The sequence below is a fragment of the Oncorhynchus clarkii genome, chromosome 10, assembly GCF_045791955.1.
Source record: "Oncorhynchus clarkii lewisi isolate Uvic-CL-2024 chromosome 10, UVic_Ocla_1.0, whole genome shotgun sequence".
NCBI lineage: Eukaryota > Metazoa > Chordata > Actinopteri > Salmoniformes > Salmonidae > Oncorhynchus > Oncorhynchus clarkii.
This window is the reverse complement of record NC_092156.1, coordinates 32,993,182-33,047,864: the sequence shown is the minus strand read 5'-3', so window position 1 is coordinate 33,047,864 and position 54,683 is coordinate 32,993,182. Positions and strand designations below refer to the sequence as shown.

The 54,683-nt window shown below is 43.1% G+C and overlaps 2 protein-coding genes across 2 annotated transcripts; both read right to left on the bottom strand.

Annotated features, from left to right (window-relative positions):
- Positions 1-20,597: 20,597 nt before the first annotated feature.
- On the bottom strand, positions 20,598-37,062 carry LOC139418288 (acetyl-CoA acetyltransferase 1). The gene is made up of 12 exons (XM_071167645.1): positions 36,900-37,062; positions 36,473-36,520; positions 36,208-36,325; positions 28,961-29,056; positions 28,775-28,875; positions 28,222-28,365; positions 27,877-28,027; positions 27,602-27,697; positions 27,164-27,277; positions 21,907-21,971; positions 21,156-21,313; positions 20,598-21,025 (listed from the first exon to the last, which is right to left on the bottom strand). Exons 1-12 carry the CDS (start codon positions 36,948-36,950, stop codon positions 20,905-20,907), a joined length of 1,263 nt encoding a protein of 420 aa, XP_071023746.1. The 5' UTR covers positions 36,951-37,062; the 3' UTR covers positions 20,598-20,904.
- A 9,539-nt stretch (positions 37,063-46,601) lies between these two features.
- Positions 46,602-51,285, bottom strand: LOC139419504 (collagenase 3-like). Its single transcript, XM_071169463.1, has 10 exons — positions 51,151-51,285; positions 50,545-50,789; positions 50,136-50,284; positions 48,694-48,822; positions 48,393-48,554; positions 48,084-48,219; positions 47,791-47,924; positions 47,340-47,499; positions 47,133-47,236; positions 46,602-46,996 (listed from the first exon to the last, which is right to left on the bottom strand). Exons 1-10 carry the CDS (start codon positions 51,250-51,252, stop codon positions 46,896-46,898), a joined length of 1,422 nt encoding a protein of 473 aa, XP_071025564.1. The 5' UTR covers positions 51,253-51,285; the 3' UTR covers positions 46,602-46,895.
- Between the last annotated feature and the right edge of the window lie 3,398 nt (positions 51,286-54,683).

Below are 54,683 nucleotides of genomic sequence, written 5' to 3'. Positions count from 1 at the left end.
TTTCGCAAGGCACTGTATATCCCCTCTGTATATTCCCACTGCAATCAGCCTATACTCCAGAGTTTAATGGTTACTGTTCTGATATTGTATATTCTATATGATGTCTATGTATCCTGTTTATATTTTGTCCATTGCTGGCAGCATCTTCCCACTAAGGCAAATTATGGGTGTGTAAATGTACTTGCTAAATGAGGAGATCTATATGAAAACTCAGGAAATAAATACATGTTGACAACAATTTTGCTGAGAATAGGAGTTAAAATACTGAATTGCAAAAAGTGTAATCATTACTTTACATGCAATGTAAAGCCTACATGGCACTTTACCTTCCTAAAACAAAACAGCTTACTTCTGTTAAACATCTTTACAAGGAATTTTGTTGTGACAATACTAAAATGTAATGTTTATGCACATCTGCTCCAATTCACTTACAATACTGTATATCATTGTAAATGGCTAGGGAAGAAGAAAGGTTATACAAAATGTTTAATCACAGGCATACATGTTTAGTATATATAGATTTTTAATCTACAAGTAAGTTTATTACATTACATTGTTCCAATTCATCCCAAAGGTGTTCGATGGGGTTGAGGTCAGGGCTCTGTGCAGTAAAGTTCTTCCACACCGATCTCGACAAACCATTTCTGTATGGACCTTTCTCTGAGCACGGGGGCATTGTCATGCTGAAACAGGAAAGGGCCTTCCCTAAACTGTTGCCACACAGTTGGAAGTACAGAATCGTCTACAATGTCGTTGTAGGTTGTAATGTTAATATTTCCCTTCACTGGAACTAAGGGGCGTAGCCTGGATCATGATAACAGCCCCAGACCATTATTCCTCATCCACCAAATTTTACGGTTGGTGCTATGCATTTGGGCAGGTAGCGTTCTCCTGGCATCCGCCAAACCCAGATTTGTCAATCGGATTGCCAGATGCTGAAGCTTTTGCAGAGAACGCGTTTCCAATGGAGGCAAGCTTTACACCACTCCAGCCGATGCTTGGCATTGCGCATGGTGATCTTAGGCTTGTGTGCGGGTGCTTGGCCATGGAAACCCATTTCATGAAGCTCCCGACGAACAGTTATTGTGCTGACTTTGCTTTCAGAGGCAGTTCGGAACTCTGTAGTGAGGACAGACGATTTTTACACGCTAAAGCACTTGGCGGTTCTGTTCTGTGAGTTGTGTGGCCTATCACTTTGCGGCTGAGCCGTTGTTGCTCCTAGATGTTTCCACTTCACCATAACAGCAGTTACAGTTGGCCGGGGCAGCTCTAGTAGGGCAGAACTTTGACGAACTGACTTGTTGGAAAGGTGGCATCCTATGACAGTGCCACGTTTAAAGTCACTGAGCTTTTCAGTAAGGCCATTCTACTGCTAATGTTTGTCTATGGAGATTGCATGGCTGTGTGCTTGATTTTATACACCTGCCAGCAACAGGTGTGGCTGAAATAGCCAAAGCCACTAATTTGAAGGGGTGTCCACTTACTTTTGTGTATATAATATAATGTACTCCTTAGATGACTTAAATGCAATCAATAGAATGAAGTGAAGATGGCAAATTGTTATTAATGTGTAAACAAGAACGCCTGGTTCTCTGCCCATGTTGTCTTTCTTCTTTGCAGTTAATCAACAGGCAATGCATTATGACCATGTCTTTGAGAGGATATTGACACACAACAGGCCCTTGAAATGTCTCCACATAAACTTTATGGCCTCAGGACTTTGACACACTAAGTGCCCAGTCAATATTTAACATGCCATATGACTGTTCACTGCCTGGATAGAAGATGATTTACTATGGGTCTAATGGGACAGAACCACTTGACTGTTCTTTGCCATTGGTGGGCTGAAATTTAGCTTTCTTCTCTCAGGTAAGTCAACTGGTTGTTTTATGTAATATAACCATAGATGAGAGGGACTGAGGTAATGAAGGATTGTTTTTTAACTGACAAGTCAGTTCCTAAGTTCCTTATGATATGATGGCTATGCATGGAAATCTCAAAAAGAAACACTGGGCTACGTCTCACTTCCATCCTACCAAATCTGGTCTCTAACTCAACTGTTGGAATGCGAGAAGATGGGCTTTCAAGGCAATCTTGATAGCAACAGGCAGATTTTCCTACGATTACTTGGAGGGAAAGGTGGCCATATGTTATAGTAGTTGTCATCATCCATCCATCCATACATACATACATACATACATACTTACTGGTGTTGAGAGTTGTCTACGATAAAATCATCTTTGTCACAACAAACAGTGTAATACTGACAACAGAAATGTTCTTTAAAATTGCACATTTAAAAAGCCATAGGCCTATACCCTCACCAATCACTGCCTGTGTTCAGAAGGCTAAGCCAAAGAGAACTACAATACTTACAGTGCATTCGGAAAGTATTCAGACCCCTTCACTTTTTCAACATTTTGTTACGTTAACCTTATTCTAAAGTGAAATCATATTTTTCCTCAATCTAGACACAATATCCCATAATGACAAAGTGAAAACAGGTTTAGACATTTTTTCAAATTTCAAATAAAAAACAGAAATACCTCAATGACATAAGAATTCAGACCCTTTGCTATGACACTAGAAATTGACCTCAGGTAATTCCTGTTTCCATTATATTTATATTCCTGTTTCCATTATATTTCACCTTTATTTAAACAGGTAGGCCAGTTAAGAACAAGTTCTTATTTACAAATGCGACCTGGCCAAGATAAAGCAAAGCAGTGCGACAAAAACAACACATGGTCAAGTCAAGTCAATAACATAATAGAAAAATCTATATACAGTGTGTGCAAATGCAGTAAGATTTGGGTGGTAAGGCAATAAACAGTCCATAATGCTAAATTGTAATTATTTCAACACTAACCCTGGAGTGATAGATGTGCAGATGATGATGTGCAAGTAGAGATCCTGGGGTGCAAAAGAGCAACAACAAAAAATTATAACAATATGGGGATGAGGTAGTTGGGTGGGCTATTTACAGATGGGCTGTGTACAGGTGCAGTGATCGGTAAGCTGCTCTGACAGCTGATGCTTATAGTGAGTGAGGGAGATATAAGTCTCCATCTTCAGTGACTTTTGCAATTCGTTCCATTCATTGGCAGCAGAGAACTGGAAGGAAAGGCAGCCAAATGTGGTGTTGGCTTTGGGGATGACCAATGAAAAATACCTGCTGGAGCGCGTGCTACGGGTGGGTGTTGCTATGGTGACCAGTGAGCTGAGATAAGGGGGGACTTTACCTAGCAGAGTCTTGTAGATGACATGGAGCCAGTGGGTTTGGCGACGAGTATGAAGCGAGGGCCAGCCAACGAGAGCGTACAGGTCGCAATGGTGGGTAGTATATGGGGCTTTGGTGACAAAACGGATGGCACTGTGATAGACTGCATCCAGTTTGTTGAGTAGGGTATTGGAGGTTATTTGTAAATGACATCGCCGAAGTCGAGGATTGGTAGGATGGTCAGTTTTACAAGGGTATGTTTGGCAGCATGAGTGAAGGATGCTTTGTTGCGAAATAGGAAGCCAATTCTAGATTTAACTTTGGATTGGAGATGTTTGATGTGGTTCTGGAAGGAGAGTTTTCAGTCTAACCAGACACCTAGGTATTTGTAGTTGTCCACGTATTCTAAGTCAGAGCCGTCCAGAGTAGTGATGTTGGACAGGCGGGCAGGTGCGGGCAGGTGCGTGCAGCGATCGGTTGAAGAGCATGCATTTTAGTTTTACTTGTATTTAAGAGCAATTGGAGGCCACGGAAGGAGAGTTGTATGGCATTGAAGCTTGCCTGGAGGGTTGTTACCACAGTGTCCAAAGAAGGGCCAGAAGTATACAGAATGGTGTCGTCTGCGTAGAGGTGGATCAGAGACTCACCAGCAGCAAGAGCAACATCATTGATGTATACAGAGAAGAGAGTCGGTCCAAGAATAGAACCCTGTGGCACCCCCACAGAGTCTGCCAGAGGTCTGGACAACAGACCCTCCGATTTGACACACTGAACTTTATCAGAGAAGTAGTTGGTGAACCAGGCGAGGCAATCATTTGAGAAACCAAGGCTGTCGAGTCTGCCGATGAGGATGTGGTGATTGACAGAGTCGAAAGCCTTGGCCAGATCAATGAATACAGCTGCACAGTAATGTTTTTTATCGATGACGGTTAAGATATCGTTTAGGACCTTGAGGATATAGTAGGTGTTGTTAGAATAGGACGGTCATTTTGTACAAATAGGACAGCCATTAATTCAAAAGACATACCTAAATAAAGTCCTAACCTAAGTAGTCTATCTGTATATGGGAAGTAGTCTGACTATGAAAAGTAGCGGTAGATATACTAAAATAGGTGAGGATATAAACTAGGCTTGGTGAGAAAGAAGGTAATTCTATGCGAGCAGGATAACTTAAACCTATTTAACGCTGAAAGAAATTAATATCCAAACAGGAGGAGAGGGAAACCTAATCTAGAGGTGGGATAAAAGCCAAATCTATAGACAAAAGGTTCCAGAAAGGAGAAACACATATAGAGATCCACACACATAGATGGTAAACATTAAAGAGACACACACATAGTCAGACAGGAGAACATAACTATAGTAACCAGGTAACAATAAACAACACCTGCATAGATCATATAAATACATACACATAAATAGTGATAAATACCATAACTACTAGCAATGGCAAGGATTTATCAAACATGGGTAGTAAATCCTCAAAGGAGGTCCCGGAATTAACGGGAGATCAGCGCTATATGGAACTTAAAGATAAAAGGAACATTGAATTCTGTCCAAAATGGAGAAAGAAGTATGGATTCGATGGGCATCTGGATGTCAAAAAGCTAGAATTACTTATAAAACAAATACATAAGGAGTGTGGTAAGGATGTGAAAAAGCTGAATAAACAGAGGTTGTACACAGCTAGAGTCGGGCTTTCGGAAGCCAGGAAAAGAGTAGAAGGGGATAGGAAAAAGAAAGACCCAGAGAACCAAGAAATGCTGCCCTCCGCTCCCACAGCTGAAAAAGTTAACCAATTTGGCGGGGGAGGGGGTCAAAAACTATATCCTTCTCTAGTAGACCAATCATACCGAGGTAATCCCGACGATGAGGTGGTGGTGGCTCAAAGAAGAGTGCAATTGCCTCTCCGACCTGGGCCTCCCCCAGCTTATGATTTGGGAGCGGATTGTGTGAGGCCAGAGGGACAGGAAGACATGGAGAGGGAGCAGGAATGGGTTAGGGCATCATTGAGAAAGGTGGAGTTGGAAAGGGCATGGATAGAGGCTCAGGCAGTGAAGGAGATAGATAGATCGGGGAGGGGAAAATATCATACACATTCACCAAATCAGAACCGATCAGGGCGAATCAGAAAAACCTCTGATATAGGAGAGAAAAATAGAACGATGCCTAGGAGAGATTTCCAGTATTATAATGGGGAAGAAGTCAGTGCAGAGAGAGAGGATCAGTATCCCCTAATAGAATTACCCAACCCCCAGGCTGGGGAGGGTGATCATGAACCTATTGTTCGGGTCTACAGGCCCAGGACGCAGAGAGACGTAGAAAAAGCAGTAGAAGGAATCCCCCACCCAAAGACAGGGATGGCAGGCTTCGAGAGAGATTTGAATGGATTAGCGTCCAGTTTCAGGCTAAACGCAGGGGAAGTGGAAAGAGCAGTTAGAACCATTGTGGGAAAGATTGGTTTGCTGCGTGCGGGGCCTGAGTACCAACGGGGAATGATGGGAACGTTATACAGTGGAGCGCTGGAGTTGGGAAACCATTCAGAGCAAAAGTTACAGAATTATGCGCTAACTTAATGGAATATTACCACCGACACGTCGACTTCTCTAAGGTAACTGAATGTAGACAGGGAGAAAGTGAGACAGTCAGTACCTAGAACGTTTAAAAGATGTATTTAATGCCAACAGTGGTACGCCAGAACCAGCCCCCAGGGGTGATCAAAATACCCCTTATCATCAGCAATTAAAAATAGCCTTTTTAACCGGAATGCGCATTGAAATCAGTAAGGAGGTAAAAATAAACTTAGTGGGATGGGGGTTGGCAACCCTAGCGGAGGTAAAAAGATATGCTGTCCATCATGAACAGCACGGACAGACAGAAAAAAGAAAAAGGGAGAATAGGAAGGATGAGTTCTTAATGGCAGTACAAGAAGACAGAGCTACTGGAGATAAGGACAGGGAGAACAGGACTTGGACAGACAGAAAGGGGAAGTCAGGGGAAGGGAGAAAAGGAGAGAGAGTATGTTTTAATTGTAACAAAAAAGGACATCTCGCTAGAGAATATAAAGCACCTTGTGCACATTGCGTTAAAAAGGGACATAATCACAGCGATTGTAAACAGAAACCACAGGAAAGGGGGGGGGGAGGCGCCCGAAACCTGACTCAGGCAGCGACGATGATGAATCCTGACTAGAGACTGATACCGCTAAGATAGTCAGGAAGGAGTTAGTGTACTGGACAGCGAAAATGACAGTGACTATTGTGACAATTTAGACCTTGATATGTTGGATAAGATGGACTCTGAAACTGAGGTGTTTGAATTAGCAACAGTAGACCTGGCTCTCGCTCAAGAGAAACCATTTTTGACACTTACATTCATGGGAAAAATAATCACATTTCTGTGTGATACGGGGGCATGTAGGACTGCTATATGCAGTGAGGATGCACCAAAAGGGATTCAATCTTCGGGGGAATTTTTTTTTTTTTCGTTCTGCGTCTGGCCACCATTGTGTAGAAAGACTGAGGGGGAGGCGACGGTCCCAGTACTCATATCAAAATTGTGTCCTGTGAATCTGTTGGATGTAATGAAACTCTTGAATATTGCCATAACACCGACAGGCAAAGGTATGAAAGCCCAGGTTGTTAAAAATAACATGGTAATCTGTGGGGAAGGGGAGCTGTATTACTAGTACACTGTGGTATAACAGACACCCCGGCCCCGACCTGGTATATGAGGAGGCACTTCTAAAAACCACTGAAGAAACCATTGGTCTGAAATGGGTTCACTATGACTACTCATGCAACGGTGGAAGTGTAACTGCCTACTCATATCCAGGCTCTTTACAGAGAAAAATGGAGCCCCCATGTGTCCCTAGCTAAAGAGCCCTCTGGGCAGTGGAAGGATATGGGATATTGGGTGACAAAGGGGAAAAGGCTAACAGACTGGGTAACGGGGGAGAGAGGTTTGCAACATAGCCCATCCACAGACAGATACAGACGCAAACTGAACTGGAGAGCTAACTGTACACCCACAGTGCACATGAGTGAGAGTGGAGGGGATTTCTGAGAAGCAGAGTACCTGTTGACAGAAGAACAGGAAGAAGATTTAAAGGGAATACCCGAGTATCTGTGGTCTCAGGGTCCCGCGGATGTAGGATTGATTAAAGGAGTAACTCCGGTGCAAGTTGTTCCAAAATCAAATTATAGACCTTACCAAAAGCAATACCAATTAAAGCCAGAAGCGATTAAAGGAATAACACACACTTTTGAACAGCTAAGAAAGGGAGGGGTTATCAAATCAAATGTATTTATATAGCCCTTCATACATCAGCTGATATCTCAAAGTGCTGTACAGAAACCCAGCCTAAAACCCCAAACAGCAAGCAATGCAGGTGTAGAAGCACGGTGGCTAGGAAAAACTCCCTAGAAAGGCCGAAACCTATGAAGAAACCTAGAGAGGAACCAGGCAATGTGGGGTGGCCAGTCCTCTTCTGGCTGTGCCGGGTGGAGATTATAACAGAACATGGCCAAGATGTTCAAATGTTCATAAATGACCAGCATGGTCAAATAATAATAATCACAGGCAGAACAGTTGAAACTGGAGCAGCAGCACGGCCAGGTGGACTGGGGACAGCAAGGAGTCATCATGCCAGGTAGTCCTGAGGCATGGTCCTAGGGCTCAGGTCCTCCGAGAGAGAGAAAGAAAGAGAGAAAGAGAGAATTAGAGAGTGTATACTTAAATTCACACAGGACACCGGATAGGAGAAGTACTCCAGATATAACAAACTGACCCTAGCCCCCCGACACAAACTACTGCAGCATAAATACTGGAGGCTGAGACAGGAGGGGTCAGGAGACACTGTGGCCCCATCCGATGACACCCCCGGACAGGGTCAAACAGGAAGGATATAACCCCACCCACTTTGCCAAAGCACAGCCCCCACACCACTAGAGGGATATCTCCAACCACCAACTTACCATCCTGAGACAAGGCCGAGTATAGCCCACAAAGATCTCCGCCACGGCACAACCCAAGGGGGGGCGCCAACCCAGACAGGAAGATCACATCAGTGACTCAACCCACTCAAGAGCCGTTTATTATGTTCAACATAGGAGGGCCCAGCACAGGAAGCAGCTCTTTCAGTAGTTTAGTTGGAACAGGGTTCAGTATGCAGCTTGAAGGTTTAGAGGCCATGATTATTTTCATCATTGTGTCAAGAGATATAGTACTAAAACACCCAAGTGTCTCTCTTGATCCTAGGTCCTGGCAGAGTTGTGCAGACTCAGGACAACTGAGCTTTGAAGGAATACACAGATTTACGGAGTCCGTAATTTGCTTTCTAATAATCATGATCTTTTCCTCAAAGAAGTTCATGAATTTATTACTGCTGAAGTGAAAGTCATCCTCTCTTGGGGAATGCTGCTTTTTAGTTAGCTTTGCGACAGTATCAAAAAGGAATTTCGGATTGTTCTTATTTTCCTCAATTAAGTTGGATAAATAGGATGATCGAGCAGCAGTAAGGGCACTTCGATACTGTACGGTACTGTCTTTCCAAGCTAGTCGGAAGACTTCCAGTTTGGTGTGGTGCCATTTCCGTTCCAATTTTCTGGAAGCTTGCTTCAGAGCTAGTGTATTTTCTGTATACCAGGGAGCTAGTTTCTTATGAGAAATGTTTTACATTTTTAGTGGTGCAACTGCATCTAGGGTATTGCACACGGTTAAATTGAGTTCCTCAGTTAGGTGGTTAACTGATTTTTGTCCTCTGGCGTCCTTGGGTAGACAGAGGGAGTCTGGAAGGACATCAAGGAATCTTTGTGTTGTCTGTGAATTTATAGCATGAAGTTATCATACCAGGGGATGAAGCGTTCTTTAACTCACCTCTTTTTCCAGTAAAGAAGACACTGACTGGAGAATGGTAATGGACCTACAGGGGGTCAATAACAGTGTGATACCCAGAACACCTTGTGTACCAGATCCGCACACTCTGTTAAACCAACTGAAGTCTGAGAATGCTTACTTTACGGTGATAGACCTTGCCAATGCTTTCTTTAGTATTCTGATACACCCAGACAGCCAGGGGTGGTTTGGGTTCACCTTTTTAAGCGAAAAATGGATGTATAGCCGTTTACCTCAAGGTTATTTATAAAGTCCTACTATCTATAGTCAGGCAATTACTAGGAATCTTGGAAAATTAGACACTCCCCAGGAGAGCCAAATATTGATATATGTTGATAATATTCTGTTGTCAAATTCCTCACAGAAGCAGATACTATTGCTCTGTTCCTCTTCCTAGCAGACCAAGGTCACAAAGTTAATAAGACAAAGTTACATCTCTGGCAAGAACAGGTTATCTATTTAGGACACACCATAACTCAGGAAGGGAGAACACTAAATTCAACCAGAAAGACAGCCATTCTAGAAGCACCCAAACCACTTAATAAGAAGCAAATGATGTTTCTTGGGAATGATTAACTATTGTAGGGCGTGGGTCCCACACTTTGCATTGCATACTGGGTTACTTAGTGATTTGATTTATGGTAAGGCAGATAAACAGTTTGTGGCTATTAAACAGCTATTGATATCTGACACTGTTCTGGCATTCTCTAGGTATGACCGTGAATTCACACAGACTGTGGAGTTGCAGGGAGGGGTTCATGACATCAGTGTTGACTCAGAGACACGGAGGGAAGAATAAGCCAGTGGCCAATTATTCCTCCCGTCTTGATGAGGTGGCGCAAGCAATGTCCCTGTGTTTACAGTCAGTGGTGGCTGCAGCACGGGCTGTGGAGGACTCAGCCTCTGTAGTACTTCACCATGATTTGACTTTGTGGGTACCACATGACGTCTCAATCTTATTGGAACATAAAATGGCATACATGTCGCCAGCTAGACACTTGTCTTTTATGATCATTCTGTTAAAATATGCCAATTCTCACAATTGAGCGATGTACTACCTTGAACCCCTCCACTCTAATTCCTATAGCCACCGATGGGTGTCCCCATGACTGTGTAGCAGAGACAGAGAAAGTAGTTCTCCCCAGACCAGATCGAACTGATCTGCCTTTGCCAGATGCTGAAATAACTATGTTTGTTGATGGTTCTTCCAGAAAGAACCCAGATCGCTCAAATGCTACGGGTTATGCAGTAGTGACTCTCACTGAGGTGCTTGAAGCTGAAGCTTTACCAAATAATTACTCTGCTCAACAAGCTGAAATTGTTGCCCTTGCCAGGGCTTGTGGATTGGGAAAGGGTAAATGCATTACGATACATACTGATAGTGCTTATGCTTTTAATACTGTTCATGTATTTGCAGCTCAGTGGAGAAACAGGGGCATGGTTACCACAGCGGGTAAACCATTACCCATGCGCAGCTAATCTTGAATTTACTAGAGGCAGTTTTACTACCAAAAAAAGTAGCCATTTGTAAATGCGAGGCATGGACAGCGTCAGTATTGGTAATAGACGGGCAGAAGAGGAAGCGAAGAGAGCGGGGGAAAACCACACTCACACACAGACTCGCACTTAAAGGAGGAGGTTAATATTGACACAGAGATACTGAGGGAAAGTCAGCTTAGAACCCCCATTAAGGAAATTGCTAGATGGGTCAAAATGGGAGCCGTTGATAAAGGAGGAATCTGACACAAGGGGAACTACCTATTTTACCTAAGTCACTATTTAAATATGTTGCTATATTGTTACATGGGCATAGCCAGATAGGTTTAAGTAGACAACACTTCGTAGCATATGGAATAACTAACTATTTTAAACTTTTGTTCACGTTGTGCTATATGGGCACAGAGTAATCACCAAGGTAAAGTGAGGGTATCACAGGGTGAATACCCTGCGGCTAAGTACCCATTCCAACAGTTGGAAATGGACTTCATTGAATTAACTAAAAGCGAAAGTAAGAAGTGGTGTTTAACAATTATTGATAAATACACTAAATGGATAGAGGCGTTTCTTACATCCTCAGCAGATGCAGAGACAGTGGCTAGAGCATTATGTCAGGAGATTATCCCGCGATTTGGACAGCCAAAAACTATTTATAGCGACAACGGGTCCCATTTTTCTAATCAGGTAATTGATAATATAGGTCAGAAATTGAATATAAATACGAAGAAACACTGTTCTTATCATCCGCAGAGCGTGGGCCTTATCGAGCGCATGAATCAATCGGTAAAGAATAGATTAAGGAAAACACACGTAAGTACCGGAATGAACTGGGTAAAATGCTTGCCCATAGTGTTAATGACTATTAGGATAACCCCTGATAGGGGGTTTTTGGTAGACAGGTGTCTTTTATACTGATAACAAGTTCAAACAGGTGCCATTAATACAGGTAACGGGTGGAGGACAGAGGAGCCTCTTAAAGAAGTTACAGGTCTGTGAGAGCCAGAAATCTTGCTTGTTTGTAGGTAACCAAATACTTATTTTCCACCATAATTTGCAAATAAATTCATTAAAAATCCTACAATGTGATTTTCTGGATTTTTTTTCTCATTTTGTCTGTCATAGTTGAAGTGTACCTATTTTGAAGGATCTCAGATACGAAAGAAAGGTTGAACATGCTAGTAATAGGGGTTGCAACAATTGCGGCAGATAATTTTAGAAAGAGAGGGTCCAGATTGTCTGGCCCAACTGATCTGTAGGGGTCCAGATTTTGCAGCTCTTTCAGAACACCAGCTTTCTGGATTTGGGTGAAGGAGAAGCGGGGAGAGGCGCTTGGGTCAGTTGCTGCGAGGGGTGCAGAGCTGTTGGCCAGGGTAGGGATAGCTAGGTGGAAAGCATGGCCGGCCGCAGAAAAATGCTTATTGAAATTCTCGATTATCGTAGATTTATCGGTGGTGACAATATTTCCTAGCCTCAATGCAGTAGGCAGCTGGAAAGAGGTGCTCTTATTCTCCATGGACTTTACAGTGTGCCAGAACTTTTTGGAATTAGTGCTAAAGGATGAACATTTCTGTTTGAAAAAGCTAGCCTTTGCTTTCCTAACCGTCTGTGAATACTGATTCCTCACTTCCCTGAAAAGTTTCATATCGCAAGGGCTATTCAATGCTAATGCAGTACGCCACAGGATGTTTTTGTGCTGGTCAAGGGCAGTCAAGTCAGGAGTGAACCAGGGGCTACATCTGTTCTTAGTTCAACCTTTTTTGAATGGGGCATGCTTATTTAAGATGGTGAGGAAAGCACTTTTAAAGAACAACCAGGAAGACTCTACTGACGGGATGAGGTCAATATCCTTCTAGGATACCCGGGCCTGGTCCTTTAGAAAGCCATGCTCGCTGAAGTATTTTAGGGAGCATTTGACAGTGATGAGGGGTGGTTGTTTGACCGCAGACCCATTACGGACGCAGGAAATAAGGCAGTGATCGCTGAGATCCTGGTTGAAGACAGCAGAGGTGTATTTGGAGGGCAATTTGGTCAGGATTATATCTATGAGGGAGCCCATGTTTACGGATTTAGGGTTGTACTTGGTAGGTTCCTTGATAATTTGTGTGAGATTGAGGGCATTTAGCTTAGATTGTAGGATGGCCAGGGTGTTAAGCATGTCCTAGTTTAGGTCACCTAACAGTACAAACTCCCCCTAGATGGGGGGCAATCAATTCACATATGGTGTCCAGGGCACAGCTGGGGGCTGAGGGGGGTCTAACAAGCGGCAACAGTATATTATTTCTGGAAAGGTTTTTAAAAGTAGAAGCTCGAACTGTTTGGGCACAGACCTGGATAGTAAGAGACAACTCTGCAGGCTCTCTCTGCAGTGGATTGCAACACCGCCCCCTTTGGCAGTTCTATCTTGACGGAAAATGTTGTAGTTAGGGAAGGAAATTTCAGCATTTTTGGTGGCCTTCCTAAGCCAGGATTCAGACAAGGCTAGGACATCAGGGTTGGTGGAGTGTGCTAAAGCAGTGAATAAAACAAACATAGGGAGGAAGCTTTTGATGTTAACATGTATGAAACCAAGGCTTTTACAGTTACAGAAGTCAACAAATGAGAGCGCCTGGGGAATAGGTGTAGAACTGGGGGCTACAGGGCCTGGGTTAAGAACTGGTTGTCTAGCGCGTTGGGAACAGAATAAAGGGAGCAGATTTCTGGGCGTGGTAGAATAGATTCAGGGCATAATGTACAGACAAGGGTATGGTAGGATGTGAGTACAGTGGAGGTACACCTAGGCATTGAGTGCCTCTCTGGAGGCACCAGTTAAGCCAGGTGAGGTCTCCGTATGCGTGGGGGGTGGGCATGTTGAGCAGGACTGGGGGATCTACAGTGAAATAAAACAACTAACCAAAACCGCAGTAGACAAGGCATTTGAACATTAGAAATAGGCATAAAGCAAATCATGGGTGTTGGTCGGGAGAGCTAAGACAACAGGTAAATGGCGATGAATTGGCAGAGAGGGTCAATTAGGTACATACAGGACCTGAGTTTGAGGCTGGGGCCGACAGATAAACAAAATTAGGTACAGCGTTAATGAACAGACCAGCAGGCATCAGCTGTGTAGCCGAGTGATCATAGGGTCCAATGAGCAGCAATAGGTGAGTCAGGGAGCCGTTCGGTAGTCGCTACTGTAATGGGCGAGCGGGAGTCACGACGTTCAGAAAGCTAGTGGGCCGGGGCTAGCAAATGGGTCTTCGGCGACATCGCAACAGAAAGGCCTGTTGAAACCGCATTGGACAATTACATCTGCAGACCAGTCATGATGGATCGGCGGGGCTCCGTGCCAACAATAAAAGGTGGCAAAAGAGGTATTGTAGCCCAAGAATTTGCTGGTATACTCCGTCGGCCGGCCGGGAGACGGGCCTAGCTCAAGGCTAACTGGTGCTTGCTTCGGGACCGAGGCGTTAGCCAACAGTAGCCACTCGGTTGCAGCTAGCTAGCTGCAATGATCCGGTGTAATGGTCCAGAGCTTGCGGCAGGAATCCGGTGATGTGGTGGAGAAAAGCAGTCTGATATGCTCTGAGTAGATATCATGCTGTGCAGACTGGCAGGTAATTGTCCGAGCTAAAGCTGGCTAGTGTCCAAGCTAAAGGTGAAGACCACTAGTAGTGGCAAACAATGACTAGTAGCTAGTTTGCTGGCTAGCTTCTGATGGAGTTTCCAGTTAAGGTATCGTCCTACCAAGATGGCATAGCAGTTCAGACGTATTTTTGTCCTCGTCCTGTCGTGTCCCGTATATATATATATTTACAACTTTTTTTTTTCACATACATTTTTAATTTTCCAAAAACTCATCTTCAGAACACTCTCCTGCAATCCGTTTCACCAATTTATATTTATATAAAAAAGTATTATTTACCTCAGATCTGTGATCCTCCGAGAGGCTAGCCAGAAATTAGCCAGAAGCTAGCCGGGAGCTAGCCAGAAGCTGGTCCAGAAGCTACTCTGAAGCTGGTTCAGGGGCTAGTTCAGAAGCTAGTTAGCTTATTTACTGGCTAATCGTTGGTACTCAGCTGACCACGGTTTGTGGTCATCGGCTGTCCTTTGGCTCGAGAATCTATCGCCAGTTTTGTACGGCGCAGTGCAGCGCAGCGCGGCTCGGAGCGGAACATATCGGACCAATTTTTCTCTCCATGTCCCTGGATTTCGGCCGCTGGCTCTGGACGTCCATGCCTGGATCTCGCAGCTAGCTAGCTGCTATCCGTGTGACTATCGGCTTTCGTCGATTCCGGAGCTAACATCAATTGTTCCGGAGCTAGCCAGCTGAAGAGTTCCATCAATCACTCCTGGGCTGCAGTCACCAAAACGGACCCGTTTTGCTGCCTACGCGGAGCCCCACCGGGCCTTCACGGCTAGACTGCCGACGTTGTCTACCCGAGGGAACTGTCCGGCTGGCTCCTCCGGCGCAACGTTGCCTGGGCGCCCATCTGCGGCCTGCTAGCCGTTGGCTATCTTATCGGCAGCTATCTGAATAGACAATCAGACAATTTTTATTTTATTTTTATTTATTTATTTATTTTTCTTCTTGGGCCTCTATAACTATATCTATTGTTTTTATTTTTGTTGTTGTTGTGTGATTTGGATTCATCCCCTCTACCACACGGAAACCCACTAATCTACTGACGAAACGCAAGAGTTGGCTAATAACAGACCTCCATCTTATGCTAGCTTGCTCCTATGCTAGCTTGCTACCGATTTAGCTGTCTAAATCGCCGTGACCCCCAACCAACCTCTCCACTCACTGGACCCTTTTGATCACTCGACTGAGCATGCCTCTCCTTCATGTCAATATGCCTTGTCCATTGCTGTTCTGGTTAGTGTTTATTGGCTTATTTCACTGTAGAGCCTCTAGTCCTGCTCATTATACCTTATCCAACCTATTAGTTCCACCACCCACACATGCAATGACATCTCCTGGTTTCAATGATGTTTCTAGAGACAATATCTCTCTCTTCATCACTCAATACCTAGGTTTACATCCACTGTATTCACATCCTACCTTACCTTTGTCTGTACATTATACCTTGATGCTATTTTATCGCCCCCAGAAACCTCCTTTCACTCTCTGTTCCAGACGTTCTAAACGACCAATTCTTATTGCTTTTAGCCGCACCCTTATTCTACTCCTACTCTGTTCATCTGGCGATGTAGAGGTGAATCCAGGCCCTGCAGTGCCTAGTTCCACTCCTATTCCCCAGGCGCTCTCTTTTGACGACTTCTGTAACCGTAATAGCCTTGGTTTCATGCATGTTAACATTAGAAGCCTCCTCCCTAAGTTTGTTCTATTCACTGCTTTAGCACACTCTGCCAACCCGGATGTTCTAGCTGTGTCTGAATCCTGGCTTAGGAAGACCACCAAAAATTCAGACATTTTAATTCCAAACTACAACATTTTCAGACAAGATAGAACTGCCAAAGGGGGCGGTGTTGCAATCTACTGCAAAGATAGCCTGCAGAGTTCTGTCCTACTATCCAGGTCTGTACCCAAACAATTTGAACTTCTACTTTTAAAAATCCACCTCTCTAAAAACAAGTCTCTCACCGTTGCCGCCTGCTATAGACCACCCTCTGCCCCCAGATGTGCTCTGGACACCATATGTGAACTGATTGCCCCCCATCTATCTTCAGAGCTTGTGCTGCTAGGCGACCTAAATTGGAACATGCTTAACACCCCAGCCATCCTACAATCTAAACTTAGATAGATATCATCCTAACCAACTTGCCCTCTAAATACACCTCTGCTGTTTTCAACCAAGATCTCAGCGATCACTGCCTCATTGCCTGCATCCGTAAAGGGTCAGCGGTCAAACGACCTCCACTCATCACTGTAAAACGCTCCCTGAAACACTTCAGCGAGCAGGCCTTTCTAATCGACCTGGCCGGGGTATCCTGGAAGGATATTGATCTCATCCCGTCAGTAGAGGATGCCTGGATATTTTTTAAAAATGCCTTCCTAACCATCTTAAATAAACATGCCCCATTCAAGAAATTTAGAACCAGGAATAGATATAGCCCTTGGTTCTCCCCAGACCTGACTGCCCTTAACCAACAAAAAAACATCCTATGGCGTTCTGCATTAGCATCGAACAGCCCCCGTGATATGCAGCTGTTCAGGGAAGCTAGAAACCATTATACACAGGCAGTTAGAAAAGCCAAGGCTAGCTTTTTCAAGCAGAAATTTGCTTCCTGCAACACTAACTCAAAAAAGTTCTGGGACACTGTAAAGTCCATGGAGAATAAGAACCCCTCCTCCCAGCTGCCCACTGCACTGAAGATAGGAAACACTGTCACCACTGATAAATCCACCATAATTGAGAATTTCAATAAGCATTTTTCTATGGCTGGCCATGCTTTCCACCTGGCTACTCCTACCCCGGTCAACAGCACTGCACCCCCCACAACAACTCGCCCAAGCCTTCCCCATTTCTCCTTCTCCCAAATCTGCTCAGCTGATGTTCTGAATGAGCTGCAAAATCTGGACCCCTACAAATCAGCCGGGCTAGACAATCTGGACCCTTTCTTTCTAAAATTATCTGCCAAAATTGTTGCCACCCCTATTACTAGCCTGTTCAACCTCTCTTTCGTGTCGTCTGAGATTCCCAAAGATTGGAAAGCAGCTGCGGTCATCCCCCTCTTCAAAGGGGGTGACACTCTTGACCCAAACTGCTACAGACCTATATCTATCCTACCATGCCTTTCTAAGGTCTTCGAAAGTCAAGTCAACAAACAGATTACCGACCATTTCGAATCTCACCATACCTTCTCTGCTATGCAATCTGGTTTCAGAGCTGGTCATGGGTGCACCTCAGCCACGCTCAAGGTCCTAAATGATATCTTAACCGCCATCGATAAGAAACATTACTGTGCAGCCGTATTCATTGATCTGGCCAAGGCTTTCGACTCTGTCAATCACCACATCCTCATCGGCAGACTCGACAGCCTTGGTTTCTCAAATGATTGCCTCGCCTGGTTCACCAACTACTTCTCTGATAGAGTTCAGTGTGTCAAATCGGAGGGTCTGCTGTCCGGACCTCTGGCAGTCTCTATGGGGGTGCCACAGGGTTCAATTCTTGGACCGACTCTCTTCTCTGTATACATCAATGAGGTCGCTCTTGCTGCAGGTGAGTCTCTGATCCACCTCTACGCAGACGACACCATTCTGTATACTTCTGGCCCTTCTTTGGACACTGTGTTAACAACCCTCCAGGCAAGCTTCAATGCCATACAACTCTCCTTCCGTGGCCTCCAATTGCTCTTAAATACAAGTAAAACTAAATGCATGCTCTTCAACCGATCGCTACCTGTACCTACCCGCCTGTCCAACATTACTACTCTGGACGGCTCCGACTTAGAATACGTGGACAACTACAAATACTTAGGTGTCTGGTTAGACTGTAAACTCTCCTTCCAGACCCATATCAAACATCTCCAATCCAAAGTTAAATCTAGAATTGGCTTCCTATTTCGCAACAAAGCATCCTTCACTCATGCTGCCAAACATACCCTTGTAAAACTGACCATCCTACCAATCCTCGACTTTGGCGATGTAATTTACAAAATAGCCTCCAATACCCTACTCAACAAATTGGATGCAGTCTATCACAGTGCAATCCGTTTTGTCACCAAAGCCCCATATACTACCCACCATTGCGACCTGTACGCTCTCGTTGGCTGGCCCTCGCTTCATCCTCGTCGCCAAACCCACTGGCTCCATGTCATCTACAAGACCCTGCTAGGTAAAGTCCCACCTTATCTCAGCTCGCTGGTCACCATTGCATCTCCCACCTGTAGCACACGCTCCAGCAGGTATATCTCTCTAGTCACCCCCAAAACCAATTCTTTCTTTGGCCGCCTCTCCTTCCAGTTCTCTGCTGCCAATGACTGGAACGAACTACAAAAATCTCTGAAACTGGAAACACTTATCTCCCTCACTAGCTTTAAGCACCAACTGTCAGAGCAGCTCACAGATTACTGCACCTGTACATAGCCCACCTATAATTTAGCCCAAACAACTACCTCTTTCCCTACTGTATTTAATTTATTTATTGATTTTGCTCCTTTGCACCCCCATTAATTTTATTTCTACTTTGCACATTCTCCCATTGCAAATCTACCATTCCAGTGTTTTACTTGCTATATTGTATCTACTTTGCCACCATGGCCTTTTTGCCTTTACCTCCCTTATCTCACCTCATTTGCTCACATCGTATATAGACTTGTTTATACTGTATTATTGACTGTATGTTTGTTTTACTCCATGTGTAACTCTGTGTCATTGTATGTGTCGAACTGCTTTGCTTTATCTTGGCCAGGTCGCAATTGTAAATGAGAACTTGTTCTCAACTTGCCTACCTGGTTAAATAAAGGTGAAATAAAAAAAAATACAAATAAAAAATATTAAAAAAGCATATCCGTATCACATTGGTTGAGGCGGGTTGCAGGAAGTAATATTTAGTTCATAGATGGAAAGTGAGATTAAAATATATACAAAAAAAACTAAAAACAGACTATTTACAGACTAATTAACACAGGACAAGACAAACACACGTCCGACTGCTACGCCATCTTGGACACCATTGATCATCCTTGAGATGTTTCTACAACTTGGGAGTCCCCCTGTGGTAAATTCGATTGAATTGAACATGATTTGGAAAGGCACACACCTGTCTATATAATGTCCCACAGTTGACAGTGCATGTCAGAGCAAAAACTAAGCCCTGAGGTCAAAGGAATTATCAATAAAGCACAGAGAGAGGATTGTGTAAAAGCACAGATCTGGGGCAGGGTACCAAAAACTTCCTGCAGCATTGAATGTCTCCAAGAACACAGTGGCCCCTATCATTCTTAAATGGAAGACGTTTGGAACCAAGACTCTTCCTGGAGCTGGCCACCCAGTTAAACTGAGCAATCGGGAGAGAAGGGAGGGAGGTGACCAAGAACCCAATGGTGACTGTCAGAGCTCCTCTGTGGAGATGGGAAAACCTTCCAGAAGGACAACCATCTCTGCAGCACTCCACCAATCAGCTGCAGAGCGCTCAGGACCTCAGACTGGGGCAACGGTTCACCTTCCAACAGGACAACCCTAAGCACAAGACAACGCATGCGTGGCTTCTGGACAAGTCTCTGAATGTCCTTGAGAGGCCCAGCCTAGAACATCTCTGGAGAGACCCGAAAATAACTGTGCAGTGATGCTCTACATCCAACCTGGCAGAGCTTGAGAGGATCTGCAAAGAATGGGAGAAACTCCCAAAATACAGGTGTGCTAAGATTGTAGCGTCATCCCCAAGAAGAATCAAGGCTGAAATCGCTGCCAAAGGTGAATCAACAAAGTACTGAGTAAAGGGTCTGAATACTTATGTAAATGCGATCGTTTATATTTAATACATTTGCAAAAATGTGTAAACCTCTTTTTGCTTTGCCATTATAGGGTATTGTGTGTAGATTGAGGGGAACATGTTTTATCCATTTTAGAAGGCTGTAACGTAACAATTTGGGAAAAAGTGAAGGGGTCTGAATACTTCCCGAAAGCACTGTACTTTAATCTGTGGCCAAGGCCTCTGACTATTACAGGCAGACAGACACCCATTTTTTGTCTTATTCAAAAGTTTTAAAACATAAACATGTATCCACTTACGTGACACTTCCTATAAGGAGCATATGCCATTGAAGAATGTTCTCAATCGGTTCAGGGGATGTTTTTCAAGTTGAGGCAGCTCTGTCATTTCTGCCTGGACATCTCTCCAAGTGTTCTTGGGTTGGCCTCGGAAAATGTGTGCATCTAATTGTAAATCATATTACCTTGACATTTGATATAAACCGCTATGTTTTGATACGATTCATCTTATCATGAAAAGCTCTTTCAACCAAAACAGTCATTGTTTAGTGGCTACACATTTACAGTTTACAGGATCGGTTATGTATAACAATGAAGACAAGAAACCAATGATAGAAGGCTCTTTTTTCATAAACTATTTATTAATCTTTACAGTCGAAAAGTTAAATATAAAATTGCCTCTTGCAACAAACATTCAACAGGAGTGACTTAAACATGGGAGTTATAATATTAGTTCAGTACGTGAGGTGACCAGTAAGGCTGCCAGACTGGAGGTTGTTCATTTCAGACATATTATCGAGAGTGATAAGGCATAGTCTAAAACATGACAAGTACATCCAAAAGTGTTTTAACAGCTCAGTTCAGGCAGTTTATATGCTTGTCTGTTAATAACCTTTAAGGGGAAGAGAAAAGATTCCTATAACTTCTGGATGATGATAGAGGAGGCTCCACCACCACCATTGCAGATCCCAGCCAGGCCGTACTGGCCAGACTTCAGAGCATGTACCATGTGTCCCACGATTCTCGCCCCCGACATCCTGAGAGATTGACAGAATGGCAGAAAGTAAGCATCACAAAGATCTGGCTTTTCCCTCCCTTACTATCAGGCTTTTATTTGTTCATCATCAGGATTTTTTTGGCATAGCACTCTCTGGCAATGCTGCTTACCCAATAGGGTGTCCCAGGGAGACAGCTCCTCCATTGACATTGACTTTGCTGGGGTCGATGTCCAACATCTTCACGTTGGCCAGAACCACAACACTGAAGGCTTCGTTGATCTCCCACATGGCAATGTCCTCCTTCTTTAGCCCTGCAGCTGCCAGGACCTGAGGACCATAAAAATGTAAATTAATTTATTTAAATTTCACACTTATTTTACAGAGGTTGACAGAATACGTGATCATTTACAGCAAATATGTGCTGTCATTCAATTAAATTTAACAAAGACAGATGCTTTTTTCACCGTGAGAAGCTATATTCATGAGTCATGTTACTGTCCCGATCTCTGATAACCCATATTATCTAAAAAGGTACAGTGATGAGACCCACAAGTCACTTGAAAACAACCACTACAGCAGTCATTTTGTTAAAGGGACATAAAAAATAAAATACAAATTTAATTTATATAGTTCTCCAGCACTACCCCCAACATTAACATACTGTATGAGAAAACAGCATGTTTCTATGTTTTGTAGTCAAAAAGATAAAGGAAGATACAATTTTCCAATGGCATCATCAGGTATGCATCATGTGACTTCAACCAATGATGAGTAGGCATTGCCTACGACTGGGTAAAAATGTATTTGTACTACAAAACTTAAAAATGCTGTATTTTCACATATGTTGATATTGGGGGTAGTGCTGGAGATGAATAGGGAGTTTAAACATTTAGAGATTTCCCATTAACACTCAGACTCACCTTTGGTACAGCAAAGGCAGGAGCGATGGGGAAATCAATGGGAGCGGTAGCTGCATCTGCAAAAGCTGGAAAATGAAGACATTTTATTTAAAAGGAGCAACATGTAATATTTAAGCCATAACTTTGCAACTTGATCATAATCCAAAAAACACACCTTTCAGATACGTGAAGAAGTTTTGTATTACTCATGATTTTGCTATTGTGGTCAACATCGCTAATGAGACTCAATCGTAATACAGGACGTTGTAGAGACAACAGCTGGACCAGCTAGCTGCAGTAACAACTGATTAGCAGCATCACGCGGCATTCTAAAAATTACTGGTATGTGATTGACATTTGGGGGGGGGCATGGTAGTGGGTATGGCCATTGGCACGGTTTTAGAGGCCCTCTTGGCAGGATAGAAAACATTTAGCTGTTTCAAAGCAAATTTCCTGGAATTATACACATTTTGCCATGGCATGCCTTGTTCTTAGGCTACCGGAGTGACTCAAAACATAAAATAAAAATTGGGAGGCCCCATGCCATGCCATTTTTTGAATTTTACATTCTCCCTGACTGGTTAGTTTTTAATTTGATGTTTATAAGAACTTCCCCCCCAAAAAATATATTGCTATTATCTTTCCTACAAAATTAAAACCAGATATAAATTATGTAAGTTTACACTGAAAACGTTTTAACCATCCCACAGTGGCGGCCACGATTTAGCAGCGGCAGTGCGCAGTGGCTAAATGCATAAAGGGGAAATACTGCTCTTTATAAAACTTATCACTTTAACCTGAATTGTAAAATGAATAGCAGATTTTAAAAGCTGCAATATGTAACTTTTTGGGCGACCGGACCAAATTCACATAGAAATGTGATCCGTCACTCATTGAAAGCAAGTCTAAGAAGCGGTAGATCTGTTCTGTGCGCCATTTCTATGCTGTAATTTATTGATTTAAAAATAAATAAACAGTGCAGTGAAGTCACTCAACATTTACATTACAGTCGGTCATCTAGCATACACTCCCATCCAGAACGACCCACAGGAGCAACCAGGGTCAAGCGCTCCGCCCAAGAGCACATGGACAGATCTCCCACCAAGTCAAATCGGGGACCCTGTCAGGATTCACCTAGCGGTCATGATTTGGGGCTGTACAAATGTTTGATGTATTAGAATAATTGATTATGCTTATGCTATATTAATAGAAGGGGAGGTGTTATCAGACCCCTCCCTCCTTACATTTATAGGGTCCTAGACTACAGATATATATATATAAATTGATTTATTGTGGAACGTCTGAGTAGTCTCTTATCTCCCACACTCCCCTGCAGAGTTGTCTCAGTCACACATTTCTAAGATGGGTCTTCTTTATAAGAGAGAGAAAGAAAGAGCAAACAACTGTGGACCAAGTTGTTTGCTCTTACTTTCGCTCTTTTATAAAGAAAACCTATCTTAGAAATGTGTGACTGAGACAGAACTCTGCAGGGGAGTGTGGGAGATAAGAGACTACTCAGACGTTCCACAATAAATCAAACTTTGGGGAGGGGACAATTATTGCCTAGCTTTTAGATAAACACTGAAACTCTGTTTGTACAGCTGTGGATGCAGGGTTTTGGTCTCAGGAGTAAAAAGGTAATGACAGTAGTCAGTGACAACACTAAGGCGGGACTTCGGTTATATAAAACAACTTGAGACCTTTTGTTTGATGCAGAAATTACTCAGAAACATGCATGCGTGTTTGTCAACTTCTGTCTGCAATTGCATTAATAAAGGTTTTTGAATTATTTAATTAAAGATATTGTCATAATGCTAATTTCACCAATGATTGACAAAGAAGGACGTAAGGAACGAACCCTAACAACCCGAACCAGCGACCTCTCAGCCCCCGGCCTAAGCTCCCAACCCCCAGGCCAGCAACCATCAAAGCTCCCCTGAGAGCTGCCCCTCAACCATCCAAGACCCCTCCACAGTCCTCCCCGAAACAGAGTGTATACGCGTGTAGAGGCACTTACGTGGCATCAGTCTCAGGCAAACAGGCATTGGATGTAACAATGTTCCCTTTTAGTGTCATTTAAAAAGAAAAAAAAAAAGTTTATTTTCATCTTTGACCTTTTGCAATCGGAAAGTATTCAGACCCCTTCACTTTATCCACATTGTTACTTTACATCCTTAATCTAAAATGGATGAAATTGCTGTTTCCCCTCAATTTACACACAATACCCCATAATGACAAAGCAAAAACGGGTTTTTAGAATTTTTTAAATATCACATTTACATAAGTATTCAGATCCTTTACTCAGTACTTTGCTGAAGCACGTTTGGCAGCAATTACAGCCTCAATTTTTCTTGGGTATGACGCTACAAGCTTGACACACCCTGGTATTTGGGGAGTTTCTCTCATTCTTATCTGCAGATCCTCTCAAGCTCTGTCAGGTTGGATGGGGAGCATCGCTGCACAGCCATTTTCAGGTCTCTCCAGAGATGATAGATTGGATTCAAGTCCAGGCTCTGGCTGGGCCACTCAAGGACATTCAGTGACTTGTCCCGAAGCCACTCCTGCGTTGTCTTGGCTGGGTGCTTAGGGTTGTTGTCCTTTTGGAAGGTGAACCTTCACCCCCGTCTGAGATCCTGAGCAGGTTGTCATCAAGGATCTCTGTACTTTGCTCCATTCATCTTTCCCTCGATCCTGACTAGTCTCCCAGTCCCTGCCACTGAAAAACATCACCACAGCATGACGCTGCCACCACCATGCTTCACCGTACATTTGCAAACATTTCTAAAAACCTGTTTTTGCTTTGTCATTATGGGGTATTGTGTGTAGATTGATGAGGGGAAAAAATAATTGATACATTTTAGAATAAGTCTAATGTAACAAAATGTGGAGAAAGTCAATGGGTCTGAATACTTGCCGAATGCATTGTACAACATTTTTGGTTAATGAAAATATATTTCGCAGCGGTTTTGATGGCACAATGATTCTCTACACTAAACTTGTTTGTTTTATCACAAAATTAAATCAGGTGAACTATTAGAATTTTATCAACCAGAGCGATTTCTGCATATTGCACCGTTAACCTCTCTCCGCACAGAACCCGTTAGCGGGATGAAATTCGACAACATACGGTGATCGCTACATAAATAGTCATATTAAACATTCATGAAAATACAAGTGTCTAACATGTTTCGAAAGCCTACAATCTTGCTAATCCAACTGCGTTGTCAGATTTAAAAAAGGATTTACTGCGAAATAATATGATGCGATTATCTGAGGATAGAGCCCCATAAAAAACAACTATTTCAACCAGCACTAAATAGTTTACCTTTGACGATCTTCCTCTGTTTGCAATCCCAATGCTCATTGTTACACAATGAATGGTCTTTTGTTTGATAAAATCCATTTTTATAGCCTAACACGAAACATTTTGTGAACCGCTTGTGTCGTGAATTCCGTTTCATTCCATTTTCGACGACACATTTGAGGTAAATACACACACAAAACGTGACTTTTCAGGTCATGTTTGGTGTCATTGCAATCAACTGTTTGTAACACAACCAAACCTGATGGATCATTTCACGGGACGTATTGACTGAAAGAAACTGATTTGAAGACAACAAGTAATGACATTATTGTGCACCAATGATTTGCCCACTGTTTCGTTGATTGACTGTATTTTAACCTAATGACCACCGATCATCTTGAAATCTAGCTGGGTAGATAGCCAATGAGCTGAGGTAAACGGCAACATGTAATGTTTATGTGTTGGAAGACCAACCCATGTAGTAAACTCCGGCATAAAGAGGTTCATTCGCCATTGACGATTCATACCGGAAGGAGCCACGCATGTTGCGCACAGCATTGTTTTGGTAAAGCGCATATTCAGCTGTTTATATATCAATCAGTATGGCAACTAAGTCAGGGAAAGCTAAATCTAAGTCTAGATATACAGATGTACACACAATTTTAGAAGAAATTGATCAAGGACGATTCATTTAGCGATTCCCAAATGGAGGAATATTTTTTGAACGGAGAGGACATTGTTTTGGACTGGTAAGTTCTCCTCATGCTAATGCCGTTGTTTGAAATTAATAATATAAAATATTATTTGTGAAATGAAATAGCCTATTTGAGGCTGTTGAGGGGAGGGCAGGCCCACAACAATGGCCAAAGTGAAATGGAGACAGTATATACAGCTGGTCTGTTGTAATATAATAAAGACAGATCTAGCTGGTCTGTCTATTATATTATGAGACAGTAGATCTAGGTGAAATGTCATAATATGAGACTGTAGATCTAGCAAGTCTATAATAATATATTCAACCTTATGTTCCCTGTACTCTATACATATCTGTTTATTATACCTGTTCATACAGGGCTCATATGTGAAACTATTCTAACTGAACATTTTCTTTCACAGTGACACTGACTCCGAATGGGAGCCCCCAGTGCCAATGTGTCCATCCCCCACTCAAGCTGGTTCATCCAGCTCCTGCCACAAGTGGTGTTCATCTGCCCAAATGTATTTCTGCAGGCATGGATGTGCTATAGCACCTGGCATCAGCAGCATAATATTGTGTAGAGGACTGAGGGTCTTCCAAATATTGAAAGTGTTATTTTGTAAATGTTTTTTGTTTTCTTTTTTTGGGGGGGCTGGTTAGAATACCATTTTGGTATTTTGTATATAGTTATTCCATTCAAAATGTATAAATTCACCAATTTGGCCACTTGGGTACATTTGGACTACTTGTGTGGGACACCTGGGTGACTTCATGATAAATGTCATGTAGCACACTCATTTTGGAAGTTATCATTCTGAAACTTTGCACAAGTACTGTTGCCCTCGTATGTTTTTCACTGAAATTGTCCCCATCATCCTATCTGAATGTTTGTTTTATCTTGTTCATTTTAAAGATGATACAACAATAAAAAATAAAAAACGTATGTTTTTTTTCATTGTATTATCTAGACCAGATCTATTGTGTTATATTCTCCTACATTTAATTCACATTTACATAAACTTCAGAGTGTTTTCTTTCAAATGGTACCAAGAATATGCATATCCTTGGTTCTGTGCCTGAGCTACAGGCAGTTAGATTTGGGTATGTCTTCAGGCGGAAATTGAAAAAAGTAGGGGGTAGCTCTAAGAGGTTTAAGGTGAAAGTTCATGATGTTCCTGGGAATCCCCCTGGATTGTTATCTCTACAAAGACACTATGTGCCATAACATCATGTAACTACAGTCTGGTACTGGGCTACGTGGGGGGGTGGTGTCTTACAGACGATCCTGGCCAATGGGGTGACGCCGAGTCTCTTTGCCGCGTCGACCGTCATGAGAACCAGAGCGGCGGCCCCGTCATTCAGCGTGCTGGCATTGGCTGCAGTAACCGTGCCTGGAATCCAAATCACCAATCAGAATCAACTTAATCTGCACACAGAGGTTTGTCTCAAGCACATCAGTGAATGTTTGAGTCTGTCTCGGTCCTTATGCAAACACCGTTCACAGTAGTTTTACTTCTGAAGACGTTTTCTTTATGCCCATTATCATGGATTACCTTGGGCTACCATGAAAAAAGGATATCGACCCAAGAGTTGAAAAAACAGACATCTATGTTTGGCTTTCTGTAAGCTCAGATGCCCTCCTACTAGGTAATATATAAGCAAATATGCAGCAAACACCAGTTCAGAGTCCTATCAACTTGGACTAGGGTGCTTACCATTCTCCTTCTGGAACACTGCTCTTAGTTTGGGGACTTTGCTGAAGTCCACACGCCTCCACTCCTCATCCTCTGACACTACCACATCAGGCTTGCCTGCAGAGGAACAACATTGTGTCAGCTACATGCATCTGACCACTGATAATACACCTATGGATAAACATGGTAACATGGTTTAGTTTATTTAGTTACACATTAGGTAACATGGTTTGGTTTAGTTTATTTAGTTACACATTAGTTTTTGAGGTTATATGTTATAGGATACCATCCTTTACCTCTCTGGGGGATGCTAACGGGGACAATCTCTTTCGCAAGCACTCCTGATTCATATGCTGCTTTGCTGCGGCTGTATGAGCTGATGGCGTAGGCATCCTGCTCCTCCCTGCTGATCTGGCTGTTCTTGGCTGTGTTTTCTGCACAGTTTCCCTACACATTAAATTCCATTAAAACACATTATATCCTCTTCAAAAGTCAAGAACTCAACTACTAACCATTGTTTACTCTGTCTCCAAATTAATGGAAATAATAATGTCCAGACAGCGGCCAGCAAGAACACCAACACATACACTCCTATAGAGAACATTTGCTCTATTTAAATATTTAATAGAGTGATAAAATACCATGTGGAATTTGTTGTAGACGTCAGTGAGGCCGTCCTTTACGATGAGGTCCTCCATCCTCACGCCTCCGTAGGATGGAGTGTCCCTAGTCATCACATAGGGGACATTGGACATACTCTCCATACCGCCTGCCACCATCACATCCTGACACAGTCAGAGTTAGTGGGAGAAACAAAAATGAAAGCAACCAGATTTGTTTCTCAGCAAAAACCTGAACACTTTTTAGGAGATTATTCCTGTTACATGATGCAACCCTTTCCATCGAAAAATAATGGGCTTATTAGATAAAGATTAATGACATGGTTATATTTAGGTCACAATGACCTTCACCGGACATCTGCATTCTGTGAGTGCAATGCCACTAGGGTTTTATTCTTCTCTATGTAGTAAAATCCAGTGTTCTTCCATGACCTCATATGGGCATACCTACCATAATGTTTTGGCAAACTGAGTAGCACAGTGATATTGCAGATGATCAGAGCAGGGGTAATAGCAGCTAAGTCTGGTGTCAAGTCGTGTTATGGTAACACAGTGAGCTGTTATGTTACTGTACCTGGTGTCCACACATCAGACTCTGGGCAGCCAGCATGATAGACTTCATTCCAGAGGCACAGACTTTGTTGATTGTTGTTGCTGGAGTGGAGAGGGACAGCCCTGGGGGGGTAAGTAGCAGTCGATTAGCACACCTGATAATGTGGTGTGTGTGTGTGTATGTATATGTGTGTGTTTCTAAACATACCTGCACCAAGCAGGGCCTGTCTTGTAGGGGCCTGTCCTTCCCCAGCCTGCAGTACATTTCCCATGTAGACCTCCTTCACCTCCTCAACTGGAATACCTGGCCACCATCACACAATATACATACCCTTACAGATAAAACAAATTGACTGTGCAGTTGACACCTCCTTTCAGATGAAATGTACAATATTTTACTAGCCTAACTGTGCTGTATACTGCCTAGCGATTAAGTCAGTTCAATTATTTGAATTCCATTTTTTTTTTGTGAGCTCAATGCGCACATTGAGAAGTTTCTTTAGAGATAAATCATGTGAGTTTGTCATATATACTACCATTCAAAAGTTTGGGGGTCACGTAGACATGTCCTTGTTTTTTAAAGAAAAGCACATTTTTTTGTCAATTAAAATAACATAAAATTGATCAGAAATACAGTGTAGACATTCTCAATGTTGTAAATGACTATTGTAGCTGGAAACAGCTGATTTTTAATAGAATATCTACATAGGCGTACAGAAGCCCATTATCAGCAACCATCACTCCTGTGTTCCAATGGTACGTTGTGTTAGCTAATCTAAGTTTAGCATTTTTAAAAGGACGATTGATCATTAGAAAACCCTTTTGCAATTATGTTAGCACAGCTAAAAACTGTTGTTCTGATTGAAGAAGCACTAAAACTGGCCTTCTTTAGGCAAGTTGAGTATCTGAAGCGTCAGCATTTGTGGGATCGATTACAGGATCAAAATGTCCAGAAAAAAAAAACTTTCTTCTGAAACTTGTCAGTATATTCTTGTTCTGAGAAATGAAGGCTATTCCAAGCGAGAATTTGCCAGGAAACTGAAGATCTCATTCAACTCTGTGTACTACTCCCTTCACAGAACAGCGCAAACTGGCTCTAACCAGAATAGAAAGAGTGGGAGGCCCCGGTGCAACAACTGAGCAAGAGGACAAGTACATTAGTGTGTCTAGTTTGAGAAACAGACACCTCCCAAGTCCTCAACTGGAAGTTTCATTAAATAGTACACGCAAAACACCAGTCTCAACGTCAACAATGAAGAGGGGACTCAGGGATGCTGACCTTATAGGCAGAGATCCTCTGTCCAGTGTACTATTTAATGAAGCTGCCAGTTGAGGACTTGGGAGGCGTCTGTTTCTCAAACTAGACACACTAATGTACTTGTCCTCTTGCTCAGTTGTGCACCTGGCCTCCCACTCCTCTTTCTATTCTGGTTAGAGCCGGTTTGCGCTGTGAAGGGAGTAGTACACTGCGTTGCACGAGATCTTCAGGTTCTTGGCAATTTCTCGCATGGAATAGCCTTAATCTCTCAGAAAGAGAACAGACTGACGAGTTTCAGAAGAAAGGTCTGAGATTCTGGCCATTTTGAGCCTGTAATCGAACCCACTAATGCTGATTTGAAGGCGATCCAATAAACCCCCACTTCCTTCCATTCTGCTAGCAAAAATGCAATCTTTGGAGAATAAAATAGATTACCTACACGCAAGATTAAACTACCAACGGGACATTCAAAACTGTAATATCTTATCCTTCACGGAGTCGTGGTTGAAAGAGGACACTATCAACACACAGCTGGCTGGTAATACGCTGTACCGGCAGGATAGAACAGCGGCGTCTGGTAAGACAAGGGGCGGCGGGCTATGTACTTTTGTAAACAGCTGGTGCACGATATCGAAGGAAGTCTTGCGCTATTGCTCGCCTGAGGTAGGGTATATCATGATAAGCTGTAAACCACACTACCTACCGAGAGAGTTTATCTGTATTTTTCATAGCGGTTTACATACCACCAGTCAGAGGCTGGCACAAAGACAGCATTGAATGAGCTGTATTCCGCCATAAGCAAACAAGAAAACCTCTACCCAGAGTCGGTGCTCCTAGTAGCCGGGGACTTTAACGCAGGGAAACTTAAATCCGTTTTACCAAATTTCTATCAGCATGTTAAAATGTGCAACCAGAGGATTTTTTTTAAAAACTCTGGACCACCTTCACACACAAAGCTCTCCCTCCACTTGGCAAATTGTTACTGGGATATGTTTTAATAAATGATTAGAATATTACACTCGGAAACCATGATTGTATGAAATTGATTAGAATCATTGGATTATTTTAATGCTGTGTGTGGGTTTAGTCAGTAGAATTATATATCCGGGAGTGTAGTTTTTGGTCAGAATTAATGTTTTGGAGACAGTATGCCTAGTATCGTGATAACAGACTGTCTGAGCAAGAGTCGGGGCCGACCTTGACTGGGGCACTGAGAACTTCCCAGGGTCTCCCTATCTTGGGGGAGGGTGGGAAGAAGTTATTCTCCCTGACTCCCCTAATCTCTGTCGGCTGGGAAGCAGGACAGTGTGGGCGTCGGATACCTAATGTTTTGTGTGGAAGTATGTGTGTCACTATAAAATTAAGGTCTTTGTACTGTGTACGCCAGAACGTTCCGTTAATAAACGTTTGACTATAGTAGGCTGGGCCTCTGTCTGCTTTCATTTCTATCAGTATCCTAGAAATCCTGATATAGCAGACTGAGTAGTTTAATTGAATTGGTTAATGAACATGAGAACACAAATCTGACCATAATTCAATCCTACTGATTCCTGCTTACAAGCAAAAACAGGAAGCACCACTGACTAGATCAATAAAAAAAAAAGTGGACAAATAAAGAAGATGCTAAACTACAGGACTATTTTGCTAGCACAGACTGGAATATGTTCCGGGATTCCTCCGATGGCATTGAGGAGGACACCACATCAGGTCATTGACTTCATCAATAAGTGAATCGATGACATCGTCCCCACAGTGAGCGTACGTTCATACCCCAACCAGAAGCTATGGATTACAGGGAGCATCCACACTGAGCTAAAGGCTAGAGCTGCCGCTTTCAAGGAGCGGGACTCTAACCCGGAAGCTTATAAGAAATCCCTCTATGCCCTCCGACAATCCATCAAACAAGCAAAGCATCAATACAGGACTAAGATTGAATCATACTACACCGGCTCTGACGCTCGTTGGATGTGGCGGGGCTTGCAAAGCCCTACAGACTACAAAGGGAAACACTGCCGAGAGCTCCCCAGTGACACGAGCCTACCAGACGAGCAAAACTACTTCTATGCTCGCGTTGAGGTAAAATGCACTGGAACATGCATGAGAGCACCAGCAGTTCCGGAAGACTGTGTCGATGTGAGTGAGTAAGACCTTTGAACAGGTAAACATTCACAAGGCCGCAGGGCCAGACGGATTACCAGGATGTGTACTGCGAGCATGCCCTGACCAACTGGCAAGTGCCTTCACTGACATTTTCAACCTTTCCCTGTCTGAGTCTGTGACACCAACATGTTTTAAGCAGACCACCACAGTGCCTGTGTCAAAGAACACTCAGGTAACCTGCCTAAATGTCTACCGACCCGTAGCACTCACGCCTGTAGCCATGAAGTGCTTTGAAAGGATGGTCATGGCTCACATCAACACCATTATCCCAGAAACCCTAGACCCACTCCAATTTGCATACCGCCCCAACAGATCCACAGATGATGCAATCTATATTGCACTCCACACTGCCCTTTCCCACCTGGACAAAAGGAACACCTAAGTGAGAATGCTATTCATTGACTACAGCTCAGTGTTCAACACCATAGTGCCCTCAAAGCTCATCAATAAGCTAAGGACCCTGGGACTAAACACCTCCCTCTGCAACTGGATCCTGGACTTCCTGACAGGCCGCCCCCAGGTGGTAAGGGTAGGTAACAACACAGCCGCCACACTGATCCTCAAAACTGGGGCCCCTCAGGGGTGCCTGCTCAGTCCCCTCCTCTACTCCCTGTTCACTCATGACTGCACGGCCAGGCACGACTCCAACACTATCATTACATTTGCAGATGACAACAGTGGTTGGCCTGATCACCGACAAGACAGGCTATAGGGAGGTCAGAGACCTGGCCGTGTGGTGCCAGGACAACAACCTCTCCCTCAACGTGATCAAGACAAAGGAGATGATTGTGGACTACAGGAAAAAGAGGACCGAGCAAGCCCACATTATCATCGACGGGGCTGCAGTGGAGCAGGTTGAGAGCTTTAAGTTCCTTAATGTCCACATTACCAACAAACTAAACATGGTCCAACCACACCAAGACAGTCGTGAAGAGGAGACGACAAAACCTATTCCCCCTCAGGAGACTGAAAAGATTTGGCATGGGTCCTCAGATCCGCAAAAGGTTCTACAGCTGCACCATCGAGAGCATCCTGACTGGTTGCACCACTGCCTGGTATGGCAACTGCTCTGCCTCAGTACATCACTGGGGCCAAGCTCCCTGCCATCCAGGACCTCTATACCAGGCGGTGTCAGAGGAAGGCCCTAAAAATTGTCAAAGACTCCAGCCACCCTAGTCATAGACTGTTTTCTCTGCTATCGCACGGCAAGTAGAACCAGAGCACCAAATCTATGTCCAAGAGGCTTCTAAACAGCTTCTACCCACAAGCCATAAGACTGCCGAACACCTAATCAAATGGCTACCCAGACTACTTGCATTGGCCCACTCTTTAACACCAATGCTACTCTGCTGTTATCAGCAAAGTCACTTTAAAAAATAAAATAAAAATATTATTTAACCTTTATTTAACCAGGTAAGCTAGTTGAGAACAAGTTTTCATTTACAACTGCGACCTGGCCAAGATAAAGCTTTAATAACTCTACCCACATGTACATATTATGACAACTAATCAGTGCAACCGCACATTGACCCGGTACCACCCGTATAGTCTCGCTATTGTTATTTTACTGCTGCTCTTTAATTACTTGTTACTTTTATTTCTTATTCGTATTTATTTTTTATACTGCATTGTTGGTTAGGGGCTCGTAAGCATTTCACATGTGACTAATAAAATGTGATGCTACAGATACTCAACTAGTCTAAAGGTTAGTGTTATTGGTTCTTTAATCAGAACAACAGTTTTCAGCTGTGCTAACATAATTGCAAAAGGGTTTTCTAATGATCAGTTAGCGTTTTAAAATGATAAACTTGGATTAGCTAACACAACGTGCCATTGGAACACAGGAGTGATGGTTGCTGATAATGGGCCTAGATAAGCCTACGTAGATATTCCATGATTTTTTTTTTTTATTAACAATGTCTACACAGTATTTTTTATCAATTTGATGTTATTTTAAATGGACAAAAATAAGTGCTTTTCTTTCAAAAGCAAGGACATTTCTAAGTGACCCCAAACTTTTGAACAGTAGTGTATATACACACACATCAGACTCTGTGCAGCCAGCATGATAGACTTTATCCCAGAGGCACACACACACACTATACAGTGCATTTGGGAAGTACTCAGACCCCTTGACCAATCAGGCTTTTATGGTAGAGTGGCCAGACAGAAGCAATCCTCAGCAAAAGGCACATTAAATCCCGCTTGGAGTTTGCCAAAAGGCACCTAAAGGACTCTCAGACCATGAGAAACAAGATTCTCTATCTGATGACACCAAGATTTAACTATTGCCTGAATGCCAAGCGTCACGTCTGGAGGAAACCTGGCACCATCCCTCCAATGAAGCACGGTGGTGGCAGCATCAGGCTGTGGGGATGTTGTTCAGCGGCAGGAACTGGGAGACTAGTCAGGATCGAGGGAAAGTTGAACGGCGCAAAGGTTTCTAAAAAGTTGTTTTTGCTTTGTCATTATGGGGTATTGTGTGTAGATTGAGTGAAAAACTATTGAATCCATTTTAGAATAAGGCTGTAAAGTAACAAAATAAGGAAAAAGTCAAGGGGTCTGACTACTCTCCGAATGCACTGTAGATAGGATAGATACATTTAAAATATATAATTTTCCACCAAACCTACCGCCCCTCCCCTATTTGGAGTAAACGGACAACACTTAGGCTTCTACCTCCAGCTTATACATACTATATACATTTTATGGACACAATGTATTTTACAATAGTAAGAGAAATAAATCAGATCAAGCCCGAAATATGCGATGTAGTAGGGAGTTGTAGTTTCCAACAGGCTAATATTGTGTCTCCTGACCCCTCCTGTCTCAGCCTCCAGTATTTATGCTGCAGTAGTTTGTGTCGGGGGGCTAGGGTCAGTTTGTTATATCTGGAGTACTTCTCCTGTCTTATCCGGTGTCCTGTGTGAATTTAAGTGTGCTCTCTCTAATTCTCTCTTTCGCTCTCTCTCAGAGGACCTGAGCCCTAGGACCATGCCTCGGGACTACCTGGCATGATGACTCCTTGCTGTCCCCAGTTCACCTGGCCGTGCTGCTGCTCCAGTTTCAACTGTTCTGTCTGTGATTATTATTATTTGACCATGCTGGTCATTTATGAACATTTGAACATCTTGGCCATGTTCTGTTATAATCTCCACCCGGCACAGCCAGAAGAGGACTGGCCACCCCTCATAGCCTGGTTCCTCTCTAGGTCTCTTTCTAGGTTTTGGCCTTTCTAGTGAGTTTTTCCTAGCCACCGTGCTTCTACACCTGCATTGCTTGCTGTTTGGGGTTTTAGGCTGGGTTTCTGTACAGCACTTTGAGATATCAGCTGATGTACGAAGGGCTATATAAATAAATTTGATTTGATATTCTACAATACTTTAGTGCAGAAAACTTGACAATTAACGACAATGACCATAATCTATTGTACAACTACTTATCCGGTCTATGTTACTTTTACACCTGCTACGTAAAAGAGACAGAAGAATGTGTGATTAAGGGATAGAGAGCAGTATCTCTACCAGAAAATACATGATCTAAGTGATTGATAATTGGTATTCAGCAGTGATAAAAGTATGCCTTATTTACTTTTAAGAACTAAAATTGTGATTTTGTCAGACAGCAACTCTATAGAGATGAGAAGATGACTTGGAATTAAATAATAAAGTCATCAAACAAAACAAATGTAATATACACAACCTAAATATTGTATTAAAGTAATGTGAATAAATGAGGGCTAGCAAGCAATAAGCAATAATGAGGGCTAGCAAGCAACAAGCAATAATGGGCAGTCACTACCATCAATGGACTTTTGTTAACCGTTTTAGTATGTGTCACAGCACACAACCTACATAATGCATTTCTTTAAAAAAAAATATCAAAACCAAAAACCATTATTATTTTTTAACAATCAAATCGACCTCAAAAAGCACTAATCGCTCAGCACTACTGCGGTGTCAAAACATGCATCTAATTGTCAATCATTTTACTGTGAATGAATGGAATGACGTAAAGTCTTCATATCACTTCCATACCTGCTTTCTCAATGGCTCCTTTGATGGCGATGGAGCCCAGTTTGGTGGCCGGTACGGCTGCCAGGCTCCCTCTGAAGGACCCCATCGGGGTGCGGACGGCACTGACGATGACCACTTCCTGAAATGACCCATCAAAGTTTGGCAAAAACCCTTGAGTAGCTTACTACATTCTCACTTTCACTCAGTCAGTTCAATGTGTCAAGTTAGCTGCAAAGATCCTGAAAAGGGTAAATTATGTTCCAAAACATTTCAGTCACTTACTCACATTTAAAGAAGGGCGAGTTGAATATGTCCTTGACAGGTACTTGTGAGCCTGCAAGGGCAGAGGAGGGATATACCTATTAGCAGCTAGGTACTGTTTTATAACGGTCAGTGTGTGAGGGGGGACGACAACGTTATGCCACATTCAGCCAGCTAGCAATCTGATTAGCTCCTACTGCTATTATTGAGGTGTAGATAGAGCAATATATTTATAGGAGTCAACTAACAATATATAGCAAGCTGACACATTACAGGGATTGCTGTGGCTAGTTAACTATATCAGATAGATAGCGAAGTTTACAAGGCAGGCCTTTTCTATCGTAACCGGCTGTCAAAACAACAATAGCTAGCATGTGCATGCGGCCGATAAAAATGAGAAGGAATGCTTCCCGTTTGAAGTGCCCACATTGATTTTGGTCACCCCCACTTACCAAACGCTTGCAAATTTGAGAACGCATGGTTAAAAGTCCACTTGATGACATAATGTTGAACTGCAACGGAGGTTTGTTCGCAAAGTTGGACCTATTTCACCTTCAGCCGACTAGTACAGCGCCAACCCAATGGACCAATCAGAACGAGAGGTGTGTTTGCAACACGTCAGTGCGCATTGTGGTCATTGTAGTAAAAACGATTCACAACTTGTAGTTAGTTATCTAAAGGAATCTACCACAGACAAAAGGGCAAAAAAAAAAATCACCTTTATTTAACCAGGTAGGCCAGTTGAAAACAAGTTCTCATTTACAACTGCGACCTGGCCAAGATAAAGCAAAGCAGTGCGACACAAACAACAACACAGAGTTACACATGGAATAAACAAACGTACAGTCAATAACACAATAGAAAAAAAGTATATAAACAGTATGTGCAAATGGCGTGAGGAGGTAAGGCAATAAATAGGCCATAGTGGCGAAGTAATTACAATTTAGCAAATTAACACTGGAGTGATAGATGTGCAGATGATGACGTGCAAGTAGAAATACTAGTGTGCTATAGAGAAAAAAAGTAAATAAAAACAATATGGGGATGAGGTAGGTAGTTGGATGGGCTATTTACAGATGGGCTGTGTACAGCTGCAGCGATCAGTTAGCTGTTCAGATAGCCAATGCTTAAAGTTAGTGAGGGAGATATGTCTCCAACTTCAGCGATTTTTGCAATTCGTTCCAGTCAATGGCAGCAGAGAACTGTACGGAAAGGCGACCAAAGGAGGTGTTGGCTAAGGGGGGTGACCAGTGAGATATAACTGCTGGAGCGCATGCTATGGGTGGGTGTTGTTATCATGACCAGTGAGCTGAGATAAGGCGGAGCTTTACCTAGCAAATACTTATAGATGACCTGGAGCCAGTGGGTCTGGCGACGAATATGTAGCGAGGGCCAGCTGACGAGAGCATACAAGTCGCAGTGGTGGGTGGTATATGGGGCTTTGGTGACAAAACGGATGGCACTGTGATAGACTGCATCCAGTTTGCTGAGTAAAGTGTTGGAGGCTATTTTGTAAATAACATCGCCGAAGTCAAGGATCAGTTTTATGAGGGTATGTTTGGCGGCATGAGTGAAGAAGGCTTTGTTGCAAAATAGGAAGCTTTAATTTTGGATTGGAGATGTTTAATATGAGTCTGGAAGGAGAGTTTACAGTCTAGCCAGACACCTAGGTATTTGTAGTTGTCCACATAGTCAGAACCGTCCAGAGTAGTGATGCTAGTCGGGCGGGCGGGTGCGGGCAGCGATCAGTTGAAAAGCATGCATTTAGTTTTACTAGCGTTTAAGATCAGTTGTAGGCCACGGAAGGAGAGTTGTATGGCATTGAAGCTCGGTTGGAGGTTTGTTAACACAGTGTCCAAAGACGGGCCAGATGTATACGGAATGGTGGAACAGGGAATCATCCGCAGCAAGAGCGACATCATTGACATATACAGAGAAAAGAGTTGGCCCCAGAATTGAATTGAACCCTGTGGTACCCCCATAGAGACTGCCAGAGGTTGGGACAACAGGCTCTCCGATTTGACACACTGAACTCGATCTGAGAAGTAGTTGGTGAACCAGGCGAGGCAATCATTTGAGAAACCAAGGCTAATGAGTCTACCGATAAGAATGTGGTGATTGACAGAGTCAAAAGCCTTGGCCAGGTCGATGAAGACGGCTGCACAGTACTGTCTTTTATCGATGGCGGTTATGATATCGTTTAATACCTTGAGCGTGGCTGAGGTGCACCCGTGACCAGCTCGGAAACTGGATTGCACAGCGGAGAAGGTATGGTGGGATTCAAAATGGTCAGTGATCTGTTTACTAACTTGGCTTTCAAAGACTTTAGAAAGACAGGGCAACCCAGATAAATGGCAGATATCCTGTCAAAATCCAATCAAATTTTATTGGTCACATACACGTGTTTAGCAGATGTTATTGCGGGTGTAGTGAAATATCTAACAAGTAATATCTAACATTTTCACAACAATACACACAATACACACAGATCTAAAGTAAAGGAATGGAATTAAGAATATATAAATACTTGGACAAGCAATGTCAGAGCGGCATAGACTAAGATACTGTAGAACAGAATAGAATACAGTATATACATATGAGATGAGTTATGCAAAATATGTAAACATTATTAAAGTGACTAGTGTTCCAATGTTAAAGTGGAAAGTGGTTCAAGTCTATGTATATAGGGCAGCAGCCTCTAATGTGCTAGTGATGGCTGGTTAACAGTCTGATGACCTTGAGATAGAAGCTGTTTTTTAGTCTCTCGGTCCCAGCTTTGATGTACCTGTACTGACCTCGCCTTATGGATGATAGCTGGGTGAACAGGCAGTGGCTCGGGTGGTTGTTGTCCTTGATGATCTTTTTGGCCTTCCTGTGACATCGGGTGCTGTAGGTGTCCTGGAGGGCAGGTAGTTTGCCCCTGGTGATGTGTTGGGCAGACTGCACCGCCCTCTGGAGAGCTCTGCGGTTGTGGGCGTATCGCCCCAAAGAAGAGTCTGTGCGTCTTGCCAAGATATGCCTGTCACCACTCACCTCAGCCCACACTGCCCCACGAAGCCATCATGAACCTGAGGAAGATGAGCTGCGAGGCCCTCTCTCATCTAAGAGGCTACCAGCCAGGACTTACACTGCATCCCGAGGTCATCTTGCTATTTACCAGACCCCCCTCCACACACACTAGTGTTACCCACCCCTTCACACACACTAGTGTTACCCACCCCTTCACACACACTAGTGTTACCCACCCCTTCACACACACTAGTGTTACCCCTCCACACACACTAGTGTCATTCCCCTCCAATCCCACTAGTGTCATCCCCCCTCCAATCACACTAGTTTCACACCCCCTCCACACACACTAGTGTTACACCCCCCACACACTCTAGTGTTACACCCGTCCACAGACACTAGTGTTACCCCAGCCCCCACACATACTAGTGTTATCCCCTCCCCAAACACACTAGTGTTAACCCCCCTTGACACACACGTGTTACCCCCCCCCCCTCCACACACTAGTATTACCCCCCATCCAAACACACTAGTATTACCGCCCTTCCACACACACTTGTGTTACTGCCGTACCATGCGGTGATACAGCCCAACAGGATGCTCTCAATTGTGCATCTGTAAAAACATGTGAGGGTCTTAGAGGCCAATACAAATTTCTTCAGCCTCCTGAGGTTGACCACACTGTCTGTGTGAGTGGACCATTTCAGTCTGTGATGTGTACACCGAGGAACTTAAAACTTAAAACTTCCACCTTCTCCACTGCTGTCCTTCCGATTTGGATAGAGGGGTGCTCTCTCTGCTGTTTCCTGAAGTCCACGATCATCTCCTTTGTTTTGTTGACATTGAGTGAGATGTTATTTTCCTGACACTACACTCCGAGAGCCCTCACCTCCTCCCTGTAGGCTGTCTCGTCATTGTTGGTAGTCAAGCCTACTACTGTTGTGTCGTCTGCAAACTTGATGATTGAGTTGGAGGCGTGCATGGCCATGCAGTCATGGGTGAACAGGGAGTACAGGAGGTGGCTGAACACACACCATTGTGGGGCCCCAGTGTTGAGGATCAGCAAAGTGGAGATGTTTCTTATCTTCACCATCTGGGGGCTTCCCATCAGGAAGTCCAGGACCCAGTTGCACAGGGCAGGGTTGAGACCCAGTACCAGGGGTTGAGGCAGTGTGCTACGGGGCGATAGTCATTTAGTTGAGTTTCCTTTGCTTTCCTGGGTACAGGCATAATGGTGGCAATCTTGAAGCATGTGGGGACAGCAGACTGGGATAGGGAGAGATTAAATATGTCCGTAAACACTCCAGCTAGCTGGTCTGCACATGCTCTGAGGACGCGGCTCGGGATGTCATCTGGGCTGGCAGCCTTGCGAGGGTTAACACGCTTAAATGATTTACTCATGTCGGCCACAGAGAAGTAGAGCCCACAGTACTTGATAGCGGGCCGCATCGGTGGCACTGTGTTATCCTCAAGGCGGGTGAAGGTGTTTAGCTTGTCCGGAAGCAAAACATCGGTTTCCACAACGTGGCCGGTTTTCTCTTTGTAGTCCATGATTGTCTGTAGACCCTGCCACTTATGTCTTGTGTTTGAGCTGTTGAATTGTGACTCCACTTTGTTTCTATACTGACGTTTTATTACCTTACGGAAGGAATAACTACACTGTTTGTATTTGGCCATATTCCCAGTCACCTTGCCATGTTAAATGCTTGGTTCGCACTTTCAGTTTTGCGCGAATGCTGCCATCTATACACAGTTTCTGGTTAGAGTAGGTTTTAATAGTCACATTGGGTACGACATCCCCTATACACTTCCTGATATACTCCGTATCACCGTATCACCGTATCAGTGTATTCATCAATGTTATTCTCGGAGGCTACCCAGAACATATCCCAGTCTGTATGATCAAAACAACCTTGAAGCTTGGATTCCGATTGGTCAGACCAGAATTGAATAGTCCTTAGCACGGGTACTTCCTGTTTGAGTTTCTGCCTATAGGCAGGGAAGAGCAAAATGTAGTTGTAATCATATTTTCTGAAGGGAGGCCGGGGGAAGGACTTGTAGGCATCCCGGGATTTGGAGTAGCAGTGGTCGAGTGTTTCTGTGAAACAGAGTATGTTTCTGTGAAACAGAGTATGTTACAATCCCTGATATCTCTCTGGAAGGAAATCCTCGCCCTGAGCTCATCAACTTTATTATCCAGAGACTGAACATTAGCGAATAATATACTCGTAAGCAGTGGGTGGTGTGCGTGCCTCCTGAGTCGGACAAGAAGTCCCCTCCGAATACCTCTTCTCCACCGACGGTGTTTAGGATCAGCCTCTGGGATCAGTTCAATTGCCCTAGGGGAAACAAACGTAGGATCCGATTCGGGAAAGTCATATTCCTCGTCGTAATGCTGGTAATGCTGGTGAGTTACCGTCGCTCTGATATCCAAAAGTTCTTCCCGGCTGTGTGTAATAACACAAACATTTTTCTGGGCTAATAATGTAAGAAATAACACATAAGACAACAAAATACTGCAAAGTTGCATAGGGGCTTGAAGCACGGCTGCCCTATCTATCGGCACCATTTTTTTATGCCCCCTGTCAGTGAATGTTCCCGCCATTGCAGGCCACTGAGCTTGTGTAGGAATGTACTTTGGAGTGGACTGTGATTGAAGAAGTGCGGTGAGTTTTGTTAGTTGACGTGTTTTAATTTTGTATTTTGTATAATGATGTTTTCCCCCTTTTGGTTTTTTAGTTTCTTATTCAATAACCCATCACGCTGGTGGCAGTATTGCACCATTAACATTGGATGCCAACCGCCGTTAAAGCCTATCGAAGAAGAAGAGGAACGTTTTCTTATCACTAAATATGGTAATGAGAGGAAGTCCAGTCACGTTTAGTGGGAGAGGATGGAACTAGGTGAAACTGGGCCAATGTTCTGCTAATTTTCTTATCGATGAAACATCTGATCTCAATACATTTTTCTCTTCCCTAAACTGGAATCTTTTATGGACACAGTGCACTAAGATTTATAGACTTGACGCTTTGCCAAATTTGTACAAAATTGTGATGTTTAGGAGGATTCCAAGGTCTAATTGAGTTTCCCTAACGGAAATATCAAATACATGCTACAACACGCTAATAGGATCTCGCTAGCTCGTGCTTGCCTTTGCCTACCTCCTTGCTTGTTCTGCCCTCTATGCTTAATTTGCTCCCACTGTAAACAACGCAGATGAAATACACTACATCATCAAAAGTATGTGGACACCTGCTCATCAAATATCTCATTCTAAAATCATGGGCATTATTAATATGGAGTTGGTCCCCCCTTTGCTGCTAAAACTGCCTCCAATCTTCTGGGAAGGCTTTCCACTAGATGTTGGAACATTCGCGTTCCAATTCATCTCAAATGTGTTCTGTGGGGTTGAGGTCAGTGCTCTCTGCAGGCCAGTCAACTTCTTCCACACCGATCTCGAGAAACCATTTCTGTATGGACCTCGCTTTGTGCACGGGGGCATTGTCATGCTGAAATAGGAAAGGGCCTTCCCCAAACTGTTGCCACAAAGTTGGAAGCATAGAATTGTCTACAATGACATTGTATTCCGTAGCGTTTTCCCTTCAAGGTGCCTAGCCTGAACCATGAAAACAGCCCCCAGACCAGTATTCCTCATCCACTAAACTTTACAGTTGGCACTATGGATTGGGGCAGGTAGCGTTTTCCTGGCATCCGCCAAGCAGAGGTTTGTCCACTGTTCCAGAGTCCAATGGCAGCGAGCTTTACCCCTCTCCAGCTGACGCTTGGAATTGCGCATGGTGATCTTAGACTTGTATGCAGCTGCTCGGCCATGGAAACCCATTTCATGAAGCTCAGAAAGAACAGTTAATGTGCTGACGTTGCCTCCAGAGGCAGTTTGGAACTCAGTAGTGTTGCGCTTCAGCACTCGGCGGTCCTGTTGTGCGAGCTTGTGTGGCCTTCCACTTCCCCACTCAGACGTTGTTGCTCCTAGACATTAACAACTTCCTAGAGCTGGCTGTCCGGCCAAACTGTGCAATTGGGGGAAAATAGCCTTGGTCAGGGAGGTAACCAAGAACCCGATGGTCACTCTGACTCTGAGCTCCAGAGTTCCTCTGTGGAGATGGGAGAACCTTCCAGAAAGACAACCATCTCTGCAGCACTCCACCAATCAGGCATTTATGGTAGAGTGGCCAGACGGAAGCCCCTCCTCAGTAAAAGGCACATGTCAGCCTGCTTGGACTTTGCCAAAAGGCATCTAAAGGACTCTCAGACCATGAGAAACAAGATTCTCTGGTCTAATGAAACCAGGATTGAACTATTTTGCCTGAATACCAAGCATCACGTCTGGAGAAAACCTGCCACCATCCCTACGGTGAAGCATGGTGGTGTTAGGGACTAAGGATGCATTACCATAATTATTGCTAGCTATGTACGGACGTCCTGATGCAGAATACAGAAAGTTTGCAGACAGCTTCTAACATAAGCTACTGGATGTACACTGAAGCTGACAACTTAAAACATAGGAAAAGGATTGAGAGGAACTCTATTATTTTGACTATTATTCACTTATTATTTAAAGTGGCTGATTAATTCAATCCAAGCAAGCATTCAGACATATACAACATTTTTATTAATATATATAATATAATATTTTCTTACGGGAGAAACTAGTTAAACTGATGTTGACCTACTGTAACGTCCATGTATGTGTTTAATTGTAGCTCAAAGAGCAGAAACAGGGGATTAGGCAATTGTAAAAACTTAATTGGCAAGAGGGGAGGATCTTGACTCCTAGCTTGCACCTGTCACGAGAGGAGACTAGCCTCTTTGTGTATCGTTAGCATGGCTCATACTGATGTGACAACTGATTACCTGTTTTGATGTATCTTAACATATCATTTTCTCCTGTGTCACTGGACTATACTGGGGGTTAGATCAAGCAAACCAGAATATTTGCCAAATGTGTGTCATTTTCTCATGTAGCCTGGGGACTGTCATGCTAGCTCATGGTTTCTTTCCATTGCTCAAATCAAGTCAAATGTTATTTGTCACATGTACATGTGTAGACCTTACTGTGAAATGCTTACTTACAAACCCTTAACCAACAATGCAGTTTTAAGAAAAATTGTTAAAAAAATATTTGCTAAATAAACTAAAGCAAAACATTTTTTTTTATACAACAACATAACAATAACGAGGCTATATACAGGGTACCGATACTGAGTATTTGTGCGGGGGTACAGGTTAGTCGAGAAATTTGTACATATAGGTAGGGGTAAAGGGACTATGCATAGATAATAAACGGTGGGGGGGTCAATGTAAATAGTCCGGGTGGCCATGTGATTGGGGGTAGAAGCTGTTGAGAAGCCTTTTGGACCTAGACTTAGCTCTTCGGTACCGCTTACCATGGGGTAGCAGAGAGAACAGTCTATGGCTTGGGTGACTGGAGTCTTTGACAATTTTTTGGGCCTTTCTCTGACACCGCCTAGTATATATGTAGGTCCTGGATGGCAGGAAGCTTGGGCCCAGTGATGTACTGGGCTTTACGCAGTCCCCTCTGTAGCTCCTTACGGTCAGATACCAAGCAGTTGCCATACCAGGCGGTGATGCAACCGGTCTGGATGCTCTCGATGGTGCAGCTGTGGAACTTTTTGAGGATCTGGGGACCCATGCCAAATCTTTTCAGTCTCCTGAGGGGGAAAAGGCATTGTCGTGCCCTCTTCACGACTTTCTTTGTGTGTTTGGACCATAATACTCATTGGCCTTTGTATTTCATTACAAGAAGATCATTGCTTGATATGGCAGAGCGGTTCTTCGAAATGTTCTCATCTATATTTTACCGTGAAAATAACAAAATAACTAGCAGTCTAGGCAGACCAGATCAAAGTCACACACCAAATTATTTCCCTAAATAATTAGTTTAGTTATACCTTGTGGTATACTAAATCAGTGTGGCATGTAGAAGATTGAGTTCCTTCATTGTTATTCTCCATCTCTGTTATTATATCCATTCCATTTCATGTACCATTGGGGGTCCTACTAATCACTAAACAACCAGAAACGGGTACCCAAAATAACCCCGAAGTACCCCAAACAGGTACCAAAAAGAACCCAAAAGTACCCCAACCAACAAGAAGCATCAAACTGCAGATTATGTACCCTGAGGCCACCAGGTCTGCAAACCTCAAAGAGCATGCGCTTGCGTCTCAGATTATATTTTTGCGTCTGAGTTGGTATTTGTGCAGTGCTCTAATGCCCTGGACCAGAGCTATAATATGTTACTAGCTCTGGTCCAGGGCATAGCTAGTAGCTTGCTAGTACTGGTCCACACTAGCTCTGGTCTAGGGCATAGCTAGTAGCGCTGGTCCGCACTAGCTCTGGTCCAGGGCGTAGCTAGTAAATAACTAGCTCTGGTCCACATGAACTCTGGTCCACATTAACTCTAGTCTAGCTCTGGTTCGCACTAACTTGCTCTGGTCCAATGTATAGCTAGTAGCTAGTAGCTCTGATCCACATTAACTCTGGTTTAGCTCTGGTCCACACTAGCTAGTAGCGGACCAGCACTACTAGCTATGCCCTGGACCAGAGCGAGTGGGGACCATAGCAAGCTACTAGCTATGCCTTGGACCAGAGCTAGTGACATATTATAGCTGTGGTCCAGGGCCTTAGAGAACACATACCAACTGAGACGCAAAAATACGCCAGAAAATGCACTTTGAGGTTTCGTTCATAACAGGTGGCCTCGGCATGCATACTCTGCAGCTGGATGCTTCTCATTATTTGGGGGCAGGGTACCTTTGGGTTCTTTTGGTTACCTGTTTTTGTGGTTATTTGAGGTTGTTTGTGGTTGATTGTGGTACCTGTTTGTGGTTGTTTGGGTTTGGGTTGTTTGCGTTATCTGTTTGTGGTAGCTTGTGGATGTTTTGGGTTGTTTGTTGTATCTGTTTGTGGTTGTTGCGGGTTGTTTGGGACACCTGTTCTGTAGTTGTTTGCAGTTGTTTTGGGTGATTAGTAGGACCCTCTGTGGGTTGTATATTTGTTTAAGTGAATTGTTTGTTAATGTCATTTGAAGCAATGGATCAAATACGCATCTTTTCTCCATAATGTTTCCACCATAAGTACACCATAGTAAAAGGCAAAAAAAATCTCAATAACTTGGAATTTATTTGAATATGCAAAGTGTAAAAACTTGTTTGGCCTTCATTCAATACATTCATGTTTTCAGATTATTTAGGTTACAATTTAATCAAGAAACATATAAAATAATTGAGATGCATGAATAGATATTTAAATAGACATGTGACAAAAATATTTATTAGAAAACAAATCTTTAAAATCTCAAAGTTACAACAACTATATTATATATTATAAAAAAATATTTGGCTGCATTCATTGTTGTTCATGGCTGCTACTTTAAACGGCTCATGAGTGTCGATGTTCTAACAGGGCAGGAAGTAGTTGTTTCTTAGCACGCGTAACTGTCTCCTGGTCCTCATGCTGTACTCAAACATATAGGAGCCACTATAGAGGTAGGTAAAGCCTGTAAAACCATATAGGGTAGAGAGGTTAGAGACATCCTACTGGGCACATACTGGTTGAATCAACATTTTTTCCACGTCATTGTTCATTTCCATATGCTTGGCTTGTAATGTGTTTAGATGCTGTATCACACTCACCTCGGACTTGGAAGGCTGCAGTCACTTTGCTTGTCATGCCTGGGAACCCTTCATCCACACGCTTGGGGAAACCTTTGTCCATCCTTTTCATTGCCTCGTCGTAACTACGGTAACAGAAATATTAGTGACATCTAATGGCAATACACAGTACATAGAACAATGAATAAAAATGCAATAACTTGTAATGATTAAACAGACTCCACTAACCTGTAGTAGTTGTCATCAACGAAGAACAAGGTCTTGCGAGAATCTTCATCGTACAGGGCGGCGTCAACTTTATTCACGGTACTGGGCAGGCCCAAGCTCTTCAGGTTTCTGGGATAACCGGGGACGATGTCATAGCCGTAGAGAGCCCAGACCTGACTATCTGCAGGGACAGAGAATGTATTGCTGAGACATATTCACACAGTATTCATTACAGCCATAGTGCCAGCTTATAGAGACTTGCAGCTGTAATTGCTGCAAAAGGTGGCTCTACAAAGTATTGACTTTGGGGTGGTGAATAGTAATGCAACAAAATAGGAAAAATTCCCAGGGGGGTGAATATTTTCGCAAGCCACTGTAGTGTATGAGGCTAGCTCTGATATGTCTCTAGACAAGTTATGGAGACTACAGCCATACCAGGGCTAATTTGAGGCATTTGGTGACTCTGCCATACCTTTGAAGAGGAACACTCTGTCAGATAGCTGGCTCTCGTAAGCAGCATTGATGTTGTCGGGGAGTTCGGGCCAGTAGTTCTTGATGAGGCTCTGTTGTGGTTTGCTGCTCTGAGAGTAGCTACGCCAGAAGAACCTGAGGATGGAGGGAAGACATCAGGACGTTGAAGCTCTTGATTACAGATGAACAGGCAACCTGTTTTCCTGGGAAACCGTGTCATTCATTGACCTTTTTTGAGCTGTAGGTTACCATAAGTCACTGAACATTTGATCTAGGCTACATGATTTGCTGTACCTGCCCTTGAAGAACATCTTCTCCCCACGTAGAGTGGTGACAGCATCCAAAACTAGGGTGGGGTCACAGGCATTAGGGGTGGAAGGGGGTGTAGGATCTGGCTTGTCTGGTTTGGGGTTCACATCTGTGTTTGGACCTGGAGGACACAGATACTCATTAATTCAAGTTCCAGTATAAAATGACTTGGAGATCAATAAATGATTTGGCCTGAGCCTTTTTGTTGATCAGTCAAAAGCAAACAAAGTGGAATTTAGCAATATAAAGCTGAAACAAACTGGGCAGAAAGAGAAAAGATAATTGAATACTGACCATAGATGTGCTGGATACCGTTGACGTCATCGCGGGGCAGAGAGAAGGTGCTGGGGTCTGTGTAGCTGTACACTGGGTACATCAGTGCTCCAGGGTCGGTGGAGTGGCTGAGACCGAGGGAATGGCCAAACTCATGGGCAGCCACCAAGAACAGGTTGTACCCTTTATGATGACAATACATAATTACAGATATTTTACTCTTTTGTGGCAATTATCATGACATGTCACTCAGGACTGTCCTACAATTGAAACAGCGTAAATGAAGTCATGTTCCACATATTGTTGTGATAGAGGGTCTCACCTCTGGTTGAGCTGAAGCTGAAGGACTCGTCATCGTCAAAATGAGCATCTCCTCCAATGTCAGCACCGGGGGAGAAGGCATGGGCCAGGGTGCCATCAGGGCCATCGAAGGGGTAAGAATCACCATGATCTACACAGACAGGAGAAATCATCATTTGAGCCATCAGAGATAAGGACAAGTGCATACTGTATAAACATTTATATTCAAATGATTTATATAGAATGTTAGTTTCTTAAAACCGATACACTTGGTAAAAACCTCAGAGGGTGAAATAAGGCAGAGTGGCTCTAATAACACCCCTTCAACTCATCAAACTGTACATACTGATTACAGTGAGGGACAAGCAGTGACATGATATTGATGCTACTGTGGATGTATGTGTTTAAGATTACGAGTGGTGATGATGGTCATGTAAGTGGTATTTGGGTGTCTCTCCATTCTGTCAGCACATCAAACTATGTAAAAGAGATTAAAGTGCAGCAGAATGTCACCGAGACCATTGTGGATGTCTGTGTTTGTGAGTGATGGTGATGTTGGTTATGTAAGTGGCATGTAGCGGAGGGTGCCCCTGAATAGGTCTATACCTGTACTACACTCTGACAGGAGGAATGTAAACAGTGGATCCTCTACAGGTATCTCCCTGCATCCCTCCATTTCTAACTCTGCTATACAAAAACATCCTGAGAGCCTTTGAAGTGACCGTCTGTCTTTCAAAACAAAGCACTGTACAGTACATACAGTACTTTATGTTCCCTTTTTAAATGGATACATTCTTTGTGAACATCTACAGTATGACATTTTGGTACATCAGCTTATTAGCTAATTATAGTACACTGTAAAGGGGTTGCTGTGAATATGACAGTAACTTACAAGCAGCAAGTGGTTAGTAAGTTACAGTATTTCATATTGCAATACACCACCTGTAATCTAAATACAGTATCAAAGCATGTACTGTGTAATTACGCACAGTACAATACTGCAATGGATGAATGAATGATATTCAATTAGGGGAGGTAAGGTTTGTATTTTGCTGTAATTACATGGGGTTGGTGCCAGCAGGTTGGCTGCCAGGTAATTTGAGGTTGACAATTAAAGGTTTAAGACTTGCTGCCACTCCAATCTGTCCCCTATACATTGTAAATTGATGGGGCACTATTGCCACATACCAGTTAAATTGGTACAGCATTCTCACTAATGGGTGCAACAAATATAGCCTCTTACAAGGCACACCTCAAAATATGTTAATCAGCCAGACAAAAGGCTTTCGACACTCCAAAAATACGGTCTGGTACTGTATTCTGTGCAATGTAATTACAGTACCACTCGAAATATAGCATTTTCTTCCCCACCCACACAATGTTCCACAATGCATCATAATGTACAATAAACGTTTCACAGTATTTTTCTGTTTCATTGTGTTAGGTAGGATAAAAGTTTCTTACTTCTGGTGCCGAATGAGATCATGATGTCAGCGATGCCACTGTAGATGCGGGTAAACCTCAGGGGGGAGACCTTGGCCCACACCTGCAGTGCTCTCTCTATGGAGTTGTCCACCTCAGCCACAGTCATGTCAGGGGTGTAGTTCTCAATCCTGAAGAACACAATACACCAACAGTCAACATTAGAAAAACATTCCTCAAAGGGCTATCATCACTGTCTCTGTACATAACTTGATGTTTTCAAATACAAAAACATTATTATCCACACTAAGTGGATACTTGCCTTGTTTTTCTCAAAGTTTAAAGACCACCTGATTAATAAACGCACATAACTAAATGTTAACATGACAAGCCTTATTTTCTCTTAGCATAAATTCACCATGGTCAAATGAGTCTTTCTCACTCCTCTCACCTGTAGGTAACCTGATTGGTCTGCCACTTGCGATTGTCGAAGGTGGTGAAGCGGCTGAGTTGGACATCAGGTACCCCACAGCGTGGCTTCTTCATCATTGTCACAGTCTCAGCGTCCAAGGTTCCTGTCACCTTGAGGCCAAAGAAAGTTTGCATCTCGCTGACCTTCCTGCTCCGCTGGCTGGGCCCCCGTTTGAACGCAGGACCCGTCTCCTCTGTCAGGTTAAAAAACCTCTTCAGGTACGTCTACAGAAAACACAGCAAGCATGATGTTAATATGATAGTACATTATGGTGACCTTTACTACAGTCATGAATATAATATCCTATGGTAGGTGTACAAGGCTCACACAACAAGTGTTAAAATAAACAATGACTTTACTGTGTTATGAGTATAGTATCTAACTAAGCAAGTATTTCAATAGTTCTTGCACATCAATAGTTCAACACAACTAAGTCCAATGTATTTTTATTATCAACATTCTCTTTTACAATAACAAACTGACCAAGCCATATGAAGTTACATGTACACATCTGTTCCATCACAATCATTTCAGTTGTAAAACCCATATAGGCCCTTCTAGCAAAAGATGTGACAAGAAGCATACCTCTGCAAGGGCTTCATCTTCTTCACTAGGTGGCGAGATTGGCAAAGAGTGAACCACTATTGCCAGGTTGATTAGTAGTAAGCACAGATTGAAAGTCTTCATGATGCTTCTTCCTCAAGAGTGTCTTCTTTGTGTGGTTTGTGGCCAGGAGACGTCTTATATACGCTCAAAGCCCGGAGAGTTGAGCAATGTCAGTGAGTCATCACTGGTAAAACCCTCATCAAACAAGAGGAAGGAAATCAAGGTGATGACAGACACCAAATACATTATGACAGACAAAAACACTGCCTTAATCGTAATTACTTTTCACAATGTACTGTAATGTACTATAAATTGGAAGAAAAAAATACCCACAAAACTGTATTCAGACACAGAAATAAAGCTCCACAAGCTTAAAATAAATGTGTTATCAATAGTCATATCCTCTAAATAATTGGTATATTGATTTATATTTGTCTTACTTGCTGACATCAATCTATTGTGTATTTCACATTCTAAATTACTAAGTTATTGCGAAAAACACTTTGTGTACTTAGTATTGTAGAATGTACCACTCTCTCAGAAAAACGTGTTATTGCATGTATAGGAGGGAATGATTATTTCCATCATATTAAGTCAAGTGTAAAAGAGTGATATGACATTGATTTATCAAAACAAAAGTCAATATAATATTTGGTTATTAAAAAGAAAGAGAGAGGAAACCGATGCAGCCCATGGACTTTGGCTAGTTGGCTGCTGTCCCATTTCACAGACACCGGCCCCAAACTACTTTAGTGCAACGACCCATGATGCCCATCAATCAAGAAACGTCCACCTGTAGCACTATAGTCCATCAGAAGTGGAAAAATACCATACTTTGGGAGTAGCACAGGGTCAGCTGCAGTGCAGTGCCTCTGGCACTATGGTTGGGTTAAAGAGGTTAAGGAGGAGATCTAATACCAGGTGCATTCTGGTTGTCAGTTCATTTTTAATGCCCGGCCTGGGATTCAAACCTTCCGGCTACTGGTCCTCTTCTCTAGCCTCTGGGCCTCTAGTGTAATATGTGTGTAATAGATACATTATTGTAATTTACATAGATACATCAATAATGAACTGAACAACTGATTATGACCATGGAGTATGTAAAGTGAAGGTAATGGTTTTAAATAAGCAGTGCTTAGGACAGTCAGACAGACAGAGTCACGCTAAGTTGGCATCGCCAGGGCAACCCCACAGATTCATAGTAGCCTACTCTCAATTAGTAGCATGCCAACCTTTACTCATCAGTCCTGTCACTATGGGTTATGCTGCCAACTACCTACAGCAAAGAAACATGCAGTGAATCATTTAAATAAGGATTCAAATAGTCTAGAGCAGTTTAGCTAACTTACAGGAGCATAACTATGAAATAATGAAGTTACATTGACACTTAGGCTGTCAACACCCCAGGTAATTTTAACACAGTTGGATTTCATTCATTGTTACCTGGTACACAATCCAGCTGTGAAGAAATACTCCTTATGTTTCAGTCAGCATCTGCAATCTTCCAACATGGGGCAACAAGAGGAACTATCCTTCCCACATACTGTACTGTATGACTCAATGGTCTCAGGTAATTGCGATAGTCAATAGCATTAGTCAACCTTGAACTGTAATCCATAGCGGTGAAACTGACACATCCGTTTGCAATATTACAATAACATTGTTGTTACAAGATGTTACTTCAAACAATGTTTTTTTCACACAGACATCATTGCATGTGTGATAGAACAGCAGTATGTACTAAGATTTTTTTTTTAACCATGACACTGGTTGCTCATTTCCTAAAAAACAAAACAAAAACAAATGCTCCTGGTGAGTCAAGTGCCACTGTTTATAGTGCCACTTTTTATTAGACTTTTTATAGCATTACACTTTATTTATTATATCATTTCATCATTATCAGGTTGTGTCACATCAAATAACCATGCAACACCTTTCTTCACTTCCCTGAGCGGGCAGCATACTGTCAATTCAACCAAGCATTTCAATAGCTATCCTGCGTACAGAATGTTTCATCGCTAAAAGTTGTGGGATTCTGTAATAAGGCATTGCAGAGTCTATGTAATGATGTAAACCAACTTGTTGTGGTTGTTTCCAGATCAAAATGCCACATCTCTTTCATGCATCTGACTCGGTTCCTCTATTGAGTCTTCCCTAATTTGGACAACCGTCTCTGGGGTTAAGGGAGAGCGTGAGATTTTGAGCAGAAGATGACTTTGCTATCTCCCCTCTTCAGTGTGTTGTTGTTAAATTGTCCTGTACACTCCTACAACCCATTGGCAGGCCCTGTGGCAGTGACATGTTTGAGTTTGGGGTCATATTTCTACTTAACATTCCCCTTGAAGAAGTAGATGAATTATGTTGGGAATAGAAAAGATAATTGAGTATGTGGAGTGTGATGACATTCTACCTGAAGATCATTCAGAATCAGAACTGCCCTCAGGTACACTGCCCTCAGATACACAGTACTCTGTAAAAAGCCAAGTTAACCAATTGCTTAATCAGCATTATTCTGTGAATTGAGTGGACTTCAAATGGACAAGAATTTGAGCTAATGTGTTAAAGTTTGTTCATTCAACAAACTCTGCTCGAAGTGTGCTGAATTAACCAACCATGCAGTTAAGGAAAATAAGAGTTATTAATATTTACTAAGAAAACTAAAGTAAAAAAATAAAAGAGCAACAATAAAATAATAATAACGGGGCTGTATACAGGGGGTACCGGTACCGAGTCAATGTGTGGGGGTATAGGCTAGTCTAGGTAATTGATGTAATGTACATGTAGGTAGGGGTAAAGTGACTAAGAATAGATAATAAACAGGGGGGGGGGGGGGGGGGTCAATAAAAATAGTCAGGGTAGCCATTTAATTAGCTGTTCATCAGTCTTATGGTTTGGGGGTAGAAGCTGTTAAGAAGCCTTTCTGGTCTGATGAAACCAAGACTGAACTCTTTGGCCTGAATGCCAAGCATAACGTCTGGAGGAAAACTGCCACCATCCCTACGGTGAAGCATGGTGGTGGCAGCATCAAGCTGTGGGGATGTTATTCAGCAGCAGGGACTGGGAAACTAGTCAGGATCGAGAGAAAGATGAACAGAGCAAAGTACAAAGAGATCCTTGATGAAAACCTGCTCCAGAGCACCTCAGACTGTAAGGTTCCCCTTCCAACAGGACAACGATCCTAAGCACACAGCCAAGACAACACAGAAATGTCTTCAGGACATGTCTCTGAATGTCCTTGAGTGGCCCATCCAGAGCCCATACTTGAACCCGATCAAACATCTCTGGAGAGACCTGAAAATAGCTGTGCAGCGACGCTCTCCATCCTACCTGACAGAGCTTGAGGATCTGCAGAGAAGAATGGGAGAAACTCCCCAAATACAGGTGTGCAAAGCTTGTAGCGTCATACCCATGAAGACTCGAGACTAATCGCTGCCAAAGGTGCTTCAACAAAGTACTGAGTAAAGGGTCTGAATATTTATGTAAATATGATATTTAATTTTATTTTATTTGCA

Bases quoted from the DNA above. Each gene is read 5' to 3' on its own strand.
- LOC139419504 (XM_071169463.1), bottom strand. From the start codon at position 51,252: ATGAAGACTTTCAATCTGTGCTTACTACTAATCAACCTGGCAATAGTG. The intron at 48,555-48,693 runs GTGAGACCCTCT...GTCATCATAAAG, and splicing joins CAGCTTCAGCTCAACCAGAG to GGTACAACCTGTTCTTGGTG. The intron at 47,500-47,790 runs GTATGGCAGAGT...CTGTCCCTGCAG, and splicing joins CAGAGTGTTCCTCTTCAAAG to ATAGTCAGGTCTGGGCTCTC.
- LOC139418288 (XM_071167645.1), bottom strand. From the start codon at position 36,950: ATGTCATCAAGTGGACTTTTAACCATGCGTTCTCAAATTTGCAAGCGT. The intron at 28,876-28,960 runs GTATGTTTAGAA...TTACCCCCCCAG, and splicing joins ACAGGCCCTGCTTGGTGCAG to GGCTGTCCCTCTCCACTCCA. The intron at 21,972-27,163 runs GTAAGACACCAC...TTCATTTTCCAG, and splicing joins CCCATTGGCCAGGATCGTCT to CTTTTGCAGATGCAGCTACC.